A 72089-nucleotide genomic window follows, 5' to 3' on the forward strand; every position below is an offset into this window, starting at 1 on the left:
GTCAGGTTTGTCTGTCGGACCCACATTGGGCTGTCCTCCCCTTTCCCGCCCACAGGCGGTGGGAAGAGTGAGTGAGGAGCAGCAGCTGCAGCAGAGCAGGAACCGGGGACCAGGTGGGTGACCTCCCCGTCTGCGTTCCCTGAGCTCGGGGACCTGCCACCTCCTCACGCCCCAGCCAGGACCAGGGGCTGCAGCAAGAAGCAGCGTCTACTGAGTCGCTGGGTCTGCGGCTGCCCCTAGTCCCAGGGATGGTGCAGTCATGGATGCTGGGGCCCATCCAGGCCAGTCCAGGAGTGCCAACTTTGGCGGGGTGGGCATGCACCCTGCTCTCAAAAAAATAAAATAAAAATAGTTAAAAATGTTAACATAAATCACTCAACATTCCCCTCAGTGCCTCCCTATGTAGATGATCCATCTGTGACTTCTGTTATGAAAGCTGTGTTAGAAGGGCGTAAAACTGGTGACTTTAAGTGGGAAGACATTTTGGGCCTTTTCCAGTTACGGTCACTGATATTCCTCCCGATCTGCAACACCCTCAAGGGGGCCAACGTTTTGATCACCATATGATCACCTTTGCAGTTATGAAAGGTTTGAAACAGGCCCTAGCACAGTATGGTATGCAATCCCCGTTTTGTAGACGTTTGTTACAGGGGCTTGCAGAAGAGCAGCAGCTCATTCCTTATGACTGGGACATGATAGCCAGAACTGTTCTTGAGTCTGGACAGTATTTACAGTTTAAAACCTAGTGGAAGCCTGGCTGTCAAATACTGAATATGAAAAGGTCAGCACCAAACAATGCTTACTGATATGACCTGATGAGTCGCCAAAACCAGCAAAGAGGAGTCCCTATAACATCAGAACAGCTCACTGGTTCTGGCCAGTGGCTGGGGATTTCCAATCAACTTCAGTACAATGACCTAGCCATAGTCCAGACAAGGCTGTGTTGTCTTAGGGCCTGGGAAAAGGTTCAGGCTTCTGGAGATATCTCTCAATCTTTTATTAAGATAATGCAGTCGGGGAATGAACCCTATACTGACTTTCTAGCCCGACTAAAAACTGCAGTGGTGAAGTCCGTTGCCCAGCCGGAGCTCAGAGACATGCTATTCCAAACTTTAGCATTTGAAAATGCTGAGTGTCAAAAGGCCTTGCAACCTTTGAGAGTACAAAATGCTCCTTTAGAGGAATATATACGGGCATGTGCTCATACAGGAATGGAATTCCACAAGGCTAATTTGCTTGCTGCCACTTTAAAAGAAGAGGTCAGTCCATACCATCCCAAACGTCGTAATTGCGGAAAATTGGGGCATAGGAGAAAAGCTCAATTTTCTGAATCTCAGCAACGCTCATTCACCCACCATCCTCTCCAATACAACAACCTATTTTTTATAGAAAACCTGACAGAGTGGAAACCTGGTTATGTACTGCATTGGGGTCGAGGTTATGCCCATATTATTATAGAAGACCAAGAGAAGCAGTGGTTACCAGCCCACTGGATTAAGCCTGGACACGAGCAGGACACCTTGCCAGCACCTTAACAAATTTGTTTTCACTAACTTTTCTTTTACTCACAGGATTTTTGGAGGTTAGGTAATTTCATAATAGGGAAACCCTGGATCAATCTCCTCTGTGGGAACTCTAGCTGCCTCTCCCATATCATGGTCCATCTTCAGCATGAAGCAGTTAAGAGCGGTCAGCGTCCTATTTCCCTCAGAGGCAGTTGGAGCTTCTATGCAGAGTGGGAAGATTGATACAGGATTTCATTATTTTGGGGCTGAATAACAAGCCCCAGCTAAGTTTAGTATACATCTTCTAAACCTTTGAAGAGTATGACAACAAAGACCTCGAACAGCAGGCTTGGAGGTAATGATAAATACTGGTATTAGCTAAGGTAAGAGAATTTCACTTGTTGGATTTATGTGTTTCAGTTGGGCATCTGATCTTTACTTAAAGTTATACTACTCCTTGGAAAGGGTCTGAGTCCGATACAGCCCTTTCCCCACCTAACGTTAATTTCCGGGTGGTGGTTAATACTTCCCATGGAAGTGTCATGAGCACGATGTATCAGCCCGGAGCACGTAGTTGGGTGGTGATTAGCACAAAGGGGACATGTTTTCCCCTATGCCTAGTTTGACTAAAATAGTTTCCCTTATACCGGGATTAGTTCCGTTGGTATAATTCTGTGTTATGTTTATATGCCCTTTTTCTTTTTCTTAGCAGGAAGGAAAGCTCCTCAGTGAGAACACCTGAAATAACCAATGACAGATTTTCTCCCTTGCCTATCCATAAATGTCTTTAATACACTAGAGGGGGGAAATGTAGAGGATGCCATGAGCCAGAGGACCTCTGAGCAAGATGATTTGCAGCTGGGGAACAGACCCTCTGGTGATTCGTCTGCAGGTGCTCCTTGCAGAGAAAGAGCCCGAGTCCAGGGCGATCCAGGCATGCGGTCATCGTCTAACACTCCCCTCACCTGTCTTGTGCTGTCTCAATAAAAGGCTACTGCAGAGGTTGCTCTGGGCTATCCTGCAAATAAGGTTAGCCCGCCTCCTACAAGCTTGTACTTCTAATCCGTGTCATGCCTGGTTCCTTTCTGGGGCTATCGGGTCCAGGGCCATAGGGGCCACTGGGGGCTGCAACAAAAGTCATACCTCTTTACTGAATTTTGGGGGAAATTGTAGAGAGACAAGACATACTCATATAACCCGGATATTCTCAAACCATTCACAGCCTGTGGATATTAAACGAAATCATCAAAAGCACAAGGAATAGATTGGAATAAATGTATTGGAAGGGAACACTGTATCTTTCTAAAACAGCGTTTTCCAAACTCAACACTATTGACATTTAGGGCCAGATAATTCTTTGTTGAGTTTACTATCCTATACATTGTAGAATATTTAGCATCCCTGGACTCTACCCAATAATTGCTAGTAGCACCTTCCCTGGTTATGACAACCAAAAAAGACTTCAAGTATTGCCAAAAGTCAATTTCAGAACAAATTCATCTCTGATTAAGAACTACTGCTTTAAAATTCAAATACTTATTGATATAAGTAAAAAGTATTAGATGCAGAAGATACTTCATGTATTCCTGAGAGAAAAATCTTTTATATATTATGTATTTTTACTATTTTAATATATAATGTGTATATAGTACAAAGCCTAAACCAGTAACTTTCACTCCACACTGGTTATACATTATAATTACTGAAGGAGCTTTAAAAAAATCTCTTGCGGTAGGACCTAGGCTCTGGTATTTTTTTCGAAGTTCCATTGGTTGTACTATTATTGAGCTAGGTTTGATAACCACCCAGCAGGCTTGTTAAAACACAAATGTCTCATAGCCAGGCATTATGGTGGGCGCCTGCAGTCCCAGGTTACTTGGGAGGCTGAGGCAAGAGAATCACTTAAGCCCAAGAGTTTGAGGTTGCTGTGAGCTGTGATATCACAGCACTCTACTGAGGGCAACAAATAAAACTGTCTCAAAATTAAAAAAAAAAAAAAGGCACAAATGTCTCAGCCTAACCTCCATTCTTTCCAAATCAGTAGATCTGGGGAAGGCAACATAATTTGCATTTCTAACAAGTTCCCAGGTGATGTCTACAGTGTTAGTCCAGAGAACACACTTTAAGAACTACAGTTGCAGAAGGATCTAACCCCAAATTATTGATAGCACTGTTTTCCCCTCCAATAAAAATATAGAACGGAGGAAAAGGGAAATTTCTAACATTAATCTTATATGTTCTATATTATTTGAGTGTTTTGATAGGTTGATGTTGCTTTTATAATAGTTTTGAAATTATCAAAACTTGCCAATATTTGAAGTGCTCTTTTCCTTTCAATTGCCTTCTTAAACTTTCACCAAAGATATTCACTATCCTAAATATTTTCTTAATAATTCGTTAGGTTTTTATTTATTTATTTTTTTTTTTTGTAGAGACAGAGTCTCACTGTACCGCCCTCGGGTAGAGTGCCGTGGCATCACACGGCTCACAGCAACCTCTAACTCTTGGGCTTACGCGATTCTCTTGCCTCAGCCTCCCGAGCAGCTGGGACTACAGGCGCCCGCCACAACGCCCGGCTATTTTTTTGTTGCAGTTTGGCCGGGGCTGGGTTTGAACCCACCACCCTCGGCATATGGGGCTGGCGCCCTACTCACTGAGCCACAGGCGCCGCCCAATTCGTTAGGTTTTTAAAAGTAGTTCTACTACCTGTTCCTACATCTCTGAACAACGTATTACTTGGTTTTGTCTACTTTCTTTAAAAAAATTATAAAACTAGGATGGCGCCTGTGGCTCAAAGGAGTAGGGCTCCAGCCCCATATGCCAGAGTTGGCAGGTTCAAACCCAGTCCTGGCCAAAAACTGCAAAAGGAAAAATTATAAAACTGCAATCCTATTCATGAATTTTTTGGTAAATGCTATGTTTTTATCTAAAAGCAGGGGTATCCAACCTGCAGCCAATGGGCCACATGCTTATTTTTGTGAGGACTCTTTTTGGTTATGTGTGGTGTCAGATATCATGGAAAGTATACATGGACCTTTTTTTTGCTAATCACCACTGAATAGTGTTTGTGTATTTAATGTATGGTCCAAGACAACTCTTATTCTTTTAATATGCAGCACAGACAAAAAAAAGTTTGGACACCTCTGCATTTACCCATCTTGATATGATATTGTCAATGGAATATCATCCATTGCATGATATTCCCCAATGTACTTATACATATTATAGATGTGCATTCATATTATCTCCAGTTTTTCCCCATATAACCACTGCTATGAATATTCATGCCCTTTACTTGATATAAAGATTGTACCAATTCACACTCTTAACAGCAGTACCTGAGAGCTCCCATTAACACTATGTCCTTACCAACATTAATTATTGACAGATTTTTACTCTTTTTCCATTTGATTATTGTGAAATGATCTTTCTGTGATTTTAATTTGCACATTTGTGTTGTAAATTAGTTTCCAAAGGGACTAATTTCATGCCTCAATCAGATATGTATAATATCAGAGGCACAAAAATTTAAGGTGTCTTACAAATTCCTTGGAGCATTCTTCACAAACACCTATAAGTGGGAAGGAACTAGTCCTGTGTTTACTAACCCAGGGCTTAATGAATTTGATTACATAAAAATGCTCTTGACCACAAGTCTACATTTGGGTAATTTAAAGTATTTTCACATTCACTTAGATTCTCCTTAGAAAACATGTTTGAGGTTGGCCAGACATGTTTTCTCATACCCAACTCATGTAAGAGACCATGGAAACTTTGAATTTGTCAAACCTTCTCCAGTCACATCACTGGCTTTAGACGAAGGACCACTAAAAGGCAAAACTAAAACCAACCTTGAAATTTACATCTCCCATTCCTTCACTTCTAATGGAGAAGGTAGATGACAGGGCAGAAGTGGACTTACAAAGGTCATATAGCCAGTTTGTACTGGGAATAAAATGAAATCCAGTCCTTTTAGTGCACCTGATGACCCTCTGAAAAGAGGCATGTGAAAGAGATTAAGGATGTTGACCTCTGACATGGAGGACAGGCGATAGAGCAGTAATTTTCAACTGGTGTGCTGTAAGAGGATCTCAGGTGTGCTATAAAAAAAAATATATTTTTTTTGCAGTTTTTGGCCGGGACTGGGTTTGAACCCACCACCTCCTGCATATGGGGCCAGTGCCCTACCCCTTTCGGCTACAGGCACCGCCCTGCTATAAAAAAATTTTAAGGATAATTAATTAAATTATTTTTTAAAGAAGTTCAAAGCACAGTAAATATCTTATTCTTTTTGCCTTTTTTTTTTTGATCAACATAATTTAAGTGTGCCATGGAAGTTTAGCTATAGATAGGTTCAAGTGTGCTGTGAGATTTGGAAAAAAAAAAAAAAAGGTTGAAAAACGCTGAGATAGAGGATTGGGACTTTGGGACTTGGTGTGTGTCACACTTTATGGGGGCAAGACATGATTGCAAGAGGGACTTTACCTAACAATTGCAATCAGTGTAACCTGGCTTATTGTACCCTCAATGAATCTCCAACAATAAAAAAAAAAAAAAAAAAAGAAGTGCTCAAGCCAAGAAGGCAATGCCTTTCAGGATTTTTGTCATCATTGAAGGGTGGTCTCACTGCTCCTTTTCACAGTTGGGGCAATCAGCTCTAGAACGGTGCCAGTCTAGATAGATGACTTCAGGAAATGCTTTCTAATGGAACAGTCCTTGCTATTTAGTAATCTGCCAGCCACCTTGATGTGGGCTTCCAGAAGTCATTGTTTTAAAGCACGCACCATTCCACTGGTTGAAATACCTCAATCAGATTATCATGCTCTTAATTAGCTCTGCATGATGGCAATCAATTAAGGATGGCATAAAAGCCAATAGAAATAATGCAACTCTCATTAGGAACTTCTCATTTGTTATATGAGTATGTCTACTGGGTGAGTTTCCATTAAAGCAAACTGGGGCCTATTATTTAAGCCATTTCAGTAGAGTGCTGGGTTATCATTCCCTTTGACATTTATTGTACCTGGCATAAAGGTTAAAAACAATTATGTTCACTTGGAATATTTATTATCTTATGAGATGAAAGCGGGGTCATTATGTTTGTTTTCTTCTCTTTATCAAAGCTGGTCAAGGGGAGACTTTTTAATGAGCTCAAGCTAAATATTAAGAAAATTTTTTCTTCCCTGCATTCAGAGAGATAAACCTTGAAATAAACATGAAAATAGTGATATTCTGTAAGAGCCATAGCTCTGAGATTTGTTATTTATCATTTGCACACTGCTGCTACTGCACATACTGTAGGCCAGCTTCCATTGTCTAAAAAAGTCATATCAGCATCCCCAGAAAGGCACATTCGTGCTTGTAGAAAGAACACACTGGATTAGAGAAGTTAGAAAGGCCTGGTTCAAAACTTCACTTTTCCAATCTCCTGTATAACTTGGACAACTTTATCCTTCCAGTTACTCAGGCCAGAAACCTTGAATCCTTGCTTTATCTTATAACCATCTTCCAACCATTTTTCAAATCCTGTTAGTTGTACCTTCTAAATAAATCTGGAATTTAATCATTTCTTACCTTTTCCACTGCTATGAAAATGGTCCACGCTGACAGGATTGCTAAACTAGATTACTAGCATAGCTTTATAATTGGTGTCCTGCTTTCACCCTCATCCCCCTAATAGGGTATCTTCAACAGTGGGTCTATAAATAAAGCTCCTTTTAAGCACTCCTCTGCTCAGAATTCACAGTGGTTCCTTATTTTACTCATAGTCTTTCCAATGGCTTTATAAGCCCTCTAGTATTTGGTACTCCATTACCTCTCTTCCTTCATCTACTATTACCCTCTTAGTCACTCATTTTACTCCAAACAAACTAGCCTTTTAGAATATGTCTGCTTCAGAGCTTTGTTTAAACATTTCCTTCTGCCTGGAAAGGTCTTCTCCCAGCTGTCTCCAAGATTTACCTCCATTTTCTTCAACTTTTCATTGCAAAGCTCAACTTCCCAGTCTACTCTCATCAACCTATTTAAAATTTCAATTGATTTAAAATTTTAAATAGGTTGCTGAGTCCCGATTCCTACTTAATACATTATCCTTTTGTTAGTCATTTTCCATGGCACTATCAACTGCTACTAATAGTTCAATGTTAATATAATTGTTAATATTGTTAGTATAATTAGTCTAACATCTTTTAATCTGTTGTGCTGACTAATATATCTCAATTGCCTTTAATAGTTCCCATCCCAGAGCAGGGATTCAATAGATGTCTGCCTAATTTAATACAGTTTTTCCCAATTTTGCCTTCAATTTCTCTATCTGCATAATGATATGGTTAAATTAATCCAGAGATCAGCAAATATTTTGTTTGATCTGATAGTGTTTTCAGCCAAGTGGTATCATCACAACTCCCCTACTGTAGCATGAAAACAACCACAGACAATGTATAAACAAAAGGCCACAGCTCTGTTCAATAAAACTTGATTTATGAAATCATTCAGAGAGCCAGATTTAGCCCAGGTCATAGTTTGCCAACCCCCAAACTAGATGATTTTTAAGATATTATTTACTTCTGGTGTTCTCTGGTCTGGTCCCCGGTATGAAGGAACAGGTTTGTTATTAGAGAATTATTTTATTATTTTTCATGTCTCACCACATAAAAATTATCTGTTTTATTTGCCCTTATATCTGGACAACCCTGAAGAGAGTGTAGGTCAAAAAAAGTGCCAGGATACCAGACCACGAAACATTGTTCTATGGGCTTGCCACTACCACCCTTCTAAAAGATAAAATATAGCATTAGTTTCATCAGTGGTTTCCTTCATAGTACATCTTATGCTGGTAGGAAATCATCAAGGGGAGGTCTCCACCAGACAAAGCTTTGTATCTAAAAAAGGTAATCTTCCCCAGAAAGGAGTCTGGCTTTTTATCTTGGCTTTTGGAAAGTGATCTCTAAGCCTTTGTAATACCATGTCTAATAAGAGTGCCTTTTTTACTCAGGGGCTTTGACATCTGGACAATCTAACAATATGATTTATGGCAAAGGATTTGGGCTATGTGGCATTCACTCTATGTTAAGAGGGGCTGGAGACTATAGGCCAGTCACATGGTATCCACTATACTTCTGAGGGGTCTGGAAACTAAGGGTAAATCATGTGGGTATTCATTCATAAAGCTCTAATAATAACTCTAGACACCAAGGCTAAGGTGAGCTTCCTTGGTTGATAATTAAAGTGAGCTTCCCTGAAGCTGATGAAATAATGCTACCCATGACTCTACTGAAAAGGACAATAAGAAACCCTGCATTCACAACTTTCTTTGACTCTGCTCTACATCTCTCCTCTTAAATGATTTTAATGATTATGTAAATCATAATCATGAGTATAACAGCTTTCAGCGAGTTCCATGAATCCTTCTATTAAATCACTGATCCTGAAGGTGGTTTTAGGAATCCCCACAAAACTTTCATTTGGTATCAGAAATGAGGGCAGTCTTGTGGACTGTGCTCCCTTAAACTCTATAGTACTCTCGTCTCCTAGCCAAGGAAAGGGAAAGGTTTTTTTAGGTACCCCTGATCTCTTACCCTCTTACTAGAATTCTCAGGTTTTATTAATACCTATGATTCTGTGGTCTACAAGACCCCACAGAAAGCAAACTCCCAGATGCTATGAAGAGTAGTAGGAACCACACAAAAGGAGAAAAACTGTCCCTACCATTAGCCATCAATATCCATATGGTCCTTATTTTGAGGTCACAATATAGTTATATAGAAACTGATTGACAGGTGATCAGAGAGATTCTTGGGAACATGTATTTGAGCACTATATCACTGAAGCATGTTTAACCAGATCTAGAATATCCCTCTTCCTCCCTTTCTCCCTTGCCTCTTTCTCTCTTTTCCTGTTGCCATCCCTTTTTCCCTCTCTATTTTTTTACACAATTAGGTCACTTAAAGCATCATATTAATGTAGCTGAACTCAATTTTTAGTCCACTCAAACTACTGTATTTTAAAAATATTTACTATCTTAAATGTCTGTCAATTAGGGAATGATTGAATAAAACACAATATATCCACAACTGAATGTTATCCAGCCATTAAAATATTTATGGTATTTCAATGACATAGAATATGATTTGAATTTACTGTAAAAAAAGCAAAATTGAAAAATGTGTATATAGTACATCAAGTATAGGTAAATACAAATACAATTAAATGAAATACATCAGATATTAATAGTTATCTCTGGTTGTGGGATTACTAATGATTTTATTCATTATATTGTCTATATTTTCCAAACTTTTAGCTTAGATTACTTTTAGAGACAAAATAAAGTTATTTTACAAAGTAGAAAGTTTACTGACTACAAGGGAAATAGTACTTCTCAGTGCCACAAACACCTCCCCCTTGAAGAGATACATCTCATAATGTGATGTGTGGTTGTCAGTAATTGGTGTGTCTATTTTATAGGAGTCAGAGGCCACTTTTTCCTCCACAGTTGAATCTTTATCACATTACACAAAGACTAGTATAGAATCAATTCTTCCTCAGTAAATGTCTAGTATTAATCTACAAAGGACAGTACACATAGATTTTGTCTCATCCACAATGACACTCCTCTAAGAACTTCTCCACTTCTCTGCTAGCCAGAAGAGATCCAAGATGACTACTTGTCAATCTATTTGGTGAGTAATGCTGTATAGCACAAGGAGAAATATATTCTTTTCACTACAAAATATAGTACAGGCCAAATTCTCTTCTCATGTTAAAAGCACTGTGTCTCTCTGGACTGCCCAATTCCCTTCTTCCCCACCCACAACCCAATTAACAGAGTATTAAACACCATTTCTGTAACAGCATTAACCTTCATCACCAACGGCCCTGTGGCTTTCGAATCCTTTCTACTTATACAATAAAAATTTCTACTTATTAGAACTATGCAAGTAAAACAGAATTTGTTTATTGCTGTAGGAACCAGTTTTCAACATTTCATATAACCCCTTGTGGTTTGTGTCTCAGATGTGACCTCACACTTATATACAATGTGTGATTTGCAATTCTTCTGGTACCCAAAGAGAGCTTCTGTTCATCTTCCAGAGTGTTATTTAGCCATGTAATCAAAACAAGCACAATTTTCCAGGAGTCTTGTGAATAATTTTGAGAAACTTTCCAGCACATTCTAGGTTCTTACTGGTTCTCCCTCCTCTAGAGAAAAATCAAGAAATACATGGACTATTTTTGTAGCTTTCCTTGAAGAATCTGGCAGTATTCTAGGTATATAATGAAATGGTGGTTAACTCTACATACCCCGAATGACCACTGTGTGAAAAGTCAATTTTAGGTACATTAGAGGAAACACAAAGAAAATAAAAGATGGAAAGCTCTTTTGTCAATGTTCTTCATAATCTGACAATCCAATTGTTTTACAAGCACACAAACACAAGAAAAAATTTTGATTATCCCTTTCAAAAAACTAGAAAATATATAATTCCAAAGTTAATTGAACAATATTTTCTTAGCCAATGAGAAAGAATAAGAAGTACAGAACAAATTAAGACATGTTTCTGGAGATGAGACTCTGTAGATAAAACTTGAACGAAGGAAAGGATATGGTATATCATACAATAGTCCATATAGTTAGTAGTACATGGCTTGATAAATAATAGTTATGTAGAAAAAAATGTTGAATTGAGCTCTGGTGGAGTGGCATAGGTAGAAATATAACCTAGTATCAAACTGCAGCAATTCTAGAGATTTTCTAGAACTTAAAATTTAATAGTAAGGCCTGGACCAGACTGCATGGGAGTATTGTGGCTTCCCCAAAGCTAAAAAAAACCCCTACTATATTGTCCACTATTCTAAATGTTTACAAAAAAACATTGCCGTCTGTAATTGCTAATTCTGTGTGGAAACTTGCCTATATCAACCCATATGGATCTTAACTGTATCTATTTCTCATGCCTCTGACTCCTCACATACTAATCTGTGCTCTGCTTGCCAACACACTGCTACTATTACTACTAATGATATTAATACTTCTAGCTCCAAGATAAAGAACTTTACACTAATCTTTTCACAACAACACTTTGACTTTTTATAACAACCCTCTGAGGCCCCATTACATGACTTTCAGAAGGTCATATCAGAGGTCAAGATAGAGGTAGAAAAACTAGAACTTGAATCTAAGTCCTTTATCTTATCCATTATTGTAAAGCTTTCAAATTGTACATCAAACAATCATAATTTCAGTATCTTATCATTTCTTCTTCTAGAAATCATATGAAATGAAAACAAAATGAAAATCTTTACAAACCCCATTTTCAGAGAAACTGGTGTGGCAGAGACTGCAATGTGTCGACCAAAATCTATTTCCTTACCTTTATGGAAAGAAGCTACACTATATTTTTGAGACTTACTTGCAATTAGATATGAGCATGTGATTGAGTCTGGGCATTGGAATGTGAGCATATTTAACATAGACTACTTCACTACTTCTAGGTCTGACCCACAAAATCGTCCCTTGTGACCAACTCCCTTCTTTCTTTCCATAACTGCCGGTAGGAGCCAAATGATCTGTTAGAAGACTCAGAGGCCCTTGTTGATTGTGAAGTCAGATAACAGAATAAATTTACTTACATAATTTATGTTGTTTGGTCTTCCCATAGATAATAAATCCCCTGAAATCATGTGTGGCACTAAGCCTTGCACCAGTGAACATAAACACAATGCATATGCACGGGTATACATGCCTAGGCATTGAAGAATTCTATCAATATACCTCTTGATATACACACTTTAGATATCTGCCAAGAAAAATTTGCAAACCATACTGTTTTATTTGAGCTGTGACAGACAGCCCACTTGGTTAAAAATCAGTATTAACAAAACCAAAGTAGAAGATTGACATAATGTATACATACATGTATAGAGAAAAATGTTCCAGTAGCTACAGCAGGAGCTCTAATTCAGGCCAAAGACTGAATCGTAACCTCAGCTCGGTGAGTCACCATGGCAAGGGAGATTTTGGCTCAAGTGAGATTATGAGGATGGCTCGGTGCAAATCCACCCTAACTATTAGAAAAAAAGTAGAAGAAGACTGCTATTGAGTCTAACATATGTCACCATTGTATATTAAGAGCGGCCGGTCCATTCTTTTCCTTGTTCAGCAAAATGTGAACATCCCCAGATCCCTCCTTGCTTCTGGCAGCTCCATCTGTGCTCTCTGCTCATAATGACCTTGGCTGTTGGGATTAGCACAGCCTAAAGGATACCGAGTTGGTTTACTTGTTTTATTTCCCCTGAAACTGGGCAGAATGTGCACACAGAGCACAGTCTTTACCTTTGAGCTGTATAATGCTTTTATAATCAATATCACAAGAAATGCATGGATTTATCAGTTCTAAGATTTAAAAAATTCTTATACACAGTATTTGGTAATTTTACTATCAGCTTGCCCTTCAAGTTTCAGATCTATACAGGGACAATACAGACAAAAGAACTGAAGTTGTGGCTCCTAGATCTATCTTAAACAGTCCTTTGGTATCTTTTGGGGAAAAAAAAAACATACACATTACCTCTAGACCGTAGTAATAGAGCTTAAATTACTAGAATCTAGGCCAAATAACCTGACAGAAGTTCATGCAATCATAGTTTTTAGTGCCAGCTCATTTGATTTTCACAAGCAATTTTGAGGCATTCAGGGCAGAATTTAAATTGGCTTCATTTTTGAAGAGCAAAAGAAAGAAACAGAGAGACAAAGTGACTTGCCCTAGGCCACACAGCTGCTTGTTGATAGAGCCAAGACTCTGGCCTGAGTCTTGTGATTCCCACATGTTGCTCAATTCAGCATACATTTGACTATCCTGTTTGGTGCAGTTGCTTAAATAAGATAGGCTATCATTCAAGTTCAGTCAGCTATATTGACCTTGCTCTTGGGATGAAGGTATTTTTAATGATCCAGGTTTTTCTTTTAAATTTTTTTATTTCAAAAGCCTATTTTTAATAGTTATAAATATTTTCATATAATATATTTCCTTTAAGTTTCTTGACTATTCAGACTTGAATTCATTATTTATTTATTTTTTTTTTACTGTTTGGGATTCATTGAGGGTACAAAGAATTAGGCAACACTGATTGTAGTTGTTAGGTAAAGTCATTCTTGTAATTGTGCCCCACCCGAAGAGGTGTGCTGTACCCTGTAAGCCCCCATCCTCCTCCCTCCTCCTCTCTCCCCAATTCCGCATTCCCCTACCCTCCACTTGTATTAGATCATCTATTGCCTTCATATTAGAGTTTAGTACATTGGATTCATGCTTCTCCATTCTCTTGATGATATTGGACTGGAGAAAGATTTTATTGCAAAGACTTCAGCAGCCATGGAAACAACAACAATAATTAACAATTGAGACTTAATTAAGCTGAAAAGTTTCTGCACAGCTAAGGACACAATAAGTAAAGCAAAAAGACAAACTTCAGAATGGGAAATGATATTTGTAGGGTGTCAATCTGGCAGCAGGTTGATAAATAGAATCTACAGAGAGTGCAAAAAAACAGAAAAAGAATAAACAATCCCGTCTGCCTCTGGGCAAAAGATGTAAACAGAAACTTCTCTGACGAAGACAGAGGAATAGCTAACAAACATTTGAAAAAGGTCATCATCCCTAAATATCAGAGAAATGCAAATCAAAACCATCCAGAGATATCACCTAACCTCAGTGAGATTAGCCCACAACACAATGTCTCAAAGCTACAGATGCTGGCATGGAGGTGGAGAGAAGGGAACACTTTTACACTGCTGGTGAGACTGCAAACTAATACAACCATTATGCCCATTGGATACTATAATGCAATTGCTAGGCATCTATACAGAAGAAAAAAAAAATAATTTTATCATAAGGACATTTTCGTTGCTACTTCATATATGGTTGGGGGTCACCACAACATGAGGAACTGTATTAAAGGGTCACAGCACTAGGAAGGTTGAAAACCACTGCACTAGATTGTTTATCACAGTTCAATTCATAATGCCAAAATGTGGAAGGATTCAGATTCTTGTCTGGGTCAAGATTGTTGGAGACAGACTCAGCACTTGTTGCACAGTGGTTACAGTGCTAGCCACATGCAGCAAGGCTGGCGGTTTTGAACCACATCCAGGCCAGCTAAACAACAATGACAACCGTAACAAAAAATAGTCAGGCATTGTAATGGGTACCTGTAGTCCGTGCTACTTGGGAGGCTGAGAGAAGAGAATTGCTTAAGCCCAACAGTTTGAGCTTGCTGTGAGCTGTGACACCACAGTACTCTACCAAGGGCAACATAGTGAGACTCTGTCTCAAAAAAAAAAAAAAAGATTCTTGGAGACAGTCTAATTGAGGCATGAGAATTTACCTTGATGACAACTTTTAAAAAAGGAGGGTTGATGGACCTTTTCACCATCTTACGTCCATTTTCTTAATTTTCATTTCTTTTATTGTTCCCTGGTTAGCACATAAAAGTGTCCATTTCCTTTCCGCTCATATTGTCTCCCAATAACTTTAGCTCTCTTCCTCAATGGTTAGGCTTCCAGAAACATTGTTTAATCTCTCCAAGATACATGAATAAGTCTTTCTTTCTGTTCCCCCCTATTTTATTCATTATATTCTACAGAAACTCATTCCAATTTATCACCTTCTCACCTAGTAAGAGCTGCCAATAACATACCTAGATTCTGCTCTTTCTTCAGAATCTAATAATCTCTATGTTTAAGAGCTTTGAAATTTGTTGATCCAAAGGTTTTCAGTTCTATTTTGCTGGGGATCCTTTCCTAAAATTCCTACAGGGTAGAGATTATATTAACTTTCTATTGGCAATTGCTTACAAAGCCATATGTAATGAAATATAGAAAGTGCAGACTTTCAGAGCTAGGAGGGAGGCCAATATGTGAACACAACTGGAAAACAAAATATTTTCTTTCACCAATGCCATCCTTTCAATCAAAAACACAAAATAAGATTCTTAACCTACATTCTATTATCAGAAAACTTCATATAGAAAGATAATCAAAATGATATTCCATCAAAATTATCAAGCACTTCCCAAAACATACTAAGTCAGAGATGTTCAGAAAATGCCATTGTGCAACTTTTCTCTGAGGTTGTGTGCAATTGAGCAAAGATATCGAAGTTGTCTTAAATCATATCAGCTTTTGGACATAAATCATAAACATAAGCCTTCTCCAATCTGGTGAAAAACTAGATTTATAAATAGTATATGTTCATTTCTTGAGTTACAGGCTCAGTTATGGGACCCAGAAGTAACAAGGAGAATCAAAACAGATCTCTGTTCCTCAGGATTTACAATCTATTTGAGGTGATCTATACTAACTACTGTAGGCATTGTCATAGTAATTTAAATGAACTTCCATGAAAAAAAAAAAAAAGAAAAGAAGTACCAAATCTGAAGAAGAAATAAGAGAAAAGAACAAGATGGCAGCCGAGTAACAGCTTCCCTACAACTGGGCACGGTGAGTCTGGGGAGATAAGACTCCAGGCATCTCTGGCTGTTGGGATCTGCCTATAATCATCCCTTTGAGGATACAGGGAGTCAGTAAGGGACTTCTGGACCCCAAGAGGAGGACAAAAACAGTGGAAAATTGGCAAGTGGTTGCGTGTGTTTGATCGACCTAATCCCGCCGGCAACCGTAAATACAAGCAGCAGTGAGACTACAAACCGGAAAGGCCTTACCTGTGAACTGTTTCAGTGTTTTTGGACTTGGCACTCAGTTGAACTGCCTTAGGGAGAGCTTGAGCAGGAGTGCGGAGAAGTTTGGGCATTGTCTAAAACCCCCGACTGAGCCGCTGAGCTGGGCCGTGGGGAGCCATTGTGAGAGAACTGCCCCAGCAAGCTCTGTCCTCAAGGTCCCAGAGCAAGGATCAGGTGGGAGCTAGTAACCTAGTGACTGAGCAGCCTAAAGGTGGGGACTGAGCTGCCTTACAGCCTTAAACCTTAGGGGCAGAGTGAGACTGGTTTTGGCACACTAGACCCTCAGGCTGTTGCACTGGGTAGAGTGCCGTGGTGTCACAGCTCATAGCAACCTCATACTCCTGGGCTTGGTGCCGCCCGAACCTCCATAAGAGCTGCACCGCGACCCCCAATCCACGACCCGCGCCCACCGGGCTTCCACATGCCCTGACCAAAAACTGCAGGAGCCACGCAACCCCGCGTCCTTCTTCCAGTATCCTCTCTGCCTCCACACTGGCTCGCTCGTCTGGCCAGGTATACTGGTAGCCGCGTGCCCTCTGGAGCCCTCCCTGCCTCTGCACAGAGCCCTTCTCCTGGCCAGAGACTGCTGGAGATGTGAGCATTCTGTGCCAAAGTCACTGAGGGCCAGGCACTCCCAGAACCATGTGCGCCACCTCCCGCCCTGTTGCTGGATCTGGGTGTGTCACACGCCAGAGCTGCTTCCACAACCAGAACTCCCTAGCTGGGTCAGCCCCAAAGGAACTACACAGGGTCACCCCCTACAAAGATCCAGCAACAATAGAGTGATCCTGCTGCAGTCTAATCATGGAGAGACACCTCCCCAACTCTGCAACGGTGAAAAACCATCATGAGGCGAAATCAACAGAAAAAACTCTGGCAATATGAAGGCAACGGTGAAAAACCATCATGAGGCGAAATCAACAGAAAAAACTCTGGCAATATGAATAATCAGAGTAGATTGACCCCCCAAGGATCAATGGGACAGACACAGAACAAGATCCCATGCACAAACAAATAGCTGAGATGTCAGAAATCGAATTCAGAATCTGGATGGCAAATAAGATCGAATTAGAATTCCAAGTAGTAACCCAAAAGATGTCTCAAGAATTCAACAAATTCAAAGACCAAATGACCAAAGATTTTGACACATTGAGACAAGAAGTTGCAGCCCTCAAAGGTCTGAGAAGCACAGTAGAATCCCTCAATAAGAATGGAGCAAGCAGAAGAAAGGATTTCTGACATTGAACACAAAGCTTTCGAACGCTCCCAAACTCTCAAGGAGGAAGAGAAAATGAGAGCAAAAACAGATAACTCTCTCAGAGAGCTCTGGGATAATTCTAATAAAATCAATATTTGACTTATAGGGATCCCCAAAAGCAAAAAAGTGGCTTCACAAGGCACAGAGTCTCTTCTCCATGAGATTATGAAGGAGAACTTTCCAGACATGCCAAGAGACTCTGAAATTCAGAGAGAAGACAGTTTCAGAACTCCAGCACAACTCAACCCAAATAAGACATCCCCCAGACACATCATAATCAATTTCACTAAAGTTAATATGAAGGAGAAAATTCTGAAAGCTGCCAGATGAAAGAAAACCATTACCTACAAAGGGAAGAATATTAGAATAACTGCAGATCTTTCTGCTGAAAACTTTTCAAGCTAGAAGAGGATGATCATCAAATTTTAATCTCCTAAAACAAAATAACTTTCAACACAGGATCCTGTACCCAGCTAAACTGAGTTTCATTTATGACGGAGAAATTAAATACTTCAATGACATTCACATGTTGAAGAACTTTGCCATAACTAAACCAGCTCTCCAGGATATTCTCAGACCTATCCTCCATAAAGACCAGCATAATCCTCCACCACAAAGGTAAACCCACCCAGAAAATTTTAATCAAATTCCAACTTCCACAGTCGCAAAAGGATTAAAAATGACCACTGGAGTCTCAAAAGGCTTATCAATATTCTCAATTAATGTGAATGGTTTAAACTCTCCTCTAAAAGGCACAGGTTGGCTGACTAAATACACAAACTCAAGCCCAATATCTGCTGCATCCAAAAATCGCATCTTACATTAAAAGACAAATATAGACACAAGGTGAAAGGATGGTCATCTATATTCCAGGAAAGTGGAAAGCAGAAAAAAGCAGGCATTGCAATCCTGTTTGCAGACGCAACAGGCTTTAATCCAACCAAAATAAGGAGGGACAAGGATGGACACTTCATATATGTTAAAGGTAATACTCAATATGATGAGATCTCAAATATTAATATTTATGCACCCAACCAGAACGCACCTCAATTTATAAGAGAAACTCTAACAGACGTGAGCAACTCGATTTAGTCCAGTTCCATAGTAGTTGGAGATTTTAACATCCCTTTAGCAGTGCTGGATAGATCCTCCAAAAAGAAGGTAAGCAAAGAAATTTTAGATTTAAACTCAACCATTCAACATCTGGACTTAACAGACATCTAGACAACATTTTATCCCAACAAAACTGAATACACATTCTTCTCATCAGTCCAAGGAACATACTCCAAAATTGAGCACATCCTAGGTCACAAATCTAACCTCAGCAAATTAAAAAAAAAAAAAAAAAACCAGAAATTATTCCTTGCATCTCCTCAGACCATCATGGAATAAAAGTTGAACTCAATAACAACAGGAACCTGCATACCATACAAAAACAGGAAAGATAAACAACCTTATGCTGAAGGATAGATGGGTTATAGAAGGAAATCACCAAATTTTTGGAACAAAACAACAATCAAGACACAAATTACCAGAACCTCTGGTATACTGCAAAGGCAGTCCTAAGAGGGAAAATTATAGCACTGCAAACCTTCCTCAAGAAAACGGAAAGAGAGGACATCAGTAACTTAATGGGACATCTCAAGCAAGTGGAGAAGGAAGAACACTCCAACTCAGCAGAAGAAAAGAAATAACCAAAATCAGAGCAGAACTAAACAAAATTGAAAACAAAAGAATCATACAACAGAACAATAAATCCAAAAGTTGGTTTTTAGGGAAGATCAATAAAATAAATAAACCTTTGGCCAACCAAACCAGGAAAAAAAAGAGTAAAATCTCTAATTTCATCAATCAGAAATGGTAACGATGAAATAACAACAGACCCCTCAGAAATTAAAAAAACCCTTAATGAATACTACAAGAAAGTCTACTCTCAGAAATATGAAAATCTGAAAGAAATCGACCAATACCTGGAAGTACGCCACCTACCAAGACTTAGCCAGAACGAAGTGGAAATGTTGAACAGGCCCATATCAAGTTCTGAAATAGCATCAACTATACAAAATCTCCCTAAAAAGAAAAGCCCAGGACCAGATGGCTTTATGTCAGAATTCTACCAAACTTTTAAAGAAGAACTAGTACCTTTACTACTAAACCTCTTCCAAAATATAGAAAAAGAAGGAATATTACCCAACACATTCTATAAAGCAAACATCACCTTGATCCCCAAACCAGGGAAAGACCCAACAAGAAAAGAAAATTATAGACCAATATCACTAATGAATATTGATGCTAAAATACTCAATAAGATCCTAACAAACAGAATCCAACAACACATCAAAAAAATTATACACCATGACCAAGTGGGATATATCCCAGGCTCTCAAGGCTGGTTCAATATACGTAAATCTAAAAATGTAATTCAGCACATAAACAAATTAAAAAATAAGGACCATATGATTCTTTCGATTGATGCAGAAAAGTTTTTCATAATATCCAGCATCCCTTCATGATCAGAGCACTTAAGAAAATTGGTATAGAAGGGACATTTCTTAAACTAATAGAGGCCATCTACAGCAAACCCACAGCCAATATCATATTGAATGGAGTTAAATTGAAATCATTTCCACTTAGATCAGGAACCAGGCAAGGTTGCCCATTGTCTCCAGTGCTCTTTAACATTGTAATGGAAGTTTTAGCCATTGCAATTAGGGAAGAAAAGGCGATCAAGGGTATCCACATAGGGTCAGAAGAGATCAAACTTTCACTCTTCGCAGATGATATGATCGTATATCTGGAAAACACTAGGGATTCTACTACAAAAGTTTCAGAAGTGATCAAGGAATACAGCAATGTCTCAGGCTACAAAATCAACACCCTATATATATCAACAATAACCCAGCTGAAAAAGCAGTCAAGGACTCTATTCCTTTCACAGTAGTGCTAAGAAGATGAAATATTTGGGAGTATACCCAACAAAGGACATGAAAGGTCTCTACAAAGAGAACTATGAAACTTTAAGAAAAGAAATAGCTGAAGATGTTAACAAATGGAAAAACATACCATGCTCATGGCTGGGAAGAATCAACATTGTTAAAATGTCTATACTACCCAAAGCAATATATAATTTTAATGCAATTCCTGTTAAAGCTCATTATCATATATTAAAGATCTTGAAAAAATAATACTTCGTTTTATATGGAATCAGAAAAAAACCTCAAATAGCAAAAACATTACTCAGCAATAAAACAAAGCTTGAGGAATCACGCTACCAGACCTGAGACTGTACTATAAGTCAATAGTGATCTAAACAGCATGGTACTGGCACAAAAACACAGAAGTAGCTGTCTGGAACAGAATAGAGAACCAAGAGATGAATCCGGCTACTTACCATTATTTGATCTTTGACAGGCCAATTAAAAACATTCAGTGGGGAAACGATTCCCTATTTAACAAATGGTGCTGGGTAAACTGGCTGGCAACCTGTAGAAGATTGAAACTGGACCCACAGCTTTCACCATTAACAAGATAGACTCTCACTGGATAAAAGATTTAAACTTAAGACATGAAACTGTAAAAAATACTAGAAGAAAGTGCAGGGAAAACTCTTGAAGGAATCGGCCTGGATGAATATTTTATGAGGAGGACTCCCCAGGCAATTGAAGCAGTATCAAAAATACACTACTGGGACCTGATATAACTAAAAAGCCTCTGCACAGCCAAGGACATAGTAAGTAAAGCAAGCAGACATCCCTCAGAATGGGAGAAAATATTTGCAGGTTATGCCTCCGATAAAGGTCTAATAACCAGAATCCACAGAGAACTCAAATGTATTAGCAAGAAAAGAACAGGTGACCCCGTCTCAGGATGGGCAAGGGACTTGAAGAGAAACTTCTCTAAAGAACAGATGCACGATCTACAAACATATGAAAAAAAGCTCATCATCCTTATTCATTAGAGAAATGCAAATCAAAACTACTTTGAGATATCACCTAACCCCAATAAGAGTAGCCCACATAACAAAATCCCCAAACCAGAGATGTTGGCATGAATGCGGAGAAAAGGGCACACTCCTACACTGCTGGCGGGAATGCACACTATTACGTACCTTCTAAAAGGATGTTTGGAGAATACTTTGAGACCTAAAAATAGACCTGCCATTAGATCCTATAATTCCTTTACTAGGTTTATACCCAGAAGAACAAAAATCACAATATAACAAAGACACCTGTACCAGAATGTTTATTGCAGCCCAATTCATAATTGCTAAGTCATGGAAGAAGCCCAAGTGCCCATCGACCCACGGATGGACTAGCAAATTGTGGTACATGTATACCATGGAATATTATGCAGCCTTAAAGAAAGATGGAGACTTTACCTCTTTCATGTTTACATGGATGGATCTGGAACATATTCTTCTTAACAAAGTATCAAAGTATCATGGCTTTCACATGAAGGCTATAACCCAAGTATAGCACAAGGCTATGGGGAAAGGGCCAAGGAAGGGAAAGGGAGGGGGGAGGTTATGGTGGAGGGAGGTTTATGGGTGGGGCCACACCTACGGTCTATCTTAGAATGGGTACAAGTGAAACTTACTAAATGCAGAATACAAATGCCTACATACAGTAACCAAGAAAAAGCCATGAAGGCTACGTTGAACAGTTTGATGAGAATATTTCAGATTGTATATGAAACCAGCACATTGTACCCCTTGATTGCACTAATGTACACAGCTATTATTTAACAATAAAAGTAAATAAATTAATAAAAAAATCAGAGAAAAATTTGTGGCTAGGTTTTGATGGCTGCCCAAAAGTTCACTAGGTAGAAAGGAAGAAGATGCACCATGGTTCAGAGGAATGAAAGAATGTTGTGTGTCTGGGGAACAAGCATACCTATGTGACCTATTTTTGTGGGTTATTTTAGTGGCAAAGATGAGGTATGAATCTGATGGCAGGAATCATACTGTGTATGGCCTTGTTTTCTATGATGAGGATTTAGAATTATATACTATAGGCAGGTTTGTGAGTGAATAATTACATAGTAATATTGCAATTTAGAAAAAAAATTACTCTGACTTCCAGATGTAGGAAGGGCTAAGGAGAAGAGATTAAACAATGTGTCACAGGGTTCAAGGTGTCAAATATTTGCTTCAATCTGTCCATTTGCTAAGACAAACTAGTAGTGATGAAGGGTGGAGTTTAAGAAAGATGAAATTCGAGGCAGGGGAAAATAACAACATGTAAGGGAGAAATGAAATGTGAAAAAAGAATGAGGAGAGACAATAATATAAATGCTAAACATGATTGTTTGCTACATAATAGGCACAGCATTCAATGTTTTATGCATATTATCTAATTTCATGTTTTCAACAACTTGATGAAGTAGGTATGATTATCCAAGTTTACAGATGAAGAATCTACAGCAGAAAGATATTGTCTTCTCCAGGATCATACAGAAGTGAAAGATGAAAGCCAGATTCCAATCTCTACTCTTAACTACTTAGTTACAATGAAAGAGCAAGAGAGAGAGAAGAAGCACAAAAAGAGAGCAGAATAGAAGAAAAAGAAAGAAACAAAAGAGAAAATGAAAGCAAGAAAGGAAAAAATGTAAGGAAGAAAATGGTGAAAGGATGGTGTGTTTTATGAATTATAGATGACACTGTTGTGTGGAAACATTAAAGAAGATTTTACTGAACTTTAAGTCCATGGTACCAAAGAATAGTGTGCCATAGCAAGAATGAACATTTTCCTGAGAAATTGCCAGTGGTGTGTATCTGGACTAAGACCTAACTGTTATTAGGTTCACTCATATAACATTTTTGACCTATAAAAACAGCATCCTAATAGTTCCTCACCCCACTAACTTCAAAGTTAAATATATTCTCAACCTAATGTCACTTTCTTACCTTCTAAGCCTTGTCACTCCAAATTGTCCTACCATCTTACACAGGGAAGCCAGACACATGCCAAGCTGGAGGGACTGTGGATCAGCCTTTATGGACCCTTTGCAGGTGCTTCACAGGTGGAACAGCCTATTTTGAAAAGCCAAGGAGATGTAAACACTAGTCAAAGGTATACCTTTTCTAACTTTATTTTTGCTATGGTTGTTGGGGATGGTGAAAGGAGAGAGAGTTGTCAGAGTAGTAACTAAATCGAAAATAAGACCTGGGAATCATTGAAATAGCATGTCTCTCTCATCAGAGCTGATAATAGGATGTTATTAAATTCCTCCAAATGGTAACTGCTCTCAAGCTCACTTCAATCTTGTTTTACAGGTCTTAAAAAGAAAGTTATTTTAAAATTTCACATCAGTTACTAGGTCAGTTAATAAAAGCTTTATTCCTTAAAATAATTTAAAAAAATGTATATCTTCTTGCGAAGATTGCAATTTTAATTATATGAAATGATCTCCAAATAAAACTGCACAAAGCTGAATGTTTGCACCAATCATCTCTGCTATTTTGCAACCAGTGGCTTTTAAAGATCCTCATTTTTAAGGATTTTCATTTTCTTGAACACTGGTGAAATGGTGACTGGAAGCCAGATGGAAAAATCAAAAGAAGAGGAATAAAAATGAACTGCTACACATTTGATTTTTTTTCTGATTATCAGAAGCCAATGAAAAGAGGAGAGGAAAAAAAAATCTCTTTTGGCAGATACAAATTACATTCTTTTCTCTTTTTTCTTTTTTAATAAACCATCTCCTACTGGGGAAGGAGCTTTTATTCAATATTGAACACTAGCATTTTAGAGCTAGAAGGAATTTTAGATATCACTTAGTTCTATACTTCACAGTTAGGAAACCAAGAATCTAAGAGGCTACATGCGCTGACCCAGGTGAAGAAATGGCAGTCAGTATAGAACCCAGGTCTTCTGATCCCCCAGCTGTTATTCATTACATTAGGCCACCCTATATTGTTTTGTGCTTTTATGTAATAATAGTAAGTAGCATTTGTAAGCATTTACTAAGCACTCTACATATAGGAGTTCATTTAACCCTTATAATCCTATAAGTTGGCTACAATTTTTATGCCCTTGTGCATATAAGCAATTTGAATCCCAAAGAAGTAAAATAACTTTTCCAGGATCACTCAGCTAGTAAATACGGCAATGATAATTCAACGCCAGCCAATCTGACTCCAGAGTCTTTTTTTCTCAACTATTACACTATATATTATGGTATCTATCCTCCTAGGTACATATTCTGACTACCCAACTGGATCTAAGTAACAATACCACTTACAGTACAAGTAGAAAGCATGGAATATGTTTGAGCCTGAAGAAGGTAATAATGAAGATAAAAAAATGAAATTTGGCAGGTGACAAGGTAAATTTATAGCATAAAAATGCCATTGACTTTAGAGGAATGGACATCATGCTTACAAGGACAGTTACTGATTCTTATCACATTAAAAGGAAATGCTGAGAACAGGACAGTTTCCTGGCAAGCCTAGAGACATTTTGTGACTTAGGGGCAATCCCCCAAGTAACTCAGTGTTCCGGAATGAGATAAGATTGGTCACTTGTTGGTAAGCAGGTATTGAACATTGATGCTTGGTACTTCTTCATGGGGGTTGTGGGGAAAGATCAAGTGAGGAAAGAGCACGTGATGAAAGAGCACATGGCAATCCTTATGCATGCAGCCCTCATATGTAATAACCTTAACTCTCCACATCTGTTGTGTATGTAATTACCTTAACTCTCCACACTTGTTGTGCATAACCTTAATAAATAACCATTGTGGAGGGGCTTCTGGGATACCCTGCACTTAAGATTAGCTCAACTCCCGCAAGCTTGTACTTCTAATCCGTGTCACGCCTGGTTCCTTTGTGCGGCCAAGACCAGGGCCGTAGGGGTTGCGACAATTGACTAGATCAGCAGGCTCCTACTACATGTTCTGGGACTTTCCCCCTAGCAGTGATGGACATATACTTTGACCCAAGTTTTCCCTCAATTTCCTTTTTCAATACTCTAAGCTGCTCTTATAATAACTTGATAATAAATTGTGCCTGATGACTTCGTGAAGAAAGGTTAATATGCATTCAACTTGAATTGTTCAGCCTGATTGCTTCAATACAAGAAGAGAGTATCTTGACCCTCTTGTCCCTGACCCCACTGGCAGAAATGTGGTTGGTGCCTACAATAATCAGGTATCACCACTTGTATCACAGGAGAAAACTGAGGAATCTATCAGTTCAAGTCATCAAGTATTCATTGTGTACCTCTTCTCTGTCAGTCACTGTGCCATGTCCTGTGGAATATAGAGAGAAATAAAAAACATAGTCCTTGTTGTTGAGGATTTCTCATGGACTACTGATGGCATAGTTGTAAATTATAAACTAACACTTGAGGCAGAATAACATAAATGTCAAAAAAGAGTAGCAGAAATATGCTATGGGCACACATTGAAGTAATTTCATTTCACTTGAAGAGTCAAGGAAGCTTCAAAGTGCAGTACATTTTGAACTGAGACTTGAAGAATGAGTAGATTTCACAGACAGTGATTAGGGAGAGGAGAAACAAAGAAGAACATTATGAAGAGAGCAATGACAGCAAAGGCCTGAAGGTAAGGCATTTCAGAACATATTCTGATAAGACTTCAGTTGGTTATTTAAGTAAAACTGAAAAGGCAAGTAGAGGCTGAAACATGGAGGGCCTTAGATACGTAGCTAAGGAATCTGGCTTAAAAATAATTTGTAGCAAAGGAATGACAGGAGTCGAACTGTACTTGAAGACTGGTAATTACTGTGTACAATGGATTGAAAAGGAGAGGCTAAAAGCAGTAGGACTATTTGGGAATTGTTTTTTTGTTTTTTTTTTTGAAAAAAAAAGTATGTATTTATTTTCCCCTCACACTTGATTAACAGTTGAGCTGGGTTCAAACAGTAGAATTCTGGGTTCAAAAGACTGTTTCTAGTAGTTTCAAAGTATTTCTTCATTGTTTTGTGGCTTTCAGGACTGCTGTTAAGAAGTTTGATTTCTGACATTTGTACATGTCTTTTCTTTCTGTTTGGAAGCTTTTAGGATCATCTCCCTAAGTCTAGTATTCTGAAATTTTATGATGATGTACCTTGCGGTAGGTATTTTTTAACACATTGTGCTGGGCGCTGGGTATTTTGTTTTTCTTTTAGTTTAAATCTGGACATTTAGTTCTGGGAATTTTTCTTGTATTGCTATTTTGAAAGTTTCCTTCCTTCTATTGTTTTCTTTTTTCCCCCTCATCTCTTTTTCTAAAATTCTTATCAGCCAAATGTTGGACCTTGTTCTAGTTGTCTATTGATATAAACCATCTCAAAGTTACATGGCTTAAACAATAGCAATCATGTATTTTGCTAACATGTCTGAAGTTCAGGGAGGGCTCCATGAGGATGGCTTCTTCTCTGCTTTCTGTGACGTCACTAGTGCATCTTTACGGGGGCTGGAGGACCCACTTCAGAGATGGCTGCGTCACAGGTCTGGAAAGGTGGTGCTGGCTTTTGACTGGAACCTTCCAGGTGTGACTCTTTTTTTTTTTTTTTATTGTTGGGGATTCATTGAGGGTACAATAAGCCAGGTTACACTGATTGCAATTGTTAGTTAAAGTCCCTCTTGCAATCATGTCTTGCCCCCATAAAGTGTGACACACACCAAGGCCCCACCCCCTCCCTCCTCCCTCTTTCTGTTCCCCCCCAAAACCATAATTGTCATTAATTGTCCTCATATCAAAATTGAGTACATAGGATTCATGCTTCTCCATTCTTGTGATGCTTTACTAAGAATAATGTCTTCCATGTCCATCCAGGTTAATACAAAGGATGTAAAGTCTCCATTTTTTTTAATGGCTGAATAGTATTCCATGGTATACATATACCACAGTTTGTGAATCCATTCCTGGGTTGGTGGGCATTTAGGCTGTTTCCACATTTTGGCGATTGTAAATTGAGCTGCAATAAACAGTCTAGTACAAGTGTCCTTATGATAAAAGGATTTTTTTCCTTCTGGGTAGATGCCCAGTAATGGGATTGCAGGATCAAATGGGAGGTCTAGCTTGAGTGCTTTGAGGTTTCTCCATACTTCCTTCCAGAAAGATTGCACTAGTTTGCAGTCTCACCAGCAGTGTAAAAGTGTTCCCTTCTCTCCACATCCACGCCAGCATCTGCAGTTTTGAGATTTTGTGATGTGGGCCATTCTCACTGGGGTTAGATGATATCTCAGGGTTGTTTTGATTTGCATTTCTCTAATATATAGAGATGAGGAACATTTTTTCATGTGTTTGTTAGCCATTTGTCTGTCGTCTTTAGAGAAAGTTCTATTCATGTCTCTTGCCCATTGATATATGGGATTGTTGGCTTTTTTCATGTGGATTAATTTGAGCTCTCTATAGATCCTAGTTATCAAGCTTTTGTCTGATTGAAAATATGCAAATATCCTTTCCCATTGTGTAGGTTGTCTCTTTGCTTTAGTTATTGTCTCCTTAGCTGTACAGAAACTTTTCAGTTTAATGAAGTCCCATTTGTTTATTTTTGTTGTTGTTGCAATTGCCATGGCAGTCTTCTTCATGAAGTCTTTCCCCAGGCCAATATCTTCCAGTGTTTTTCCTAGGCTTCCTTGGAGGATTTTTATTGTTTAATGCCTTAAATTTAAGTCCTTTATCCATCTTGAATCAATTTTTGTGAGTGGGGAAAGGTGTGGGTCCAGTTTCAGTCTTTTACATGTAGACATCCAGTTATCCCAACACCATTTATTGAATAGGGAGTCTTTCCCCAAAGGTATGTTCTTGTTTGGTTTATCGAAGACTAGGTGGTTGTAAGATGTTAGTTTCATTTCTTGGTTTTCAATTCGATTACAAGTGTCTATGTCTCTGTTTTTGTGCCAGTACCATGTTGTCTTGACCACTATGGCTTTGTAGTACAGACTAAAATCTGGTATGCTGATGCCCCCAGCTTTAATTTTGTTACAGAGAACTGCCTTAGCTATACGGGGTTTTTCCGGTTCTATACAAAACGCAGAATCATTTTTTCCAAATCTTGAAAGTACGATGTTGTTATTTTGATAGGAATGGCATTGAATAGGTAGATTGCTTTGGGAAGTATAGACATTTTAACAATGTTGATTCTTCCCATCCATGAGCATGGTATGTTCTTCCATTTGTTAATATCCTCTGCTATTTCCTTTCTGAGGATTTCATAGTTTTCTTTATAGAGGTCCTTCACCTCCTTCGTTAGGTATATTCATATTCCTAGGTATTTCATTTTCTTTGAAACTATGGTGAAGGGAGTTGTGTCCTTAATTAGCTTCTCATCTTGACTGTTATTGGTGTACACAAAGGCTACTGACCTGTGGACATTGATTTTATATCCTGAAACATTACTGTATTTTTTGATGACTTCTAGGAGTCTTGTGGTTGAGTCTTATGGTTGAGTCTTGTGGTTGAGTCTTTGGGGTTCTCTAAGTATAAGATCATGTCATCAGCAAAGAGGGAGAGTTTGACCTCCTCTGCTCCCATTTGGATTCCCTTTATCTCCTTGTCTTGCCTAATTGTATTGGCTAGAACTTCCAGCACTACGTTGAATAGTAAAGGTGACAGAGGACAACCTTGTCTGGTTCCAGTTCTAAGAGGAAAAGCTTTCAGTTTTACTCCATTCAGTAAAATATTGGCTGTGGGTTTGTCATAGATAGCTTCAATCAGTTTTAGAAATGTGCCACCTATGCCTATACTCTTCAGTGTTCTAATTAGAAAAGGATGCTGGATTTTATCAAATGCTTTTTCTGCATCTATTGAGAGGATCATGTGATCTTTATTTTTGCCTCTGTTAATATGGTGGATAACGTTTCTAGACTTGCGTATGTTAAACCAGCCTTGCATCCCTGGGATGAAGCCTACTTGATCATGATGAATGACTTTTTTGATGATAAGCTGTAATCTATTGCCTAGGATTTTGTTGAGAATTTTTCCATCTATATTCATGAGTGAGATTGGTCTGAAATTCTCCTTTTTGTTTGGGTCTTTTCCTGGTATTGGTATCAGGGTGATGTTTGCTTCATAGAATGTGTTGGGAAAGATTCCTTCTTCTTCAATTTTTTGGAATAATTTCTGCAGTACAGGAATAAGCTCTTCCTTGAAGGTTTGATTGAATTGTGGAGTGAAGCCATCTGGACCAGGGCATTTTTTGGTTGGAAGATTTTTTATTGTTTCTTTGATCTCAGTGCTTGAAATTGGTCTGTTCAGGAGCTCTATTTCTTCCTGGCTGAGTCTAGGGAGAGGGTGCGATTCCAAATATTGATCCATTTCTTTCACATTGTCAAATTTCTGGGCATAGAGTTTCTGGTAGTATTCAGAGATGATCTCTTGTATCTCTGTGGGATCAGTTGTTATTTCCCCTTTATCATTTCTGATTGAGGTTACTAGAGATTTTACTTTTCTATTCCACGTTAGTCTGGCCAATGTTTTATCTATTTTATTTATTTTTTCAAAAAACCTACTCCTTGTTTCATTAATTTTCTGAATGATTCTTTTGTTTTCAATTTCATTGATCTCTGATTTGATTTTGGATATTTCTTTTCTTCTACTGAGTTTAGGCTTAGATTGGTCTTCTTTTTCCAATTCCATAAGATCTCTTGTGAGATCGTTGATGTGCTTGCTCTCTTTCTGTTTTTCGTATGTAGGCATCCAAAGCGATGAATTTTCCTCTCAAAACTGCTTTTGCAGTATCCCACAGGTTTTGGTAGCTTGTGTCTTCATTGTTGTTATGCTCAAGGAAGTTAACGATTTCCTGTTTTATTTCTTCCTGCACCCATCTGTTATTCAACAGAAGATTGTTTAATTTCCATGCCTTTGGGTGGGGCCAGCATTTTTGTTAGAGTTGAGTTCCACCTTTAGTGCCTTATGGTCTGAGAAGATACAAGGTAAAATTTCAATTCTTTTGATTCTGTTGATATTTGTTTTGTGTCCCAGGATATGATCAATTTTGGAGAATGTTCCATGGGGTGATGAGAAGTATGTGTATTCTTTATCTTTGGGATGGAGTGTTCTATATGCGTCTATCAAGCACAGTTGTTCTAGGGTCTCATGTAAATCTCTTATATCCTTGTTTAATTTCTGTTTAGAGAATCTGTCCAGCTCTGTAAGAGGAGTGTTAAGGTCCCCTGTTATTATGGTATTATCAGATATCATATTGCTCAGACTGAGTAAGGTCTGTTTCAAGACTCTGGGAGCGTTTAAATTGGGTGCATAAATATTTAGAATTGAAATGTCTTCTTGTTGTATTTTTCCCTTGACCAATATAAAGTGACCATCTTTGTCCTTTTTGACTTTAGTTGCTTTAAATCTACATGTATCTGAAAATAAGATTGCAACTCCTCTTTTCTTCTGAATTCCATTTGCCTGAAAAATTGTCTTCCAACCCTTGACTCGGAGCTTTAATTTGTCTTTTGAAGCCAGGTGTTTTTCTTGCAGACAGCAAATGGATGGCTTGTGTTTTTTAATCCGGTCAACCAATCTATGTCTCTTCAGTGGGGAATTCAAGCCATTAACATTTATTGAGATAATTGACAAGTGTGGTAGTATTCTATTCATCTTATTTTGTGAGAGTCCATTGCTTAGTTTTATCTTTTGCATCAGTGTGGAGATTAGGTTCTGTCCTTTAATTTCTGAGTTCTTACTTTGCTGCTGATCCGTTGTGGTGGTCAATGTGCAGAACAGGTTCAAGTATTTCCTGTAGAGCTGGTCTTGTTGTGGCGAATTTCCTCAAGTTTGTATATCCATAAATGATTTGATTTCTCCGTCAATTTTGAAGCTTAGCGTAGCAGGGTACAGAATTCTGGGCTGGAAATTGTTCTGTTTAAGTAGATTAAAGGTAGATTACCATTGTCTTCTTGCTTGGAAAGTTTCATTAGAGAAGTCTGCGGTCACTCTGATGGATTTGCCCCTGTAGGTCAACTGGCGCTTACTCCTGGCAGCTTGCAGATTCTTTTCTTTTGTCTTGACTTTGGACAGGTTCATCACAATGTGTCTTGGAGAAGCTCAGTTAGAGTTGAGGCGACCTGGGGTCCGATAGCCCTCTGAAAGCAGTGTGTCAGAATCTTTGGTGATATTTGGGAAATTTTCTTTCATAATATTCTCTAGTATGGCTTCCATTCCTCTGGGGCATTCTTTTTTCCCTTCTGGAATTCCTATAACTCGTATGTTGGAATGCTTCGTAAAGTCCCATAATTCTGACAGTGAACGTTCTGCTTTCTCTCTCTTCTTTTCTGCCTCTTTTACTATCTGAGTTATCTCAAGAACTTTGTCTTCTACCTCTGAAATTCTTTCTTCTGCATGGTCTAACCTGTTGCTGATACTTTCCATTGTATCTTTAAGTTCCCTGATTGACTGTTTCATTTCCTTCAGCTCTGCTATGTCCTTTTTATATTCTTCGTATCGTTCATCTCTTATTTCATTCTGTTTTTGGATTTCCTTTTGGTTATTTTCCACTTTATTAGCAGTTTCCTTCATTGTTTCCATCATTTCTTTCATTGTTTTCAACATGTGTATTCTAAATTGCCTTTCTGTCATTCCTAACATTTCTTTATAGGTGGAATCCTCTGCAGTAGCTACCTCATGGTCCCTTCTCGGGGTTGTTCTGGACTGGTTCTTCATGTTGCCTGGAGTTTTCTGCTGATTCTTCCTCATGAGTGATTTCTTTTATCTGTTTCCTTGCCCTAATTTTCCTTTCACTTCCTCTTGCTCTTTAAGTTCTTGTGCCTGTGGACCAAGGGTTACAGGACCAGAAGGGTGAGAAGGTTGAAGAGCAAAAAAGGGATGAAAGAAAGGAGGACCGAGTGATATGAAAAAAAAAAAAAAAGAAAGGAGAGGGGGTGGGTAAAAGGAATATTGACAAAAAGAAAAGAGGCACAGAAAGAGGGAGACAGAGCAATATAGGTGTACAGTAGGGTACTTTGATACAACCTTAAAAAAACAAAAAACACCTTCTGGGGGTTCCCAGTTGGGTGGTTCCCTTGAGGTCAGCAGCTCTTTGCTAAGCTGATCAGACACAGTACCCCACCTCCACCAAGTAGAGAGGAAAGACAAAAATGCTATAAATCAAACCAAAACAAGCAAACAGAAAACTTTACGGGATAAAATTGGGTGCAAAACCAAATAATAGCAGTAGAAACACTAACAGAAATGATGTTCTAATTATTGAAATAGGCAGCAATGGGAAATTATAATTAAACTAGAAAAATTGAGAAAGAAAAAGGATCTGTATGGAAAAGGTTGAACTTAAAAAACAAAGCAACAATCAACAACATCAAAATAAACAACAAAAAAAAAACAACCAAACCAAAAAAAAAAAAAAAAAAGAAAAGAAAAAAACAACCAAAAACAAAGCAGTTTGAATATGTCATTGAATATTGTCTGGGCAACACGTGGTCTTCTGGGGTATGAGATGTTAATCACAGTTCTGACACGACTGAAGGCTGCTAGTTTCTCAAACCCCAGCAGGTAGACACCCTAATCTCTCTTCAGCCCACTTAACAGGCACTTTGAGCTTGTTCACTTGCTGAGCAGAAGGTTTCCCAGGGAAGTGCTTGTCGCTGGAATCACTGCTGAAGTGGCTATCCACTTACCCTGTGTGCCAAAACTGGTCTCCCTCTGCCCCCGAAGGTTAGGGCTGCAAGGTGGCTCAAACCCCACCCTTAGGCTACTTGGTCACTGGGTTACCAGCTCCCACCCAATTCTAGCTCTGCGACCCTGAGTGCGGAGCTTGCCGGGGCAGATTGCTCACAATGGCTGCCTGTGACCCAGAGCCAAACACTATTAGCTCCGTCTGGCTCAGCGGCTCAGACTGGGGCCCTAGACAAAGGCCAAAGTTTTCCGCACTCCCGCTCAGGCTCTCCCCAAGGCAGTTCAGCTGAGTCCCAATTCCAAAGATACCAAAACAGTTCACAGGTAAGGTCTTTCTGGTTTGCAGTCTCGCTGCTACTGAACTTACAGTTGCGGGCGGGTTTAGATGGATTGAACACACGCAACCACTTGCTGGTTTTCCACTGTTTTGGTCCTCCTCTTGGGGTCCAGAAGTCTCTCGCTGACTCCCTGTATCCTCTCAGGGGTGATGATAGGCAGATCCCACCAGCCAGAGATGCCTGGAGTCCTGTCTCCCCAGACTCACGGTGCCCAGATTCACGGAAGCTGTTACTCGGCTGCCATCTTGCTCCGCCTCCCTATTTGGGAATTGTTATAATGGAAAATAAAATTATAACACGTGGGAGGAGTTGTGACAAGTAAAGTCTCGCTATCCTATCTTACCACTTATCACTTATGTTACTATAAGTTAAGTTCTCACTCTGTGCCCTAATCCTTAACATCCTACTAGGTGAACAGGACTGGGAAAGAGTGAGTTGATCATTGAAGTTCCAAGCCTAAACATCCAAGAAAATAGTTTTTTTTCATCACTGCAGCCAGTAATTCACTGAAATGAATCTCATGAAAACTAGTGCCTGCAATCACCATGAGCCAAAGTAAGATTATGGCATCTAAACTTCATGACAATTAAGTGGCCAGGCATAGATTTATAAGCACCCATTGTGACAGGCATAGGGTAGGCTATAAATGATTCATTAGAATGCAGGACAATAAGAAAGAAGCAGCAAATTATTTGAGTTGTCCCTCTATATTTTCTCCATATCCTAAGATGAACAGTTACTTAAAATATTTCATTGGAGATAAAGCCATTCCAAGGAGAAAAGTGTTTCTGTAATATGTTATATGCTTGAATTTGCCCATTCTTATATTTCATAGTGAAGACCCAAGCTAGAAATAACTCTCATCACCTCCAAAAGTAAAGCAAACTGATTGACACATTTTCCTATGCCCTCTTCATGCTCTTCTGTTATGGACATGATCAATTCCAATTGCTCTGAGACCCGAGGAAATATCAGAGTTTTGATAATATCAGGGGTGGAATTATTTCACTAATATTACCACTGGTCTCTTCTTCTGAATGAGGAGGAAGGAAAACATTGGAGGGACAGTTGCCTTTAGGAAGTATTATGCTTCACGGTGGCTTGCATTGCTTATGTGTGGCATTATAAGAATGATGGCAGTTAACATTTGTTTGCAAATCTGTTGCTTCCTAGTTTGCTTCTAAGAAAACACATCACCATCTGTCTCACTCATCTTAAATCAAATCCTGTCAGTATAGCACTAGTGCTCTCTGCCTCTTTGTGTTTTGCTTTCTGGTTTAGTTTTTAAAGACCATAGGTTGTTCTTTGAGCATTATACACTACATGAATTCCAAGCAACCCCAAATCATTTTTTTTAAGACAAAGGCATATGCTTGTGCTCCAGAAGAAGTCATTTACATAGACCATTGTTTTTCCACCTTTTTTTTTTAATTCATGGCACACTTGAACCTATAGTTAAACTTCCATAGCACACTTAAATTATGATGATCAAAAAAAAGTAAAAAAAAAAAAAATATATATATATATATACTTACTGTGCCTTGAATTAACTTCTTTAGAAAGTAATGTAATTAATGATCTTTAAAAACTTTTACAGCACACCCAAGGTCATCTCACACCACACCAGTGTGCTGTGGCACATGGGTTAAAAATCACTGATATAGGGGAGCTGCCTGTGGCTCAATGAGTAGGGCGCCAGCCCCATATACTAGAGGTGGCGGGATCATACCCAGCCCCGGCCAAAAACTGCAAAAAAAAAAAAAAAAAAAGAAAAGAAAGAAAGAAAAAAGAGAAAAGAAAAGAAAGAAAATCACTGATATTGATTATAATGCAAATGGTGCCACCTGGAGTTGTACTACAACCCTGCTATTGCATATACCTTCCCAGACCTTGATCTGAGATCTAAAAGGAATTAAGTAATGGTTGCTCTGGGAAGCTCTTTGTCACCTTCTTTATTCTACCTTATCCCTACATCCTGTTTTCCCCTATGCCAGAGATGGGTGTTCTGTGCCCACCCAAATCTATGTTCTTTTCTTTTCTTTTCTTTCTTTCTTTTTTTTTTTTTTTTTTTTTTTTGAGCCAGAGTCTCACTATGTCACCCTTGGTAGAGTGCCATGGCATCACAGCTCACAACAACCTCAAACTCTTGGGCTTAAGTGATTCTCTTGCCTCAGCCTCCCAAGTAGCTGGGACTACAGGCACCCGCCACAACACCTGGCTATTTTTTTTTCTTGCAGTAGTCGTTGTTTAGCTGGCCCGAGCCAGGTTTGAACGCACCAGACTGGTGCATGTGCCTGGCGCTATAACCACTGTGCTATGGGCACCGAGCCTATGTTCTTCTTTTTTTTTTTTTTCTGAGCACATCATTAGATTATTTTTTTCAAGTCTCTTGCATCTATGTGGTACCATGTAACTAATTCTCAGCAATAAGCAGAAATGATTAGGGTCACCCCAGACCAAAAAGTTTAAGAGGAAATATGTCTTCTGTGTTCCCTGTCTTTAGTTATCAGAAGCATCCAGTGGAAAACACTGAGGCCTTAGACTATGTCAGAGCCACTAGATGGAAGGAGACTGAAACCACGATGACTGAGTGGAACAGAGCTCTCCTACAGTTCAGCACTGGACAATGACATGTAAAAGACATATACTTTTGATGTGCCTGCCACTCCAGTGTGATGTTGGAATTGTTTGTTACAGAAGTTACCATAAACTGGATTTTATACCTGTCCAATGTCCTCAGACTTAACCTTTGCCCTGCTGCTCAAGGTCTTCCATTAGAGATATTCATCCAAGCCTGATCTCCCCTTTGTTATTGAAAGTAGCTGCGTTCCTGGTCCCATGCCATCAGGACTCTGTTCTCTGTGACCTAAGATATTGATTAAGCAACCCAGAAACTCATGTAATAGTCATTAATGGGTTAGTGAATGCCAGCTCCCTTGGATATAGGGGAATATGGATGAGGACACAGCCCTGGATGGCTCATGTCTATCACAGAGCCACTGGTATCTAGTGCTGACCATTATCCTAGAAATGAATAGTAGATCTAACGGTTTCACCAATTAGATACACTAGACTGAGTACTCTATACAACCAGGCAAAAGTGCCTCTATGTCAGGGAGGAGTGAGTTCAAATCCCAACTATGCTATCTACCAATCTTTGATCTTAAGTATTAAATAAATTACTCTCTCAGCTGAAGAGTCCTTATTTTAAGATGAGAATGAAAGTAACACCAGCTTCTTCAATGGATTGTTTAAGGATTAAATGAGATTAGGTATTCAGAGTGCTTAGTATACTGTCTAGTACATAATAATTACTCAGTAAATGGTAGCTATTATAATGGGATACATAGCATGCTAGAACTAGTTAATATCTCAGGAATCATTTAATCCACCTCATATGCAGATGGTGAACTTAAGGCCCATATCTTTTCCTTCTATGAAAATTCAGCCCCCCAAAAACTAATTCTATAATACCTTCAGAGATTGTTCACATCTGAATTTTCTTAGCCTTTGGACACAGGATTTTGATAGTGCTGTCTGGGATTGCTCCTTTGTTGAGATGATGCTGTATCAATATCTTCCAGGATATTTTATTGGAGGTGATGAGGAGCAGATTTGTGCTACTTTTAACTCTGTCAACAGAACCACCAGGAGGCCAAAGGAGTATAGCTCCTCTGCTTCTAGCACCCTAGTGCCCCAGCAGGAACCAGTGGGCTCTCAAGCCATGTTTTCCAGTGGCTAGACTAGTGGTCTTATGAGGACATTTGAAAGTGTCTAGTTTGACTTTTATTTCCAATGAAAAATAATCATGGCATAATTCATAAGTCACCAGTGTGCTGTGGCACATGGGTTGAAAATCACTGATATAGATTATAATGCAAATGGTGCTTAATGAACTCTTTAGTTACCACTAAAGTCGCCACATGAATCTGACCTTTTTTCCTTCCCCACAAGTATCTCAATTCCTGTCTTCCCCATCAATTATTCAGTTTTGTACTCAGGATCCAGATTAGTCATGGCAACTAGTTCCTAATCTAACAGATGTTCAAGAAGCTTCCCACCCCCTTTCCTTCTCATAGCTGTAATCAAATCAATAGCCACAACTCTGGCTTCCTGGCCTGGGGATGAGCCAGCCACAGCCACAAGAAGAATGGCAATGCTGAGGGCTTTGTTATTTTTCATAGAAAGAAATCTCACTATTGATCACTAAAGCAAAGAAAAGTTCATGACAGGATGGGGAGCTAATGGAAAGAGATGAGATAAAATCCAACTGGGTGTCCCTGAGGTCATTTTGAGGATAACTGAAGGAAGTTTGAGTGAGAATCTGAAAAAGCAAATAAAAGAACCCCAATTCTGCAAGCACTGCACGCAGTATCTGACAGCCCTTGCTGTCTTGGTGTACGTTATCTTTTTTCCAGCTGAACTACCTAATGATCAAACATAACACACCTCATGCTTACTAGCTTTTGTTCAGGAAATATTCTGAAATTTGCTACCCAGCTGGAAGCTAAGACTGTGTACATTCTTTCCACTTTACTAAAAGACACCTTTGTCTTTTTTTTTTTTTTTTTTTTTTTTTAGCGAAGTGCTTCTATGTTCTATTATGCTGTGCAGATGTGCCTTGCTTTACGCAGGTAGGTTTGAGAAGACTTTCCTCAATTGAATTCTTGTAAATCAAGTTATATTTCCTTCCTGCAACACAATAAAATCATAGAGCAGCTTTATTCTCATTTGGGCTCTACCTTCAACTGACAGAGGCCTGAATATTTGTGCTGGATTCTAGCCCCCAGTCCAATACTTAATGATGGGAAAAGAAAGGTTTCTCTCATAAGAGAAGCTATATCAGAGGATTCCTTTAGAAATAATGACAATGTCAACAGCTGCAGCTGTCACTTGGTTGTCACTACCTGTGCATCACACTGAGCAGTTTACATGTGTTATCACATTTAATCCCAGAAGTACCTTTGAGTTAGGTATCTTTATCCCTATTTAACAAGTGCAGAAACTGACAGATTAAGAATTTTAATCAAGTTCATGTAGCTACTTAGTAGAACAGGGCTCCTATCATATAGAAGCCTGTCTGACTTCAAAGCTTTGCTCTTTCAACTCTCTATTGGCTAATTTGGGGTTAACAATGTAATATTTTACACCAATCTATCTATAGTTGTAAAATAGAGGAAAGATGTCTAAATGAAATGCTATAATCACCACCTACAGTTTAGTCTTAACGCTACACTAACTTGTGTGAATTTTAGAAAGCAGTTTCCCTTCTCTAGTTCTCTTAGTCTGTCAACTGTAAATTTAGGAGATTGAGTCAGATTCAAGTAATGTGTCCTTTTCACCTCCAGAAGTTTACTGATACATTCTTTTAAGTTCCTAAGAGAAGCAAAATAATCCTTAAAATCCACTTAGATGTCATTTGCTGCCACAAGTCTTTCACAAGTTCTTCCAAAAGAGAGGTATTTTTCTGTATACCCATTTTGGAAGTCAACACATGCAAAACTTTGTGGCCTGATACTTCAAGCTAGTACATTTTTTTCTGTTCTCAGCAATTCTGAATGAACAATTTGACTGAATTTACTTTTCAGTTGATCATTTCGACTCCCTTATATAAATGCCCTGCCTTTGCCAATACAATGATATCCTATCTGAAAGATGACTTTCTTCTTTCCAATTGGCCTTTTTGAAAGTAACAGAGGCCCTGGTAGGCCTGTCATTAACCTGAAGTAATCAAAAGTAGGATGCTAATTGCATCTTAAGTACAACAAACACACTGCACCTTGGGTTCAGTGTGTCTCCCTGCTCAGCTGCACTTTCAGAAAACGATCTGGAACACCAACCTTTAAAAGGAGTTGTGCTCCTGCATAACCAAATGTGGTTTAAAAGCCATGTAAATAAATATACATGAACTGAACTGAAACAGCTGGGGAGTTCTCAGCAGGGACCTCTAATGACCTCTGAATTGGAAGGACCACAGCTGATCAAGGAATCATTACTAAGATTAAAGGCTTTTACCAAACCCACTATGAGTCTTAAGTTACTGAATTTACAATTTGATGGCATAAACTGAAAAGCACTAACTAGCCATAATAATGTGTTGCTTTAAAGTCAGAGGAAGCACAAAATGCTGAGTATTTCTCTACCCTTTTCTGCACTTGCAGTGGAAAATTGACAGTTAAGTTTTAGGAGTTGAATTGTTTTGTTTCACAGCCTCCATTGTTGTTTATGCAGGGGAGGCTTCTTGACCTTTAGGTAATTTGTTTATAGCACAGTACTAGAGAAGTGAGTGAAGGAGTTCAACCAACAATGTCTAAACCAAGAATACTGACCACCAGTCATGCCAGAATCTCAGGAAGAAGGCAGAGAAGGCTAGAACAGGGAGAGTTTGGGGATGAGAAAAATGACTTGTGGCTTGGCCTGCAAAAGGTGTTGTGGAGTAGGAGGGTGCCTAATAAATTTCTAATAAATTTTCAAACTTCAGCTTGATTTGGGCTGGGATTACCATGTTGGAAAGGATGAGAGGTTTAAAGTCTAAGATTTGCCTGGTGCTGGGTGAACTGGCTGGCAACCTGTAGAAGACTGAAACTGGACCCACACCTTTCACCATTAACCAAGATAGACTCTTATTGGATTAAAGATTTAAACTTAAGACATGAAACTATAAAAATACTAGAAGAGAGTGCAGGGAAAACCCTTGAAGAAATTGGGTTGGGCGAGTTTTTTATGAGAAGCCCCCCCACCCCCCGGGCAATTGAAGGAGCTTCAAAAACACACTGTTGGGACTTGATCGAACTAAAAAGCTTCTGCACAGCCAAGAACACATTAAGTAAAGCAATCAGACAGCCCACAGTATGGGAGAAGATACTTGCTGGTTATGTCTCCGACAAAGGTTTAATAACCAGAATCCACAGAGAACTCAAACGCATTAGCAAGAAAAGAACAAGGGATCCCATCGCAGGCTGGGCAAGAGACTTGAAAAGAAACTTCTCTGAAGAAGACAGGCGCATGGTCTTCAGACATATGAAAAAATGCTCATCATCTTTAATCATCAGAGAAATGCAAATCAAAACTACTTTGAGATATCATCTAACTCCAGTGAGACTAGCCTATATCACAAAATCCCAAGACCAGAGATGTTGGCGCGGATGTGGAGAAAAGGGAATACTTCTGCACTGCTGGTGGGAATGCAAATTAATACATTCCTTTTGGAAAGAGATGTGGAGAACACTTAGAGATCTAAAAATAGATCTGCCATTCAATCCTGTAATTCCTCTGCTGGGCATATACCCAGAAGACCATAAATCACATCATAACAAATATATTTGTACCAGAATGTTTATTGCAGCCCTATTCATAATAGCTAAGTCATGGAAAAAACCCAAGTGCCCATCGATCCACGAATGGATTAATAAATTGTGGTTTATGTACACATGGAATACTATGCAGCCTTGAAGAAAGATGGAGACTTTACCTCTTTCATGTTTACATGGATGGAGCTGGAACATATTCTTTTCAGTAAAGTGTCTCGAGAATGGAAGAAAAAGTATCCAATGTACTCACCCCTACTATGAAACTAATTTAGGACCTTCACATGAAAGCTATCACCCAGTTACAAGCTAAGAATAGGGGGAAAGGGGAAAGGGTGGGGAGGGAGGGAGGACGTGGGTAGAGGGAGGGGTATTGAAAGGATCACACCTGTGGTGCATCTTACAAGGGTATATGTGAGGCTTGGTAAATGTGGAATGTAAATTTCTTAGCAAAGTAACTAAGAAAATGCCAGGAGGGGTATGTCAACTAATGTGATGAAAATGTGTCAAATGGTCTATGAACCAAGTGTATGGTGCCCCATGATCATATTGATGTACACAGCTATGATTTAATAAAAAAATAAATTTTTAATTAAAAAAAAATAAAGTCCAAGATTTGCCTTTGACTTCACAGAACTGATAGGTCTATTGAGATTTTATGGGTCCCCTAATTCCTCCAAAATTTCCATATTTGCCTGCTGAGACCTGAAATCCACTTATAAACATCAGTGCTCATTGCAGAATTAAAAGCTTAAAAAGCAAATGTCTACAGGCAAGGAAACACTTTGGAGTGGGTGAATTTCTCAATCAATCTCATATTCTTAAAAATGACATCAGGGCGGCGCCTGTGGCTCAAAGGAGTAGGCCACTGGCCCCATATACCAGAGGTGGTGGGTTCAAACCCAGCCCCAGCCAAAAACTGCAAAAAAAAAAAAAAAAAAGAATGACATCAGTTACTTTCCTATTTGGATAAGGGGAGAGGTTCGTGATCCAGTAGAATGGCAAAGGGACCTTATAGGTTGGGGATACATAGGGAGGCAAGTCCACCTTTTAGTGAAAAAAGAATTGTCCAGTTGAATTCATTCCCACCTGGCCATGTCATAAAGTGTGCTTCAGCTGAAGATGAGGATGAAGTAGAAAGCAAGAGATGAAAAAAGAGAAGCTATGCATTGAGCTATTTCTAACACAAGATTGAAAGGCAAACTGTATGAAGTGAGTGTATGATGCCCCATAATCATATCATTGTTTACAGTTATGATTTAATAAAAAAATTAAAAAAAAAAGAAAAGCAAACTGTTTTGCATACTTTATGAAGCCTTTGGGATTTTAACTTTTAATCAGCAGTTTTCAAATAATGGAGATTTATTTCCAGAAGTTTTCTTGAGAGAAGTATCCCTGGGGATACAAAGAGAAACTATCACAGCCTTCATGGAACTCAGAGCCCTGATAAAATGCATATTTTGAGTGCTGATGAGTCTTTCTTCTGCATGTACAAGGGTCCTGCTGTTTATTTATTTATTTATTTTAGGGCATGGTGGAGGTTTTTTTTTTGTTTTTTTTAATTTTTTTATTAAATCATAACTGTATACAATGATATGATTATGGGGCATCATACACTCACTTCATAAACCATTTGACACATTTTTATCACAGTGGTTAACATAGCCTTTCCGGCGTTATCTCAGTTACTGTGCCAAAACATTTACATTCTACATTTACCAAGTTTCGCAAATACCCCTGTAATATGCACCACAGGTGTGATCCCACCGATTCCCCTCCCTCTACCCACCCACCCCTTTTCCCACTTCCCCCTATTGTTAAGTTGTAGCTGGGTTATAGCTTTCATGTGAGAGTCCCAAATTAGTTTCATAGTAGGGCTGTGTACATTGGATATTTTTTCTTCCATTCTTGGGATACTTTACTAAGAAGAATATGTTCCAGCTCCATCCATGTAAACATGAAAGAGGTAAAGTCTCCATCTTTCTTTAAGGCTGCATACTATTCCATGGTATACATATACCACAATTTATTAATCCATTCGTGGATCGATGGGCACTTGGGCTTTTTCCATGACTTAGCTATTATGAATTGGGCTGCAATAAACATTCTGGTACAAATATCTTTGTTATGTTGTGATTTTTGGTCTTCTGGGTATATGCCCAGCAGAGGAATTACAGGATTGAATGGCAGATCTATTTTTAGATCTCTGAGTGTTCTCCATATATCCTTCCAAAAGGAATGTATTAATTTGCATTCCCACCAGCAGTGCAGAAGTGTTCCCTTTTCTCCGCATTCACGCCAACATCTCTGGTCTTGAGATTTTGTGATATAGGCTAGTCTCATTGGAGTTAGATGATATCTCAAAGTAGTTTTGATTTGCATTTCTCTGATGATTAAAGATGATGAGCATTTTTTCATATGTCTGAAGGCCGTGCACCTGTCTTCTTCAGAGAAGTTTCTCTTCAAATCCCTTGCCCAGCCTGCGATGGGATCCCTTGTTTTTTTCTTGCTGATGCGTTTGAGTTCTCTGTGGATTCTGGTTATTAAACCTTTGTCAGAGATATACCCTGCAAATATCTTCTCCCATTCTGAGGGCTGTCTGCTTGCTCTGCTTACTGTGTTCTTAGCTGTGCAGAAGCTTTTTAGTTTGATCAAGTCCCAGTAGTGTATTTTTGAAGCTGCTTCAATTGCCTGGGGGGTTCTCCTCATGAAATACTCACCCAGACCATCTATGATGGAGAAATTAAATACTTCAATGACATTCATATGTTGAAAAAATTTGCCATAAGTAAACCAGCTCTTCAGGATGTTCTCAGACCTATCCTCCACAATGACCAACCCAATCCTATACCACAAAAGTAAACTCGCTCAGAAACTTTGGATCAAACTCCAACTTCCACACTGGCGAAAGGATTAAAAATGCCCACTGGACCTTTGAAAAACTCGATACCCAAAATTCCACCAGACGTATCAATACTCTCCATCAATGTGAATGGCTTAAACTGTCCTCTAAAGAGGCATAGGTTAGCTGACTGGATACAAAAACTCAAGCCAGATATTTGTTGCATACAAGAGTCACATCTCAACTTAAAAGACAAATGCAGACTCAGGGTGAAAGGATGGTCGTACATATTTCAGGCAAATGGTAATCAGAAAAAAGCAGGTGTTGCAATTTTATTTGCAGATACAGTAGGCTTTAAACCATCAAAAGTAAGGAAGGACAAGAATGGTCACTTCATATTTGTTAAGGGTAATACTCAATATGACGAGATCTCAATTATTAATATCTATGCACCCAACCAGAATGCACCTCAATTTATAAGAGAAACTCTAACAGACATGAGCAACTTGATTTCCTCAGCTCCATAATCGTTGGAGATTTCAACACTCCCTTGGCAGTGTTGGATCGATCCTCCAGAAAGAAGCTGAGCAAAGAAATCTTAGATTTAAACCTAACCATCTAATATTTAGATTTAGCAGACATCTACAGAACATTTCATCCCAACAAAACTGAATACACATACTTCTCATCAGCCCACGGAACTTACTCCAAAATTGATCACATTTTAGGTCACAAGTCTAACCTCAGTAAATTTAAAGGAATAGAAATTATTCCATGCATCTTCTCGGACCATCATGGAATAAAACTTGAATTGAGTAACAACAGGAATCTGCATACCCATACAAAAACATGGAAGTTAAATAACCTTATGCTGAATGATAGCTGGGTCAGAGATGAGATTAAGAAAGAAATCACCAATTTTTTGGAACAAAACGACAATGAAGACACAAACTATCAGAACCTCTGGGACACTGCAAAGGCAGTTCTAAGAGGGAAATTTATAGCACTGCAAGCCTTCCTCAAGAGAACGGAAAGAGAGGAAGTTAACAACTTAATGGGACATCTCACGCAACTGGAAAAGGAAGAACATTCCAACCCCAAACCCAGTAGAAAAAAAGAAATAACCAAAATTAGAGCAGAATTAAATGAAATTGAAAACAAAAGAATAATACAACAGATCAATAAATCAAAAAGCTGGTTTTTTGAAAAGGTCAATAAAATAGATAAACCTCTGGCCAACCTAATCAGGTGGAGTTTAAATTATTTTATTATTGAATTATATGGCCCAAGATTGTTTATTATATAATGACATGAACAGTTCAGAAGAATACACAATCTATGTCGACATTACCAGACTAAGCTTTCATCACAATCTTCCCAGCACTAAGGAAATGAGGGGGAAAAAAATGAAAATTTAAAATAAAGTATCCCTGTGCTATCCATATATATGCCCTATCCCTCTATCAGACTCCAGAAGAAGAGATTTTAAACAAAAAATGTTCAAAAAAAATTCAGAAGAAATATTATGAAAGGAAAAAGAACGCCAAAATAAGCAGTCTTCTGGAGGAGCAGTTCCAGCAGGGCAAGCTTCTTGCATGCACTGCATCAAGACCAGGCCAGTGTGGCCGAGCAGATGGCTATGTGCTAGAAGGCAAAGAGCTGGAGTTCTATCTGAGGAAAATCAAGGCCCGGAAAGGCAAATAATTCTTCCTCTCTCCTTTTTTTTTTTTTTTTTTTTTTTTATGGCTGCCGTTGTCATTTTTTAGCTGGCCCTGGGTTTGGACCCGCCAGCCTTCATGCACATGGCTGGCACCGTGCCCACTGTGCTACAGGCAAGAAGCCTTCCTCTTTCCTGTCTTAGTTCATGTAATAAACGTTCATTATTAAAAAAATAAAATAAAATAAAGTATCTCATTGCAGCAGCATTTCTTCACAAAAATAAAAAATGAAAATGGTGCTACAACCAAAGTAAGTTTCACCACTTTCTATTAGGACTATTCCTTATCTACAAAATTATGTTGATTGTTCTACATCTTTCACAGAAATATTGTGATGCAATATTCATTACTCTCAATACTCTATCTCTACACAAAAAAATTTTAAAAATTCACCAGGCATAATGATGCATGTCTCTAGCTCCAGTTAATCAGAGACTGAGGTGGGAGAATGGCTTGAGCCCAGGATTCCAGGGTTATGGTGATTATGATTGTTGCACTGCACTCTATCCTAGCTGGTAGAATGAAGCCCTGTCTCAAAAAAAATGCAATTATATACATCCTAGTGGATGTGTAGAATTATGTTAGTCATTCTTGTTTCCTTAATGGCTAATGATGCTGAGCATTATTTCACATGCCTATAAGGCATTTGTATTCCTTCTTTGGTGAAATGTCTGTTAAGTCTTTAGTTAAATTTTTAGTTGTGTTTTTTGTTTTCTTATTATTGAATTTTAATTATTTATATATTCTGAATATAAGTCTTCTCTCAGATATGTATTTTCTAAATATTTTCCAGTCTGTAGCTTATCTTTTCAGTCTCTTAAAAGTCTCTTTCAGAGAGCAGAAGTTTTTTCTTTTGATGAATTCCAGTTTCTATACTTTTTTTCCTTATAGAGCTCATATTCTTGGAGTTATATCCAAGAAATATTTGCCTAATCCAAGGTCACAAAGATTTTTCTCCTGTGTCTTCCTCTAAAAGATTTCTCATTTAGGTCTGTGATCCATTTTGAATTAGCTTGTATACATTATTTTGTATGGGTTGAGTTTAATATCCTTTTTTGCATACAGATCTAGTTTTTGCAAGCCTAGGAATTTGAGGTTGCAGTGGGCTATGATGACACCACTGCATTCTACCCAGTGCAATAGAATGAGACTCTATCTCCAAATAATAAAATAAAGTAAAATAAAACAAAATCAAATTTATATGGAAAGAAAGAGAAACTAGAATACCCAAAACAATTTTGAAAAAGTTAAGGAATGGCACTACTAGATTTCAGCACATATTAAAACTACAGTAATCGAAATTGTGTGACATTGGCTAAAGGACAGATGCACAATCAATGGATCAGAACACAGTGTATGTAAATAAACGGATAAATATGAGGTCAAATGATTTTCAACAAAGGTACGAAGGCAATTCAGCAGAGAAACAACGGACTTAGTAACAAATGGTGCTGGGATTTCTGCTGTTTAAAACATAATGAATGATCAGTAGCAATGCCTTGAAATCTGTGAAAGCCTTGACTGAATGCAATAAGCCTGGTATCCATTCTACTCTTAGCAATGCGAGACTCAAAAAAATAAAATATAGACATAAGGTTCTAGCACATCTATCTCAGTCATTTCCCTCTGAAGATCTTCCTAAACAAAGTAAAATCAAAATATTAAATTAAAAGGCCACAGTCATATTCCCACCAACAGACACAGGTGTGAATAGGAAATGAGAAGATGTGGGGATGAGGGTGAGGAAGAGGGGACAGTTAGGGTAAATAGGTACTGAGTTCATCTGGACCATTCTCACCTGTTGCCTGGGCTTACTCCCAGTTTCTCTCCAGTGTCTGGCTTCACACATTGTGCCTCTCACAAGAAAAGGAGGCACCACTGTGTGGCCACTTTCACTCTCCTTTAAAAAAAATTGAAACAAAAGATGTTTTCCTGAACATGTAGGCCAAAAATGTGGCTGTGTATTATACATGAGAGCATAATGTACCTATCAAAATATGGTAATCTTGATAAGAGTAGCTGAAATAGGGCTTCACTGAGTCCTGACCATTTATAGCAAGAACCTAACCATATCACTATTCTAGTTAAAACATTTCAACAAGTCCCATTGCCCCTGAGAGAAAACTCAAAGACCTTATCTAAGGCCTTCCTTGTTGTTGCTCTTGCTTACCCTTCCAGTCTCATACCAACCACTTCCATTCAGGTATCCTATAGTGTGGACATACCTTGCCATGGCCATCTCACCAATATACCATAAATGTTCACCCTCCATGACTTTGTTCATATTGAAGTCTTTAACAGAAATGCCTTTCTTATTGTTTAAGTCCAACAACAAAATATTTCTTTAAGACTTGGCTGAAAATACATGTTGCCCATTGAGTTTTCACTGCCATTGTCACCACCAAGAAAGCTTACATACACATTTATGTTCTATGTTCCTATAACACTTTTGGCCATACCTCCATTAAAGCTATTGTCTAGCATTGCAATTCTTTATTTCCATGGCTGTCTCTCTCACTAGACAAAGCTTTTATTAGGACAGAGATGATATCTGGCTTAAGGATCACTGCCTCCTTGACAGGATGTCTGGCTTGGAGTAGATGCTCAGTAAATGTTTGATGTATGAGTTAGTTATGGAGACTGGCATGAGGAGTTATGGCTGACAGAGAATGAAAGGAGACTATTATAACCTGCAATAAATAAAATAAACCTGTTGTTACTTGTTTATTTTCTGTATTTCTCATTATAAAATCCTATGAGAGTAGGCACTATGTATCTTATTCATCACTGTGTTCCCAGCACCCAGCACAGTGCCTAGAACACAGCAGATACTCTAAAGGACTTAATGCGTGAATAACCTAAAGAAAGATTTTCCAACCTCAGCACTATTGACACTTTGGTCTGTATAATTCTTTGTTACAGGGTATGTATCCTGTACATTGTAGAAAGTTTAGTAGCATCCATAGCCTCTACCCAATAGATACCAGTAACACCAACCACCACACACATCCCCAGTTGTGATAACAAAAAAAGGTCTTTAATCATTGCGAAATTTCCCCTAGGAAACAAAACTGCCTCTACTTGGGAACCACTGACATAAAGAGAGAGTTGTTAAAGAACAGCAAAAATAAATTATACCTACCTCTCAGAGGGTGGGACTTTTCAGCATTTAAAGTAGCAAAGACCTCCCTCTTCTATCTTCCCACAGCATAAAGGACAAAATAGGGAGGTAAGAATTTAAGCCTGACGATGTTGTGCAGTTTTCCTGGGAGCTAGGCTTGCCTGTTTCCTTCCTCTTCCAATATTGCCAGCCAACTATAACCCCTGTTGACTAGCAAAATGTTTTTTCAGTTTTCCTTCCATCTCATGTCTCATTGGCTGTGAAGACAATTCCATGGGGCTATGAATATTAGTTTTTATTCCAGGTAGCTGCCCACCATGCATTCAGTTCTCCGTGGGACATTTGATTAGCATTGTGTTTCATTAAGCACCCACTGCATTCATTAAGACATGACCTATTGAAAGGAGGAGCTATTCTGTGGGTGAAAAAAATACAATAATAAACCATCATAGGGTTTCCTCTTATTGCTTTACTAAGCCTCTGATAGCTGTGGCTTTAATTTAGGTTTTCTTGGGTTTTTCGTTTCTGAGTCTTATATTCTTGGAACTTATGCCTTCAAAAGATACTTAGAAAATTAAACCCATAACAAGAATTGCTTTTGCTCATGTTCATTTTACCTTGAATATCTTCCCCTATAAGGATGAATATCATTCATTTGATATTTGATGAATGAATGAATGAGTGAATTACAGTCAATGAGACATTTAACCAAAAATTAATTAAGCTGAGGAAAAAAACCTATTGGTTACCTGCTCTAAGTCTTTTATATATCAGAGAAGAAAATAAAACCTAGAGAAGATATATAATTAATTAAGGTGATAGCCAGTGAGTGGTAAAGTTAAAATAAGAGCCCAGATCCCCAGATCTCTGTCCAGTATTAAATCAGCCTTCTAGAATATGTATTATAGAAAAAGGAATATAGATACCCTTTCAGGAAATCAGTGAGACTTACCCTCTCAGATCAGGCTATTCTTTGTTATAGTCCAAATAAGCAGGATGTTGATACCTAGTACAGTTCTTTATATATGGCAGGTGCTCAGTAAATGTGAAATAAATAGTCAAATGAAATATGATGTGGTATGGTGTTAAGGGGCCTATCAAAAAGCTCCATGTTGCAGGCCTTGCTTAATCCACTGCTGAAACTCAGCCTGCCAACTTCCTGAAAGCAATATAGTCAAATGCAGTCTCATATTAGGAGTGAGTACCTTATCATGAATTAGGATCTGGAATTAATTGAACAACCCAGCATCAGGGGCATTTAAAGTAAGCTGAAGCCACATCCTGAAAATTTAACCACAATTTATAAGACTACTCTTATACCTTATTTTACATTTAAATTGCAATTATCCTTTGGAACTATACTCCTATCAGAACCTCAGGCCACTTAGCTGAGGCCTTGACTGACTTCTCCCCTTGTTACCCTCTTCCCATGAAAGACGACCCCCATCTTGCATGGTTCCAATAAATGGCCTACATAGTGTTATAACACTGCTTGATGTCTGTAACTATGATTGCATCCTTGAAATTCCTGCTGATCTTCACCCATCAACTTCTCTTCATCCCCCATTTAGATATGGATGCTGCTTGTTAGATCAGATTTGACTTACTATTAGCTTCCTTTCCTTCCCTTTAAGAAACTAAACCTTCAAACAACTGATCCCACAGAGATACAAGAGATCATCTCTGAGTACTACCAGAAACTCTATGCCCAGAAATTTGACAATGTGAAGGAAATGGATCAATATTTGGAATCACACCCTCTCCCTAGACTTACCCAGGAAGAAATAGAGCTCCTGAACAGACCAATTTCAAGAACTGAGATCAAAGAAACAATAAAAAATCTTCCAACCAAAAAATGTCCTGGTCCAGATGGCTTCACACAAGAATTCTAACAAACCTTCAAGGAAGAGCTTATTCCTGTACTGTAGAAATTATTCCAAAAAATTGAGGAAGAAGGAATCCTCCCCAACACATTCTATGAAGCAAGCATCACCCTGATACCAAAACCAGGAAAAGACTCAAACAAAAAGGAGAATTTCAGACCAATCTCACTCATGAATATAGATGCAAAAATTCTCAACAATATCCTAGCCAATAGATTACAGCTTATCATCAAAACAGTCATGCATCATGATCAAGTAGGCTCCATCCCAGGGATGCAAGGCTGGTTTAACATACGCAAGTCCATAAACATTATCCACCATATTAACAGAGGCAACAATAAAGATCATATGATCCTCTCAATAGATGCAGAAAAAGCATTTGATAAAATCCAGCATCCTTTTCTAATTAGAACACTGAAGAGTATAGGCATAGGTGGCACATTTCTAAAACTGATTGAAGCTATCTATGACAAACCCACAGCTAATATTTTACTGAATGGAGTAAAACTGAAAGCTTTTCCTCTTAGAACTGGAACCAGACAAGGTTGTCCTCTGTCACCTTTACTATTCAACGTAGTCCTGAAGTTCTAGCCAATACAATTAGGCAAGACAAGGAGATAAAGGGAATCCAAATGGGAGCAGAGGAGGTCAAACTCTCCCTCTTTGCTGATGACATGATCTTATACTTAGAGAACCCCAAAGACTCAACCACAAGACTCCTAGAAGTCATCAAAAAATACAGTAATGTTTCAGGATATAAAATCAATGTTCACAAGTCAGTAGCCTTTGTATACACCAATAACAGTCAAGATGAGAAGCTAATTAAGGACACAACTCCCTTCACCATAGTTTCAAAGAAAATGAAATACCTAGGAATATACCTAACGAAGGAGGTAAAGGACCTCTATAAAGAAAATTATGAAATCCTCAGAAAGGAAATAGCAGAGGATATTAACAAATGGAAGAACATACCATGCTCATGGATGGGAAGAATCAACATTGTTAAAATGTCTATACTTCCCAAAGCAATCTACCTATTCAATGCCATTCCTATCAAAATAACAACATCGTACTTTCAAGATTTGGAAAAAATGATTCTGCGTTTTGTATGGAACCGGAAAAACCCCGTATAGCTAAGGCAGTTCTCTGTAACAAAATTAAAGCTGGGGGCATCAGCATACCAGATTTTAGTCTGTACTACAAAGCCATAGTGGTCAAGACAACATGGTACTGGCACAAAAACAGAGACATAGACACTTGTAATCGAATTGAAAACCAAGAAATGAAACTAACATCTTACAACCACCTAATCTTCGATAAACCAAACAAGAACATACCTTGGGGGAAAGACTCCCTATTCAATAAATGGTGTTGGGAGAACTGGATGTCTACATGTAAAAGACTGAAACTGGACCCACACCTTTCCCCACTCACAAAAATTGATTCAAGATGGATAAAGGACTTAAATTTAAGGCATGAAACAATAAAAATCCTCAAAGAAAGCATAGGAAAAACACTGGAAGATATTGGCCTGGGGAAATACATCATGAAGAAGACTGCCATGGCAATTGCAACAACAACAAAAATAAACAAATGGGACTTCATTAAACTGAAAAGCTTCTGTACAGCCAAGGAGACAATAACCAAAGCAAAGAGACAACCTACACAATGGGAAAGGATATTTGCATATTTTCAATCAGACAAAAGCTTGATAACTAGGATCTATAGAGAGCTCAAATTAATCCACATGAAAAAAGCCAACAATCCCATATATCAATGGGCAAGAGACATGAATAGAACCTTCTCTAAAGATGACAGATGAATGGCTAACACATGAAAAAATGTTCATCATCTCTATATATTAGAGAAATGCAAATCAAAACAACCCTGTGATATCATCTAACCCCAGTGAGAATGGCCCACATCACAAAATCTCAAAACTGCAGATGCTGGCGTGGATGTGGAGAGAAGGGAATACTTTTACACTGCTGGCGGGACTGCAAACTAGTACAACCTTTCTGGAAGGAAGTATGGAGAAACCTCAAAGCACTCAAGCTAGACCTCCCATTTGATCCTGCAATCCCATTAGTGGGCATCTACCCAGAAGGAAAGAAATCCTTTTATCATAAGGACACTTGTACTAGACTGTTTATTGCAGCTCAATTTACAATCGCCAAAATGTGGAAACAGCCTAAATGCCCACCAACCCGGGAATGGATTAACAAGCTGTGGTATATGTATACCATGGAATACTATTCAGCTATTAAAAAAAAATGGAGACTTTACATCCTTCGTATTAACCTGGATGGAAGTGGAAGACATTATTCTTAGTAAAGCATCACAGGAATGGAGAAGCATGAATCCTATGTACTCAATTTTGATATGAGGACAATTAATGACAATTAAGGTTATGGGGGGGAGGAAAAGCAGAAAGAGGGATGGAGGGAGGGGGGTGGGGCCTTGGTGTGTGTCACACTTTATGGGGGCAAGACATGATTGCAAGAGGGACTTTACCTAACAATTGCAATCAGTGTAACCTGGCTTATTGTACCCTCAATGAATCCCCAACAAAAAAAAAAAAAAAAGAAACTAAACCTTCAATATGCTTGAAAGATGGGCATGCTCATTCAAGTTACAATAATTTGGCTCTAGAATACTACATCAGATACAAACCAAAACCCAAATATTTTAGTGAATAATTTGATTTTTTGAAAACCTCCTTTGAAATGGAGATATTAAAATGGGGAAAAGCTATACATTAAGTCAATATTACCCAAAGGATCTCCAAATAGATTAGCTTCACCAAATCTAGGGCCCCCAAATCAGAGAACCACCTGAGACATAGACGTTCTGGTAGATAAGAAAGCAAAAATGAATGGACAGAAGTTTATATCAAAATGAAGGCAGAATTAGGAAGGCATCTATCCACTGTGCGAAGCCACAGGCAGCTAGTGAAACAGAAGTCAGAAGAGTCCTTCAGTTAGAAGCCCAAGAAGATCAAGTTTTATGAGTGGCTCAGAGATATAAATGTTACATTCTTACAGTTCAGCAAAAGGTTCATCCTCTCCCTGGTAAAGGAAAAGTGTATACTTGATGAGTTTACAGAATATGAGCCCCAGGTAGAATTAACACATAGGTCTATATGGGGGTCTGTGTCTATATCTGTATGTGATTTTCTCTCCCTCTCCACCAGCATATTTCTTGTCCCTCTTCAGCTTTCCTCCAGCACCCACAATTATCAGGTGTAAGATTATGCCTAAAAATTCCAAAGGTCTTTGCTCTGTTTATGGTGTGGCCATTCTGTTCTTGGGGGCAATTCTGTCCACTCTTCAGCATATATCCTTTTTTTTATATGTAAGATACATTTTCTTTTTCTTTATCTTTTTTTATTATTGGGGATTCACTGAGGGTACAAAGAACCAGGTTACATTGAATTCATTTGTTAGGTAAAGTCCCTCTTATGATTGTGCCCTACCCCCAAAAGGTGTGTCACCCCAGCCCCTCTCTCAGCTTCCCTCTCTCCCCTCCCCACCATGTACTAGGTCAGTAATTGTCCTCATATCAGAATTGAGTACACAGGATTCTTGCTTCTTCATTCTTGTGATGCTTTACTAAGAAACATGTATTCCACTTCCATCCAGGTTAATACAAAAGATGTAAAGTCTCCATCTTTTTAAAGGCTTAATAGTATTCCATTCAACATATACCACAGCTTGGTAATCCAATCCTGGGTTGGTAGACATTTAGGCTATTTCCACATTTTGGCTATTGTAAATTGAGCTGTGATAAACAATCTAGTGTAAATATCCTTGGAATTCCTACCTTCCAGAACTGTGAGAGAATAAACAGCTGTGTTTGTAAATTACTCAGTCTCAGGTGTTCTGCTATAGCATCACAAGACAGACTAATTGATGATTTTTAACAGTTTTTGCTCTGGCAGCTTTGTGGTGGTGTGCAATTGTAGTTTTAATTGTAATTTCTCTGACTTAGTTGCTCTGTAATTTACTACAAAATGTTCTATCTCTTCTAATCTAGAGGTTAAATCTATTTTCTTAACTTTCCAACTTATTTGATTAAGAAACTAGGGTCTTTTGTCTGGTAGAATGTTGATGCTATCAAATATCTTTTGACATATGGAAGCAGTGGTATAGTTGTTGCCTTGGCTCCATGAATACTCAAATTATATTAGTAATATTTCTAATATTGAAACACTTTGTGTACATGGAATAAGGTACATGAAGTCATAAACTCTGTCATAAGTTCATGATGTGTTTTTGATGTGCTTTTACTTGGGTTTGTTAATATTTTACTTAAGAACATTCTTATTATTTTATTTGAGCTGTACTTTTATTTTTGGTGCTATTTTAGCCCTGTTTTAAAATCAGTTTTATACTTTCTTCTTCATTTTATATACTTCCAATACCCTTGAAATAGTTTGGATAATATTGGTATTATCTTACATCTAACAGTTTTCTAGAATTCTATTCTGAAAAGATCTGGGGCAGGTGCTTTTTTTCATTGCCAGATATACTTTCAATGATAAGTATAAAACAACCAAAACATGCTTTTTGCAACTTTTTTTTTTAAACAAATTATCTGCTTTCATTACAAATACTGAGAACAATGATGACTTCTTTTGCAAAACCAATAAATATAAGAACAATTTTTCAACATGTGATTTGTCCAGGGTATTTGAATAAGAGAAAAAATGCCTGGTTTGTTTTCAATACTTCATAAATCAATTTATTTCCTAACCTGTTAAAGATCATGTTTGAAGGTATGACTCAATTGTAGAACAGATGGAATGAGAAAAAGAGAAAGTGAGAGACCACCATCTCAGAGCTGCTTTAAAGAGCCTTTAATACTTTTTCCGATGTCAACTTTCCCTTCTGAAACTTCACCAAATAGCTGAATTTAAAATATTTCTATTGAGCTGATTAATGGGGGGGTGGTGGTGGAGAAAATATGTATCTGACACAGTATAAACTTTACCATCAACAATTATGTGTATCAAAAGATGCTAATTTTAAAATTGTACCAAAAAAGGTGAGGAAAAACCCGAATGACAGAAAAGAAAGTCAAATTTATTTAATCAAAAACTAGAATAAGAATTAGCAAATACACTCACACACACACCAGTACTATGTAATGACTCCCAAAGGGGAAAACCAGTGGTCCAAGACCACTCAAGATGGCTTTTCAGTTAAAGAGAAAATAATCCACACATGTACACACTCACACACAGGTTTTCTTACTCACACACACACACACACACAAAAAGCATACACACGATCACATGCACACAGACAGGCAAACAACAAACCCAGTAGTTTTCAAAAATACAATCAACCTACAGCAAGCACAAAACTCAGAATTATTTTACAATGCTTCCTTTTTTAATGACAAAGATGCCCACCTTGGGTGTATAAATATATACTTTCAGTGGTTTATTGTTGACTTATGTTTAAAGATATCAGTGTTACTACGTGAAACTGCTTCCTGTATTTTACAGCCTTTTATCTACTTTTATGTATCTACCTTCCACCAACCAAAAGACTTTCAGGTTGGTAGGCAGAAGGGTGCCTTATTTTCTTTTCTTTTTTTTTTTTTACTATTTGCCCTTTTGACTTTCTTTTTTTTTTTATTAAATCATAGCTGTATACATTGATATGATCATGGGGCATCACACACTAGCTTCATAAACCGTTTGACACATTTTCATCACACTGGTTGACATAGCCTTCCTGGCGTTTTTCAGTTATTGGGCTGAGACACTTACATTCTACATTTACTAAGTTTCACATGTATTCTTGTAAGATGCACCGCAGGTGTGATCCCACCGGTCCCCCTCCCTCTACCTTTTCTGCGAAATTAAAGTTCTAAACACTGGCCAGAAAATGTCTTATTTCCATTTCAATAGTGGGCAATAGTTACAGTCATGCTTAAATCGCCATTTTCTGCAAAAAGCTGTGCAGTGTTGGTGTCAAAGACAAGGCAGTCACTGTTCATCACGGCTGTCTCAATTCCCTTGTGAATGGATAGAGGAGTTGCTTCCCAAGTCAGTCGCCCTCGATCACCACAGAGCTCCAGTTGGTAAGTAAAAGTTTCCCCTGGCTGCCGCGTTCCTAGCAGCCGTACAATTGCGCAGAACCTCCCTTGATCCTCGTAGTTTTCCTATTTCCGCAAGACCATCATGAAACACAAGCCAAAACAGGACTGCATCATCACCCACTGAAAAGTAACATGAACATTATTAATGTTCACAGCAAGGAAAATTGCAGTCTCTCCCTCTTGTGCTATAATGGAGTCATGCCGCTGCATCAAATCGGGCATCACAGCATCCAAAGGGCCTGCCCATCGACAGAGAACACCAGGGCATGGGCAGGAATAAGGTCTAAAGTCACAGAGCTCTTTGTGGTCTCATTTTCCCATGGGTGGCAGAGTTAGTCCACACACAGACGAGGCATGTTTACATGGAAAGGTAAGTGAATTGGCCACTTTCTCCATAGCCACGTTGCGAATGGATCCCAATGGGTCCCGGCAAGTTGGACAATAAGCCAGATTTTGCCAACAGCTGATACAAACAAGGTGACCACGCTGACACTGAAAGATAGGTGGTAACACATACTCAAAGCAGACTGGACACTCGAAAAGAGTCCTCAATTGACTGCTGGATGGAGTCGTGTCAGGCAGCGCCAGCTCCCCGTGGGGTGGTGGACCTTATGAGGGACCAGCAGGTTGTGCCCTGTCAGGCCGAGGGCTCATTTCTGTGGGCCTAGGAGGCTCCTGGAACTGGGTCCTGGCTCAAACGCGCTCAGCTCTCAATTCCTGTCCACCTGGGCACGGCCACCGCTCTAGCGCCCAGACCGAACAGACACTCTAGGTCGCCGCCACTTCTGGAGAGCTTTCCTCTCAATGGCCGGGCTTCCCCCTAACCGCCTCACTGTCCAGGGCACTGCCATTTGGCGCATCCTTGAGCCAGCTGCACGCTCCCTCTAAGTACCACACACTGTGGCCAAGGCCCTGAGGAGGGGTGGCCCACGTGCCATGCTCCTGGATACTTTTTTATAGAAGAATTATTTATCCAAATTCAGCATGTGTTGTACGTGATTGTCTCGTTAGACTTTTTGCCTCTCCTAGGGCTAATGTGGGTGAATGGTGTTTCCCTAGAAAATTATCCATTGCATCTGTGTTCAAATATATTCGAATAGAATTCTGCCAACTTTGCACTTAGGAGACTTAAAATTTTCTTTGTATTGAAGACTATGTCTCCCTTGTCATTTTAAATTTCGAGCATTTGTCTTTCTCCCCTTTTGATTAATTTATACAGTGACTTTTCATGTTTCTGATATCCACCCAAGTAAACCTGACATTCCTCTTATAACATATTATATGAGTTTCACTATACTTTTTTTTTTTAATTGACGTTAATGTGAGAGGGATATGTAAAATCAGGTTACACTATTTGCATTTGTTAGGAAAAGTGCAAGTTGTAGTTGAACCCTTCACCCGGAGAGTGTTCCACATACCCCTACATTCACCTGTAAAGAAAGATGGTGACTTTCCTTCTTTTATATTTACCTGGAAGGATCTGGAGAACATCCTTCTAAGTAACATTTCACTGCAGTTTTATTTTCTAACCCATTTATTTCAACTTCCACCTCTAACTAGTAGTTTTGCCTTCATACATTTAGATTATGTCGTGGCTTTCTTGAATTTAAGGTTCAAGTCATTTATTTTTATTTTTAGTGATATAAGTAATATTTAAGATGCCTACAATATTTTCTAATCACTGCTGTAGTGGTCTATTCTGATATATTCTGTTTTCGTTATCATTATTGTCATGTAATTCTAGAATTTTAATCTGTTCTTGCCTTTGAGCACAAAATTTAACAGCCTCAGTAGTAATATGACTTTTCATAATTCTCCTTCTGTCACTTTTGCTCTACAAAATTATATTTTTTCCTGCATTACTGGGTACATAAGTATTAATAACTAACATGTTCCTAGTGAATTTTATCCATTAGTGTTATAAGTGTGCTTTTGGTTTTTCAATCTATTTTACTCTTCTAAATAAAATTCTCAATTCTGCCCTCTTAAATATGAAAATAATAAACTTTGAATTGTTTATCATTGTAATACTCTGGTACATGTTTTATTTTTTAAAATATATTTTATTATTTGTGATTCATTGAGGGTACAAAGAATTGGGTTACACTGATTGAATTTGTTAAGAGGTGTGCCATACACTGTGACCCCATCCCCCACTCCTCCCCTCTCCCCGCTCCCTCATCCCTCCACCCCATACCCCTTGTATTAGTTCATCTACTGCCTTCATATTAGAATTGTGTACATTGGATTCTTGTTTCTCCATTCTTGTGATGCTTCAGAAAAGAAGGATGTGTCCCACTTCCATCAAATGATGCAAAGTCTCCATCAATTTTTTTTAATGGCTGAATAGTATTCCCTCATATACATATGCCACAGCATGTTAATCCATACCTGGGTTGGTGGGCATTTATACTGTTTACACATTTTTGCAATTGCAAATTGAACTGTGATAAATGGTCTAGTGCAAAGATCTTTGTGACAGTGGTCCTCAACCTTTCTAATGCCGCAATGTATTTTCATTGTTGCAAAGGGGTCATCACCCACAGGTTGAGAACCACTGCCTTATGATAATAGGATGTGTTTTCCTCTTACTAGGTAGATGTTTAGTAATGGGATTGCAGGATCCAATTGGAGGTCCAATTTGAGTTCTTTGAGGACTCTCCATGCTTCCTTCCAAAAAGGTTGTATTAGGTTACATTTCCACCAGCAATGTAAAAGTATGCCCTTCTCTCCACATCCATGCCAGCATCTGCCACTTTGAGACTTGGATGTGGGCCGTTCTCACTGGGGGTTGGTGATATCTCAGGGTAGTTTTGATTTGCATTTCTCTGATTATTAGGGACAATGAACATGTTTTCATATATTTCTTAAACATTCGTCTGTCTTCTATAGAGAAATTTGTATTCCTGTCTCTTGCCCAGTGCTATATGGGATTGTTGGGTCTTTTCATGTTAATGAATTTGAGTTCTCTGTAGATGCTAGTTATCAAGCTTTTGTCCAGTTCATAAAATGAAAATATCCATTCCCATTCTGAAGGTTGTCTATTTGATTTGGTTGTTGTTTCCTTAGTTGTAGAGATGTTGTTTACTTTAAGTCCCATTTGTTTTTTTGTGTTATTGTTGCATTTGCCACAGAAGTCTTCTTCATAAAATCTTTCCCCAGTCCAATATCCTCAAGTGTTTTCCCAACACTTCTTCAAGGATTTTTATGCTTTTATGCCTTAGACTTTAATCTTTCCTCCACCTTGAGTCAATTTTTGTAAGTGGTGAGAGGTGTGGGTCCAGTTTAAGTCTTTTCCATGTGGTTATGCAACTTTCCCAACACCATTTATTGACTAGGTGTTCTTCTCCCCAGTATAAGTTCTTGTTTGGTTTATCAAATATCAGGTGGCTGTAAGATGTTTGTTTCACATCATGGTATTCTGTTCAATTCCAAATGTCAATGTCTCTAATTTTGTGCCAATAACATGCTGTTTCGATCACTATGACCTTGTAGTATACCCAAATGGCTGGTAGAACAATACTGCTAGCTTTGTCTTTATTACTAAGAAATGCCTTAGATATACAGGGTTTTTTCCGGTTCCGTACAAAACGAAGAATTCTTTTTTCCAAGTCTTGAAAGTATGATGTTGGTATTTAATAGGGATGGCATTGAATCTGTGGATTGCTTTGGGAAATGTAGACATTTTAACAATGTTGATTCTTCCCAGCCATGAGCATGGTATGTTCTTCCATTTATTAATATTTTCCACTATTTCCTTTCTTAGGGTTTCACAATTTTCTTTGTAGAGTTCCCTTGCATTCTTTTCTTAGACTCCTAGGTATTTCATTTTCTTTGAAGCTATGCTGAAGGGGGTTGTGTCCTTAATTAGCCTCTCAACTTGGCTGTTATTGGTGTATACAAAGGCTACTGACTCGTGGACATTGATTTTTGTATCCTGAGACATTACTGTATTTTTTGATGACCTCCAGGAGTCTTGTGGTTGAGTCTTTAAGGTTAAGGTGGAGGGATGGTAATTGGTGGGGCCACACCTACGGTGCATCTTAGAATGGGTACAGGCAAAACTTACTAAAGGCAGAATACAAATGTCTATGTACAATAACTAAGAAAATGCCATGAAGGCTACGTTGAACAGTTTGATGAGAATATTTCAGATTGTATATGAAACCAGCAAAATAAATGTGGAATGTAAAGCTCTTAGCAAAATAACTAAGAAAATGCTACAAAAGCTATGTTAACTAATGTGATGAAAATGTGTCAAACGATCTATGAACCAAGTGTATGGTGCTCCACGATCATACTAATGTACACAGCTATGGTTTAATAAAAATAAATAAATAAAGTAAACCTCTTAGGGTCATTCTAGTGTCAAAGGCAGTGGGAATTAAAAGAACAAAGCCCAAGAGTTAAAATGAAAGAGATAATGAGTAAGTGGCCATAAGGGGAGGATGCCTATTTGTGTGTGTGTGTATGCTCATCTCATATGGAACGACGACTGAAATAGTGGAAGGAAAGAGTATTTATACAAAGCACAAGTAATAGCTAATGTTAACAATACATAAAACCAATTAACTAGAGAGTAATTTACATAGTTTTCATACTAAGTAGGAAGATATATAACAATTATAGCCTTAGGAACATTATTTAACCATTAAGTTTCCTTGTCTGTAAAATGGGCATTGTAACTATCCCTTTTCTTTTTTTTCTAGGACTTTTATGAGGATTAAATAGGACAATGCAGATAAAGCTTCTAGTGCAGTGCTATGGACTGTATGTGTCACCCATAACTCATATGTTGGAAACTTAATATCCAGTGCAATAACATTTCACAAGATGGCCTGATGGGAGGTATGCTAATGAGGATTTCTCCCTTATTAATGGATTAATACCATTACAAAAAGGGCTTTCCTGTTCTTCTGCTATGTGAGGAATAACATTCCTTCTATACCAAAGACTCAGCATTCAAAGAATCATCCTAGAAGCAGAGATCAAGCTCTTACCAGACTCTTACAAGAAGTCTGCCACTGCTTTGATCTTATACTTTCCAGCCTCCAGATCTATGATAAATAATTTTATCTTTATAAATTACCCAGTCTGTGGTATTCTGTTATTGTAGCACAAATTAACTAAGACACTCAGTCTAGTATATCACAGCTGTATAATATATAGATGTCTATTATTGCTATATTTGTAAATAATGAGTTTGAATACAATGATGAATTTGATGAAATCTCAGTACAAAAAAAAAAAATTTCCCAGCATAAAAATATGGCTAATCCCATATGTAAATATCAAATCTATCTTTTAGGAGTCACGTATTTTCATTTATTCAGGGACAATTATTGATTTAAGAAAGGGAGCAAACTTAGCCTCACTAAAATAAGTTTGAATAAAACCCTAAATTTATCTTGAAAATAGTAATTTCATGTGTATAAGGATTCACAGGGCTCTCTCTATTATTTAGCATTACCTCCTCCCCCCATAAAAAATTTTTGGCTCAAAACTCAGTCTTAGAATCAGAAAGTCAAAAAAAAAAAAAAAGAAGAAGAAGAAGAAGGGCGGGGAGGGGGAAAAGTAAATCTGCATTTATCCAAATTCAAACATTTAGGGCTGGTTTATTTGAATTAAATTTACTCACATTATGTTCAAAGCTGTAGCTATAGAAAACCCCAGAGTTTGAAAGCAGGCAGCTAAAAGACCCAATTAGAAAAAAGAAGCTGAACTAATTCAGCAATCTCTGAGGTGCCAGAAGTGTTACTAAGAAGCAACAGTACTAAATGTCCATTAAAAAATCAGAAATCAGCAAACCATGTGGGGAACAAGGTTAAATGCCATCAAAGAGACGGATTGAAAGAAGGTCAATAACTGCGTGGACAGGAAAGAAGATGAATAGAATTTTCTTTTTCTGGCACATACCACCACAGACCTCTGCCAGATGGAAAGTTATTGATGGAATTTGAAGTGACCAGGAAAAATGCAGAAAGTATGCCCTCAGCTTCACAGCTTGAACCATGAAATGTATAAAGAACTGATAGAGGATGGGGGCTATCACTCTTAGTTGCCTAATCTGAGCATAGCTAGTTGACAGTAGACACAGGCATAATTGATGCACAGGAGACCTATATATAACATGGGAGTTCTAATATCATAAAAGGTATGTTAAACATAAGAAACAGATGATGAGTTTAATTAACTGCACTTGATAAATAATGTTTAAACCTAAAACCCTAAAACCAATGTTGCTGAAAGTCTTTAAAAAATTCGTCACTTTTCTGTGTGTCTATTTCACAATTTTATCCAAAAATTAAAAATTTCATATATACACACACATATAGTGTGTGTACGGCATGACTTTATATACACACACATATAGTGTATATATATGAAATTTTTAATTTTTGGATAAAATTGTGAAATAGACATACAGAAAAGTAATGAATTTTTTTCACTTTTTCATATATATGTATACATATATGTGTGTGTATTAATAATACATTAGTCATGTAGTCCCTTACCTTGTCATGATTAAGTTGTAAAATAAAGCTTGTGCACTTTTGTTGCTAGAGGATTTTGTGGAGTTTCAGAGTTATCTATCACTGATCCCTATCCAGGAGTCTGTGTGAAAAGTAGAGTACAGCAGTCCCCTCTAATCCATAGTTTTGCTTTCCATGGTTTCAGTTACCTGCAGTCAGCCAAAAAATACTACATACATAATTCCCCAAATAAACAATTCATAAGTTTTAAAGTACATGCCGTTCTCAGCAGTGTGATGAAATCTTTTACCTACTCACTCCACCCCATCAGCAAAGTGAATCCTCCCTTTTTCCAGCATATCTCCACTATAGATTCTTCTGCCCATTAGTCACTTAGTAGCCATCTAGTTTGTAAATCCATTGGTGCAGTATTGCAGTGCTTATATTCAAGTCACTCTTACTTTACTTAATAATGGCCCCAAACTGGCATGGCACTTGTGGCTTAAGCGGCTAAGGTGCCAGCCATATACACCTGAGCTGGCAGGTTCAAATTCAGCTTGGGCCCGCCAAACAACAATGATGGCTACAATGAAAAAATAGCCGGGCATTGTGGTAGATGCCTGTAATCCCAGCTACTTAGGAGGCAGAGGCAGGAAAATCGCTTGAGCCCAGCAGTTGGAGGTTGCTGTGAGCTATAATGCCACAGCACTCTACCCAGGGTGACAGCTTGAAGCTCTGTCTCAAAAAAATAATAATAATAATAATGGCCCAAAACCATTAGAATAGTGATGGTGGCATATTGTGATAATTGATCTATTTCATTATGAATGTTAATTGCTTATTGTGACTAATTTATAATTTTATCATAGATATATAAGAATAAAGATTGTATACATAGGACTGAATATTATCCAAGGTTTTAGGCATCCTCTGGGGGTCCTAGAACACATTCCTGGAAGATAAGGTAGAACTACTTTACTAAAAACCAGTATTTCCCTGATAGGTATTTTTCTACTTTCTCCTAAAAGGTAAAAATTCCAAAAAATAAAAAAAAGACTTAGAAAGACACATAAAAAACCAAACAACAATTGATGTTTAAAATGTATATTTGTGGACAACAGTTGACCCATCCTTTATTGTCCTTTCCTGCTCTTCCTAAAACTGGAATTCTTGTCACCTCATAGACAAAATAATTATATAATAGACACACATTGACTGCCTACTTCCTTCTAAACACTGTGTAAGGTATCACAATTAATACAAATATGAATAAGTCACTATTGTTGACTTCAATGAACTTACAAACTTTTAGGTGAATCATTAGAACCCAATATACTGGCTAAATAAAAATGAATAATGGGGTTATAGTAACAACAAATAACACTTATGGGGTATTAATTTATGATGACTTTAAGTAATACAAATATATTAACTCATTTAATCTCCACAATAACTCTATGACATGAAAAGAGTTAGTATCCTCATTTTACAGGAGAAGAAATTGACACATAGAATAGTTTAATAAAATACCCAAGTTCACCCAGTAAATGGTGAACCACAAATTGAACACAGCTTAAATCCAAACCCCATATTTTTTAATTCTATACTCTACTGCCTTCCATCGGAAAAATTTGCTTTTATTCAGAGAAAGGAGGGACTCATTTGGTTGAGAAAACCAGGAAAGGTGATTGTTGAGTAGTATTCAGAGCAGCACCTATGTTCAGATGTCTCACACTGCATAATACATATACTGCTATGCCACAGCTCTGCCTTTGCTTCAAGCCTGCCTTCTTTTGACTTCTCTTAGAAAAGTTCCTTCTTTTGTCACCTTTCATCTTTCTCCTAGGCCATATCAAATATGGCCTAAACTTTAGATTCTAAAGTAACCTTCCTTCTTTTATTTCTAAACATTTTACTTATATTCTTTTACATTGAACTCTACAAGCACACTTCACAATTATACAATGTTCCCAAAAGGGTTTCATCAAAGCCAAAAGGGGCTGAAATGGATCAAGTTCCTGATCAAATTACACCTAAATGAATTTTCAGTGTCCTCATAGGAACCAAATTCCTGGTCTACCAAGACAAAGTTTTAAATTATAATACCATTTCATAACACACTGCTTTTATAAAATATGCCACAGTTATTCATTCACTTTGGGCTAAATTAGGATGAGATTTTGAGCCCTTTTCCACAAATTCATATTTTCAGTCTTAGCTTCCCCTTGACCACACATTATCTAGTACTTATTAGTTGCCCTTTTTTGTGTAAGGATATTTTATAAAACTCACGGTTTTCTGGCAGCCGCAAATAGCTACTACCTATGCTTTGGGAACAATTTTACAGAAACCACACAGCTAATTAACAGGATGTTCATAAAACAGGAGGATTCTAAAATATTAAAATAGAACATTGGCTACTAAACTAAGAAATATGGGTCAGGGGTGGGGAGAGGAAGAGATTCTTATGTGGTGCCTATTCTCCTTACTGTATTGTCTCAGAGTTTCACAATTATATTTTGGAAATTTTATTAAAAATTGTTTTAAAATCTCTTTGGCTATAACTAAGCTGCAACTACTCTCTTCTGGCTTTCTTCTAAAATATATATATTTTTTTCTTTTTTAATTTATTGTTTGTGGGGTTGATTGAGGGTACAAAGAATTAGGTCACACTAATTGTACATGTTAGGTAAAGTCCCTTGTATAATTGTGCCCCCCCAAGAGGTGTGCAAAATACTGTAAACCCCAACCCCCACCCTCATCCTCTCTCCCTACTCTCATTTCCCTGCCCCCACCTTGAATTAATTTGAGTTTCTTTCTTTTGAGGGTATGTATTAGATCATCTACTGCCTTCACATCAAAATTGAGTACATTGGATTCTTGCTTCTCCATTCTTGTGATACTTTACTAAGAAGAATGTGTCCCAACTCTAGCCAGGTTAATACAAAAGACAGCAAGTCTCCATCTTTTTAAATGACTGCATAGTACTCCATGGTACACATATACCATAGCTTGTGAATCCATTCCTGGGTTGATGGGCATTTAGGTCATTTCCACATTTTGGCAATGTTAAATTCAGCTGTGATAAACAGTCTAGTTCAAATGTCCTTGTGATAAATAATTTTTTTTTTCTCTTCTGGGTAGATGCCTAGTAATGAGATTGCAGAATCAAATGGGAGATCTACTTTGAGTTCTTTGAGGATTCATACTTCCTTCTAACAAGGTTGTATTAGTTTGTAGTTCCACCAGCACTGTAAAAGTATTTCCTTCTCTCCACATCCATGCCAGCATCTGCAGCTTTGAGACTTCATGATGTGAGCTATTCTCACTAGGGTTAGGTGATATCTCAGGGTGGTTTTGATTTGCATTTCTCTGACCATCATGGATGATGACAATTTTTTCCAAATGTTAGCCATTTGTCTGTCTGAATCAAAGAAGGTCTATTCATATCTCTTGCCCAGTGGGAGATGGGATTGTTTGTTCTCTTTTGTAGATTAATTTGGGTTCTCTATAGATTCTAGTTATCAACTGTCTGTCAGATTCATACCCTGAAAATCTCTTTTCCCATTCTGAAGGTTGCTTTTTAGCTTTACTTGTTGTGTCCTTAGCTGTGCAGAAGCTTTTCAGCTTAATTAAGTCTCATTTGTTAATTTTTGTTGCTATTGTGAGGGCCACTGAAGTCTTTGTCATAAAATTTTTCCCTAGTCCAACATCAAGAGTTTATCCCAACTTTCTTCTAAGATGTTTATTGTTTTGTGTCTTAGATTTAAATCTTTTATTCATCTGGAATCAATTTTTGTAAGTGGTGAATGGTGTGGGTTGAGTTTCAGTCTTTTATATCTGGTTCTCCAATTCTCTCAGAACCTTTTATTAAATAGGGATTCTTTCCCAACTGTATGCTTTTCTTTGGTTTAAATCAGATGGCAAGCAGCGACTGGTCTCATCTCTTGGTTTTCTATTTTTTTCCATAAGTCTATATATCTGTATTTGTGCCAATATCATGCTGTTTTGATTACTGTAGATTTGTAATATAGCCTGAAGTCTGGTAAGCAGATGCCCCTGACTTTTTTTATTACTAACAATAGCCTTAGCTATACAGGGTTTTTTTCTGGTTCCATTGACAATGAAGTACTATTTTTTTCCATTTCTTCAAACTATGATGTTGGTATTTTAATGGGCAATGAATTGAATCTGTAGATTGTTTTCAGTAGAATATATATTTTAACAATGTTGATTCTTCCCAGCCAAGAACATGACATGTTCTTCCATTTGTTAATGTCTTCTGTTATTTCTTCTCTTTGGGTTTCATAATTCTCTTTGTAAAGATCCTTCACCCTTTTTTTTAGGTATATTCCTAAGTGTTTAATATTCTTTGAAGTTATAGTGAAGAGAATTATGTCCTTAATTTGCTTCTCAATTGGGCTGTTATTGGTGTATACAAAGGCTACTGATTTGTGGACATTGATTTTATACCCTGAGACATTACTTTATTTCCTGATCACTTACAGGAGTTTTGTGGTTGAGTCTCTAGGGTTTTCTAAGAATAAGATTATATCATCAGCAAAGAGCAAGAGTTTGACTTCCTCTGCCTCCATTTGGATGTCTTTTGTATCCTTCTCTCTGCATTGGCTAGAACGTCCGGTACAAATGCTGAATAATAGTGGTGATAGTGTACATCCTTGTCTGGTTTCAATTCTAAGTGGAAAAGGTTTCCTTTTTACTCCATTTAGTATGATATTAGCTGTGGGTTTGTCATAGATGGATTTGATCAGCTTGATAAATGTGCCTCCTATGCCTGTTTTCTATTTTTGAGATTGTTCCATGGGCTGATGAGAAGAACTTATATTCCTTAGCTTTGGAATGATGTGCTCTGTATTAAAGCACAGTTTTTCTAGGGGACCTTTAAGTCTTTTTATGTTTGTTTAGTTTCTGTTTAGAGGATCTTTCCAGCTCTGTAAGAGGAGTGTTAAAGTACCCTGCTATTATGGTGTTAAAGGATATCATATTGCTCAGGCTAATTAAAATCTGTTTCATAAATCTGTGAACATTTAAGTTGGGTGCATACATAAATATTTAGAATTGAAATGTCCTCTTGTTTTATTGTTCCCTTGACCAATATAAAGTGTCCATCTTTATCTTTTTTGACTTTAATTGCTTTAAATCCACTTGTATCTGAAAATAAGATTGCAACCTCTCCTTTCTTTTGAAATCCGTTTGCCTGAAATATAGTTTTCCATCCCTTCACCTTGAGTCTTTCTTTGTCCTTCAAGATTAGGTGTGTTTCTTGCAGGCAGAAAATAAACGGATTGTGTTTTTTTATTCAATCAGCTAGCCTGTGACTCTTTAGTGTGAATTCAAAGCATTAACATTTATTGAGAGAATTGATAAGTGTGGTGGAGTTCTATTCATCTTATTTTGTGAAAGTCCAATGCTTAGTTTTATATTTTGCATCATTTTGGAAGCTAGCTAGGTTTTGTCCTCTAGTTTCTAGGTGTTTAGTTTGCTGGTAGTCTATTGTGATGTTAAGTGTGGAGAATAGGTCTAAGTGTTGCCTGTAGAGCTGGTCCTGTTGTGGCAACAATGTTTGCATATCAGTAAAAGACTGGATTTCTCCATCAATTTTAAATCTTAACAAGATATAGTGTTCTAGGCTGAAAATTGTTTTGTTTTGGTACATTGAAGGTAGATGTCCATTTTCTTCTGTCTTGAACTATTTCATTTCAGACATCCGTGGTCATCCTGATGGATTTGCCCCTGTAGGTCAACTGGCACTTACTCATGGCTACTTATAGAATTTTCTCTTTTTTACTTTGGACAGGTTCGTCACAATGTTTCTTGGACAAGCTCTGTTTGAGTTGAGATGACCTGGAGTTCAATAACCCTCTAAAAGGAGAGTGTTGGAATCTTTGGTGATACTTGGGAATTTTTCATTTATGATATCCTCTAGTAGGGCTTCTATTCCTCTAGGGCCTTTTTCTCCTTCTGGAATACCTATAATTCATATGTTTGAACGCTTCATTGCATCCCATAATTCTCTCAGTGAATAATGTTCTCTCTCTCTCTTTTGTCTCTAACTGCCTGTGTCAACTCAAGAGCTTTATCCTCTACCTCTGACATTCTTTCTTCTGCATGGCCTAGTCTTGTTATTCATACTTTCTAATGCATCTTTAAGTTCCTTGATTAACTGCTTCAATTCCTTAAGTTCCACTATATCCTTTCTATACTCTTCATATCATTTATCTCTTATTTGATTCTGTTTTCAGATTTCCTTTTGGTTATTTCCTTTCTCAGCAATTCCTTCATTGTGTTTACCATACATATTTTAAATTCCCTTTCTGTCATTTCTAACATTTCTTTATAGGTAGAATCATCTGTAGTATCTACCTCATGATCCCTCAGTGGGGTTGCTCTGTTCTAGTTTTTCATGTTGCCAGAATGTTTCTGCTGTTTCTTCCTCATGAGTGTTTTCTTCTTGTCTGTTTCCTTGCCCTACTTTTTCCTTTCACTTCTTCCTTCTGTTTAAGATACCATGCTTCTGATCTAAGATGTTGAAGTGTCCTTTTGGTCCTATGAGGAGAAGAATGAAGAGCAAGAAGGGATAAAAGTTAAAAGAGAGAGAGAGAGAGAGAAAAGAAAAAGGAAATGGGGGAGTAAAAGGGGAGATTGACAAAAAGAATAGAGGAACAGAAAGAGACAGACAGGAGTAATAATGGTGTACGGTTTGACGCACACCTACAAATCCCAACCTCTGTGGGTATGGGGTGGGTCCCTCGAGGTCTGGAGCTTTTTGCCAGCCTGAGAAGTCTCAAGACCCCACCCCCTTTACAGAGAAGAAAAACAAAAATACTATAAATCAAACAAAACAAACACACAGAAAAACCTTAAGGGATAAAATTCGAGGGAAAAATAACAGGACCAGACAAGCTAGTAATAATGGGACCTTATTATTAATGAAGAAAGCAATGAAAAATTATAATTAAAAGAAAAAAAAGAAAAGGAAAAATCTAGGGGGAACAACATTTACATTTTTTAAATACACACACACACACATAGCCTAGGGAACAGGTGATCTTCTGGGGTATGAGATGCTAATCACAATGCTGATACAGCTATATAAGTTGGATACTGGAAGACTCTGTCTTGCTGAGGACATCTTGGTCTCATCATCCTGACTTCTTTGCATTCAATCCCCGCAGGGTTGGAATCCTGAAGTGCTCCTCAGCCTGCATAATAGAAATAGCTTGACCTCTCCAAACCATGTCACTTGGCTACCCAGTAGCTTTCCCAGGAAAGCAAGTGTTGTTCAAGTCTTCCCCTGAGTTTCTGCCCAGTTTATCAGGTGCTAGTTCTGCCCTGGCACTAGGACCCTGACTAGGCAGGTCCTGCAAGGCAGCTTTCCCACAATGACTGTGCCAGCCTAATGCCGATCAATGAAAACTCCACTTCAACTGGTAGCTCAGTCCTGGCCCCTGGGCACTGTTCAAAATCACTCACTGGCTCACTCAAGCTCTCCTAAAGTAACTCAACCAAGGGCCCAGATCCAAAAAAAAAGAAAGAAAGAAAAAAAGAAAAGAAAGCAATAGGATAAGCCTCTCCATCTGTAAACTATCTCCATTGCTGCTGCATTGGCAGGCCTCTGCTGACACGCAAATACTTGCCCTAGTGTCACTTCTCCACTGCTTCTGTCTTCCTCCTGGGGTCTTGAAGTCTCCTCCTGCCTCACTGTGCCCCAGAAAAGATGTTTCTGGGCAGAGCCCACAAGCCAGAGGTGCCTGGAGTTTTTTATCCCCAAGCCAGAGGTGCCTGGAGTTTTTTATCCCCAATCTGACCACACATGGATGCAAAGAAGCTGTCTTAGTCCATCTTACTCTGGCCCCCAAAAGCTAAATTTTTAAACATGAACTGATAGTAGTTGAACTTCAAAATATCTATAAAACTCAAAAGTTATGAGAAAAAATATGCATGTCTATGTGTGAAAAAGAGGGTTTAGGACTTGCTTTTCTCAGATTTTCAGCAAGTTCTTCCTCAAACCACTGCTCTGAAAGAGGCTGTAAACCCTAGTGAGAGAACATTTCCTAGACAATATTTTTGACTATAGCCAAACTAGCAATCCAGATTTCTTCTGTTAACATTATTACTACTTACATTGTCAGAATGGAATTTCATAGTTACAGTAAACATGGGAAGTTTTATTATAATACATTTAATTACAGTGGAATTTCACTTCTGGTTTTTCATTAAGTATGGCCAAGACTAAGAAAAACTATCAAGAAGACATCAAAATTGTCTTTAAAATACCAGCAAAAAATAAAACTCCTGGAAGGAATACTGGGTCTAATAGACCATTGTTCTCTTTGATTGGAGTCTTCTTTTTTGGTGGTTTTCTACATGCTTTGGGCTTTATCCTAGAGCCCACAAAAGGACACTCAGGTAAAAGGCAACTCAAGATATTTGCAAAGATTAAAGGAGATCAGAATTTGTTTACAGGGCATTATTTGTACCATACTATATATTCACTGTCATGAAAGCCAAAAATACTTGAACTAATCCTCACAAAACAAATTAATACAATGTTGTGCTAGGTCACATTTGTGGATTATCAAATTTCCATCCATCAATCTTAGGCAATTGCTTTGCAAATACTCAAAACTTAATTTGATACTCTACATAAAATTGGGACAAAGCCAATTGAACTTATTCTCAATAGTCAGTATTTCAATCTTATTAAAAAAATTTCAATCTTATTAAAAAAATTAATTAAAGGGCGGCGCCTGTGGCTCAGTGAGTAGGGCGCCAGCCCCATATGCCGAGGGTGGCGGGTTCAAACCCAGCCCTGGCCAAACTGCAACCAAAAAATAGCCGGGCGTTGTGGCGGGCGCCTGTAGTCCCAGCTGCTCGGGAGGCTGAGGCAGGAGAATCGCGTAAGCCCAAGAGTTAAGAGGTTGCTGTGAGCCGTGTGACGCCACGGCACTCTACCCGAGGGCGGTACAGTGAGACTCTGTCTCTACAAAAAAAAAAAAAAATTAATTAAAATATTTACATGATATAATGCTTATAATTATGACTCAATGATTTATTTTATTTTTGGATACAATACTTTCTGGGTTATTCATGTGTAAATAAGTGCTCAAGGCAAAATACCATAGGTTATTGGGCTAGAGAAGGACTGATTGCATTCTGTTCTCCCTGAAACACAGCATGGTTGTCATCAA

Source organism: Nycticebus coucang, chromosome X (genome assembly GCF_027406575.1).
Source record: "Nycticebus coucang isolate mNycCou1 chromosome X, mNycCou1.pri, whole genome shotgun sequence".
Lineage (NCBI taxonomy): Eukaryota > Metazoa > Chordata > Mammalia > Primates > Lorisidae > Nycticebus > Nycticebus coucang.